This window comes from Schistocerca nitens, chromosome 5 (assembly GCF_023898315.1).
Source record: "Schistocerca nitens isolate TAMUIC-IGC-003100 chromosome 5, iqSchNite1.1, whole genome shotgun sequence".
In the NCBI taxonomy this organism is placed as follows: Eukaryota; Metazoa; Arthropoda; class Insecta; order Orthoptera; family Acrididae; genus Schistocerca; species Schistocerca nitens.
In genome coordinates this window covers 255,968,597-256,040,685 of record NC_064618.1, presented here as the reverse complement: position 1 = coordinate 256,040,685, position 72,089 = coordinate 255,968,597, and the positions used below count along the sequence as shown (strand labels likewise).

The 72,089-nt window shown below is 42.9% G+C and overlaps 1 protein-coding gene across 1 annotated transcript; it reads left to right on the top strand.

Moving 5' to 3' along the window:
• Positions 1–23,586: 23,586 nt before the first annotated feature.
• On the top strand, positions 23,587–71,853 carry LOC126260011 (alpha-tocopherol transfer protein-like). Its single transcript, XM_049957171.1, has 7 exons — positions 23,587–23,635; positions 40,300–40,440; positions 44,638–44,797; positions 46,760–47,009; positions 47,152–47,262; positions 57,620–57,725; positions 70,283–71,853. Exons 2-7 carry the CDS (start codon positions 40,302–40,304, stop codon positions 70,432–70,434), a joined length of 918 nt encoding a protein of 305 aa, XP_049813128.1. The 5' UTR covers positions 23,587–23,635; positions 40,300–40,301; the 3' UTR covers positions 70,435–71,853.
• The last annotated feature ends 236 nt before the right edge of the window (positions 71,854–72,089 follow it).

Sequence of the window (72,089 nt, the reverse complement as noted above, 5' to 3'; positions counted from 1 at the left end):
CTCGAATGAGGATTTTATAGGCATCCTTTTTTTGGGTGGACTACACATCCTGAAAAATACTCCAGTACATTTTAGTCTGACATCTGCCTCGCTAACATTTACTTTTATGTCGTTGTTCCTCTTTAATTCACCCAGTACACATACTTCTAGGTAATTTACGAATGTGACTGCTTCCAGTGATTGTTCCACAATCCTGTAATCGTACAAAAAAGTCGTTCTGCCTGTTTATGCTCAATACGTTTAATTTGTTTATGACTAGGGTCAACTATCAGTCTCCGGACCTAGTGCAGATCTTGTGCAGGTCCGCCAACATTTCGGTACTACGAGGGTCACTCCAAAAGAAATGCACACTATTTTTGTAAAAATACGGTTTTCATTCTGCACGTGTGAAAGTTCTACAGTGTGTAGATACATCATTTCTGCTTGTTTTCAAACTTAGTTAAACCTGTTCCCGTGAGTGGCACCGTCACAGCATGTCTTCAAGGTGGCTGCTACACTTGACGTTCGTCAGAAGCAACGTGCTGTCATATAATTCCTGTGCTGTGAAAAAGAGACAGTGGGAAACATCCACAAGAGGTTGAAAAAGGTTTATGGAGATGCTGCTGTCGATCGCAGTACAGTTAGTCGGTGGGCAAGCAGGTTACGTGATGAAAGCGGGCACGGCAATATTGAGAACTGTCGTCGCAGCGGCAGGCCTCGTACTGCAAACACTCCAGACAATGTGCAGAGAGATAACGAATTGGTGACTGCTGACAGACCCATCACAGTGAACGAATTGCCACACTACGTTGAGACAGGGGAAGGAAGTGTTTGCAGAATACTGAAAGCATTGGAGTTGAAAAAGGGTTGTGCCAACTAGGTTCCCAGGATGTTGACAGTGGCTCACAAAGAAACAAGAAAATCGGTATGCAGCGAACTCTTGGAACAGTACGAGAATGGTGGAGATGAATTTCTTGGAAGAATTGTAACAGTTGATGATACATGGATCCATCATTTTTCACCAGAGACTAAGAGCCAGTCAATGGAGTGGGATCATGCAAATTCAACTAAGGAAAAAAAATTCAAAACCACACCTTCTGCTGGAAAAGTTATGGCTACGATGTTTTTCGATTCCGAAGGACTCTTGCTTGTAGAGATCATGCCAAGTGGAACCACCATAGATTCTGATGCGTATGTGACGACAATGAAGAAACTTCAAGCTCGACTGAGTCGTGTTCGACCACATCGGCAAAAGCAGGATGTTTTGCTGTTGCACGACAATGCACGGCCACATGTCAGTCAAAAAACCATGCAAGCGATCACAAAACTCGGATGGACAACACTGAAACACCCTCCTTACAGTCCTGACCTGGCTCCATGTGAGTATCACCTCTTTGGGAAAATGAAAGGCTCTCTTCGTGGAACAAGGTTTGAAGATGATGACTCCCTTGTTCACGCTGACAAACAGTGGCTCCAACAGGTTGGTCCAAATTTTTACTGTGCGGGTATAGAGACGCTGGTTCCAAGATGGCGTAAGACAGTTGAGAGGGATGGAAATTATGTGAAGATGTGAAAATATTGTTGCTAAACACACTGTAAAACTTTCAAACATGTAGAATAAAAGACGGATTAAAACAAAGTGTGGATTTCTTTTGGAGTGGCCCTCGTATGTTCAAGCGTTGGGACCTCCTATGATTAATATAAGTACCGAAGTTGAATGAAAACGCTCCTCAATGGTTTTCATGTGATCTCTTCTATGTTGTGGTAGCATGACTATTGAAACTCTTATTATTTTACGAAGATTTGAAAATTCAGCACATTTTTTGCACCTTTAGAATAAAGCTTAAGCGTCACACCTTGGTCATTTATACAGTATATTTGCTTTCTGAATCGGACGAATCTTGTTCACATATAAATGCAGGATGTAAAAAAAATCTATGTTTACGCATTTGAATTATTACTGGAGATAAAAAGACACTTTCACTATGTGACACAAATGACAGAGGTACACGTGCACCGCTTCCCCGCTAGGATTCTTTGGGTGTCACACTGGTCTTCCGTAAGACCAATGTTCACAGTTGTTTAGATTGGTTCGTATGTTACGCCAGCGCCAGCGCCAGCGCCAGCACGCCAGGCGAGAACGAAAGAGAGAGATGGCTGTCAGAAGACGTCAGACAATCGCACGCTGACCGACCACTCTCCAGGACTACAACGCAACAGCATGGGCCCTTGTGTGAAGAGGACAAAACCGCCTTGACCGACAGGCGACATCCTTCAAGATTAGCGAGTTCTATGGCAGCGTCAACACTAGTTACTTCGCTTGTACTCTCTATGTAGCACAGACTTGGAATTGTTTATACTGAAGAAGATTGACGATATGTCGGCCTCTGCTTGCGACACATCTGCCAGTGTCGTCGTAAGTGCCGTCTGCTTCACATCTCCTGTGCTGCAAGCTACGTAAATTTAATTATTAACTATGTCTTTCTTACTTGTCACTTCTTTTTCCGTATGTTTTTGCTTTTAGGAAGCTTTAATTTTCGAGTACTAGTAATGGTGTTCCATAGATTTCGCGTTTGTTTTGAATACAATCCAGAGACAGTTAGGCTTATTTTCATTGTTTCAAACAAGAAGCGTCTAGTAACGACAGTTTTGTCAGCTATCAGCCGCCTTCAGTGAATTATCAGTCTAGTTAGAAGTTGATTACTTAACTCTCTACAGTAAATTGTTGATTTCTTAGGATGTATAGGATGTGTGACTGCTGTGTGCGGACGCAGCCGGCCACTGTTCGCGAACTACTGAACGTGTTGGCTGCCGCGGTCAGCCGACTTCAGGCTGCTGCCTCGGAGTGTAGCGGCAGTGGGGAGTCTGGTGCGTCGCATGGTACACCCCAGGTGTTACATGCTTGACCCAAGGTCCCTGCTGTCGAGACAACTTCGCGGGTACCGGGCGCGGTTGGGCCACCCTCTCCCCAAGGGGAGTGGCAGGTTCAACGGCGTTCGCATCGTACGAGGCGGAGGGTGAATGTGGAGGCTGGCCGTGTGGCATCGCCCGCTCTGCCTGTGAGTGGACATGTTGCCGCTCCTTCAGCAAGGTCCGAGCAGACGGGGGAAGGGGTTTATTAGTGATGGGGACCTCCAATGTTAGGCGGGTGATGGAGGCCCTTAGGAAAAGGTCGGGGAAGAAGGCAAGTGTTCACTCTGTCGGCTTGCCGGGGGGTCTCATCCGAGATATGGAGGAGGCATTGCTGGCGGCGATAGAGAGCACGGGGTGCACCCAACTGCAAATTGTTGCTCATGTTGGCGCCAGTGACTCCTGCCGTCTGGGTTCAGAGGTCATCCTCAGTTCATATAGGCGGTTGGCGGAGTTGGTGAAGGCGGAAAGCCTCGCTCGCGGAGTGGAATCTGAGCTAAAAATTTTTTAGTGTCGTTCCCAGAACCGATCGCGGTCCTCTGGTTTGGAGCCGAGTGGAAGGCTTAAACCAGAGGCACAGACGATTCTGCAGACATCTGGGGTGCAGATTTCTCGACCTCCGCCATCGGATGGAGAAATATAGGGTCCACCTGAATAGGTCAGGCGTGCACTACACGCAGGAAGCGGCTACAAGGGTAGCGGAGTACGTGTGGAGTGCACATGTGGGTTTTTTAGGTTAGAGAATTCCCTTTCTAGGCCCGACAAGACGCCTCCTGATACGCATCAAGGTAGCAGTAGGTAAAACCCAACAGGGAATGACAATATTAATGTGGTAATAGTAAACTGCAGGAGCGCCTATAGAAAGGTCCCAGAACTGCTCTCATTAATAAACGGTCACAATGCCCCCATAGTACTAGGGACTGAAAGTTGGCTGAAACCAGATGTAAACAGTAATGAAATTCTAAACTCAGATTGGAATGTATACCGCAGAGACAGGCTACGCAGGTTGTACAGACCGTGAAGGGGGAGGCGTGTTTCTAGCGATAAAAAGTGCCATAGTAACGAAGGAAATTGACGGAGATCTGAAATAATTTCGGTGAAGGTCACTGTTAAAGCAGGCTCAAACATGGTAATTTGATGTCTCTATAGGCCCCCTGGCTCAGCAGCTGTTGCGGCAGAACACCTGAACGACAATTTGGAAAATATTTCGAATAGATTTCCCAACCATGTTATAGTTTTTGGCGGAGATTTACAGGATTTGGGATGGACATCATTAAAAGAAATACGTTATTCGTAGCGACGGAATCTTCTCACGAAATTCCAATCACCAACTTTCTCCTCCGAATGCGAAAATATTTTTTTGACACCGACTTACATAGGAACGATTACCAAGATAAAATAAGGGAAATCAGAGCTCGTACGGAAAGATATAGGTGTTCATTCTTTCCGCGCGCTATACGAGATTGGAATAATAGAGAAATGTGAAGGTGGTTCGAAGAACCCTCTTTCAGGCACTTAAACGTGATTTGCAGAATGTCGATGTAGCTGTAGACATTAGTGAAGGCTCTCTGCAATACGCAACGACATGTGGGAGGCGCTCCAGAAGACCACATCTCCCCTCTCCGCAACAGCAGCGCCCTCGCGCTGAGGTCAACACAGTGTTGAGCATGCAAGAGCTCAGCCCGATTCGAGACCTCTGCTACAGCAGTAAACAACGTGTTGTAGGACCAACAAGCTGTTGGTTTCAGATGAACATATGCTGTTGTAAATGTTGAACATTGTGTGTCAAGTGGGCAGCGCGTTACTTAGTGCATGAAGTGATGTTTTCATAGTCAATGACAGTTGTAAATTATGCAACAATCCTGTGGCGAAGTATGTCAAAGCTAAGTAAATCAAAAAATGTTCAAATGTGTGTGAAATCTTCTGGGACTTAACTGCTAAGGTCATTAGTCCCTAAGCTTACGCACTACTTAACATAAATTGCCCGAAGGACAAACACACACACCCATGCCCGAGGGAGGACTCGAACCTCCGCTGGGACCAGTCGCACAGTCATGACTGCAGCGCCCTAGACCGCTCGGCTAATCCCGCGCTGCTAAGTAAATCTTTTATTCATTTATGTAATAAAATGAAATAATATTTCACGTGTTCTAGTCTGATGAGCATTCTCCCACAGCAGTCAAAGAATCCACTGTTATGGGCGGACGAAAGTAGGTTCGTCGGTTCACGACAATTATTCTGTCCGTAAAACAAGTTCCCAAATTTTTCATTTGAATCAAGCTGTAGCAGGAGTACAAAAGTCGTGGTTTTTGCTCGGAAGTCAAGATATCAGGGACAATTTTACACACATTTTTCTCTTTTTAAAGACATTCTGTACAATATCTTGAACACTTGATTTGGAAATGCACGATTTACGACACGATACTGGTAACACACTATGGCTGCGCACCCACTACTTAACACTTCCTACTCACAACCGACTGAGCGAATACACGTCTGTTGTTTAGAGTTGTTAGTTCAAGCTGTCGCCATACTTACTAAGCTGACATCGCTTGTACTCCAGGAATAACATCAGTCTCGGTTCTTTTTGAACTGAAGATGTATTTACACACAATACGTTACATTTGTTTACTATGCATCATTCGCAACTGGAAAAGGAAATAGGGGGTCTGCCTGTGTTACAGTGGTATACAAAGCACCATAATGTGACTTGCGGAGTGTAGGCGTGGTTCTAGATGCTGATCCCTGCATCAGACGTTGATCCTTTTCAATTCCTACGATATTTCACTAGCATTGTGACTTCTCTGTACAAAATCTGTAACTTAGTTTCTTTTGGAGACCTTGTGGACTTGTAATGGGGACGAAGACGATCAAATAATTTCTGCATAGGAACTCATATCCAGGAACGTACCGTTCTCCCGTTACACGCTAACAAGGGAAATTCCCCATCGATCCCCCCTTATATTTGGTGGTAAAATAACCCAGTGGATAGCCCGTCAAAAACTGAACACGGATCATGCATCAAAATAGGAGGAAGGTGTACTGAACGGCGAAGATAGACAGAAAATAGAAGGAGTAAACGGTCGAGGCTCACGATATACATCATCAGGCACCCTGCAGGAACGACGGCGTCGTGGTTTTGCGGTCGTGGTGTTGGAGTCGAAGGGGGAGATCTGTGTCTCAAATCTACCTCAAGCTCCATTTTTTCACAAAATTATGAACTGTCCGCCCGGTCATTGACGTGTGTGTTCTAATTCTTTAGTAGTGTCAATTGTTGTACTACACACTGCTTGCAGAGGATGAGTCTTGTGTTAAGTATACAGGGTGGTTCATTGAACATGGCCGGGCCAAATATCTCACGAAATAAGCGTCAAACGAAAAAACTACAAAAAACGAAACTTCTCTAGATTGAAGGGGGAAAACAGATGGTGCTATGGTTGGCCCGCTAGATGACGCTGCCATAGGTCAAACGGATATCAAATGCGTTTTTTTAAATAGGAACCCCCACTTCTTATTACATATTCGTGTAGTACGTAAAGAAATATGAACGTTTTAGTGGGACCACTATTTTCGCTTTGTGATAGATGACACTGTAATATTCACAAACATATGGCTCCCAATTTTAGACGAACAGTTGGTAACAGGTAGGTTCTTTAAACTAAAATACAGAACGTAGGTACGTTTGAACATTTTATTTCGGTTGTTCCAATGTGTTACATGTACCTTTGTGAACTTATCATTTCTGAGAACGCATGCTGTTACAGCGTGATTACCTATAAATATCACATTAATGCAATTAGTGATCAAAATGATATCCGTAAACCTCAACGCATTTCACAATACGTGTAACGACATTCCTCTCAACAGCGAGTAGTTCGCCTTCCGTAATGTTCGCACATGCATTGACAATGCGCTGATGCATGTTATCAGGCGTTGTCGGTGGATCACGATAGTAAATATCCTTCAACTTTCCCCACAGAAAGAAATCCGGGGACGTCAGATCCGGTGGCCTTGCAGGCCTTGGTATGGTGCTTCGACGACCAATCCATCTCTCATGAAATATGGTATTCAATACCGCTTCAACCGCACGCGAGCTATGTGTCGGACATCCATCATGCTGGAAGTACATCGCCATTGTGCCATGCAGTGAAACATCTTGTAGTAACATCGGTGGAACATGACGTAGGAAATGAGCATACATTGCACCATTTAAATTGACATCGAAAAACTGGGGGCCAATTATCCTTCCTACCATAATGCCGCACCACACATTATCCCGCCAATGTCACTGATGTTCCACTTGTCGCAGCCCTCGTGGATTTTCCGTTGCCCAATAGTGCATATTATGCTGGTTTACGTTACCGCTGTTGGTGAATGACGGCTCGTCGCTAAATAGAACGCGTGCAAAAATCTTTCATCGTCCCGTAATTTCTCATGTGCCCAGTGGCAGAACTGTACACGACGTTCAAAGTCGTCTCCATGCAATTCCTGGTGCATAGAAATATGTGATAAGAAGTGGGGGTTCCTATTTAAAAAAACGCATTTGATATCCGTTTGACCTATGGTGCAATCGATGTTGTAGAATTCTCATCACCTACGTTTTTGAGATTCCCGATTCTCGCGAAATTTGTGCGGATTAGCCGCGACAGCAGCTAAAACACCTACTTGGGCATCATCATTTGTAGCAGGTCGTGGTTGACGTTTCACACGTGGCTGAACACTCCCTGTTTCCTTAAATAACGTAAGTATCCGGCAAATGGTTCGGACAGTTGGATGATGTCGTCCAGGATACCGCGCAGCATACATAGCACACGCCCGTAGGGGCCTTTTGATCACAATAGCCATACATCAACACGATATCGACCTTTTCCGCAACTGTTAAACGGTGCATTTTAACATGAGTAATGTTTCAGGAAGGAAATACCGTTCGCACTTGCGGAATGTTGCGTGATACCACGTACTTATTCGTTTGTGACTACTGCAGCGCTATCCATCACAATGCAAAAAAGGGGTTCAACTAAAACATTCATATTTATTTACGTACTACACGAATATGCAATAAAAATTGGTGTTCCTATTTTAAAAAACGCAGTTGATATCCGTTTGACCTATGGGAACGCTATCTAGCGGGCCCATCACAGTGCCATCTGGTTTCCCCCTTCTAGCTAGACGAGTTTCGTTCTTTGTAGTTTTTTCGTTTGATGCTTATTTCGTGAAATATTTGGCCCGGTCACTATCAATGGACCACCCTGTGTATTACTCTCGCAAGTAAATGTGATGAATAGTGAGAGCAGATGAGATGTCACGTAGATCTCTCACAGAAATGAAAACAGCAAAGAAACGAGTGTAAACTATGATACAACAAAGGAATTCAAAAGTAGAAGTTTTCAAATCGGAACGGAAGAGTCATAACATGTCGTACTTGTGTAGAACGAACTGGAGTTCCGTACGTCTGGACGTCCCTTCCTTACATTCCGCCGTTACAAACGGACGTTACACCTTGACACAGACACAAATTTAAATACAGCGGACAGGCACGTGAGTGACCGGGTCGGACAGTTGAAAACTTTGTGAAAAAAATAGGCTTGGAGACAGATTTGAAACACGGATCTGCTCCTTCGTAACCCAGCAACATAACCACAAAACCATGGCGCCGACGTTCTTGCAATGTGCTTGATGTTGCATATCTTGAGCTTTGACCGTTCATTGTTTCTATTTTGCTTCTTTTTTCATAGTTCAGTACACTTTTTACCTGTTTTCATGCTTGATCTGTGTTCAGTTTTTGACGGGCTATTCATTGGGCCATCTTACTAAACTGAGGGGGGGGAGGGGGCGGTGCGATGGGTTATTTCCCTTGTAAGCAACAAAATAAACGTTCATATCTCCAGCATTTTTGGCGCAGTTGACTATTGTATTAGGGACGTCATTCATCTATCACCTACTCTTACATGTACACTACGGATTTCTTTACATTACATTCAGTTGGGTTGTGATTTGCGAAGAGAGATTTTTACATGTCATTATGAATGTGGTTTTTGTTCATACAATACTACTGTACATTATTAATCATTCACTTCAATGCAGAATGCAAGCTTTAATTAGAATTCATTTTTAGTGTGTTGCTGTTGACCACGAGGAAAACATGTTTGCGGAATACGGCGACATCATGTTGTTGTACAGCGAAGCGCAGAGCAATGAAAAGGTAGCCAGTCTACTGTATGCGGAGCATTTTGCACACCGTCAGACACCTCCACATTCCCTCTTTGCTACAATGTGCCATGGGGACTCGGAAACGTGTGCATTCACCTCAAGGGGGCAGGCTGTGGTGCTCCATGGCGGCAGGGCACGCCTGAGTCTAAAGAGGCTGTACTCCATGCTGTGGAAGAGTACGCGACGATAAGTACCAGCAGCATAGCAAGTACAGTGAATATGGTTAACCAGACTGTCTAGCATCTTCTGCATGAGCAGCAGCTACACCCATACAACCCTCAGGAGGTGCAGACAATGGAGCCACAGGACTTTGCATCATGATCCCACTTGTGCAGGTGGTACTTACACCGAGCCCAACTTTCTTTGGGTAGTCGTTTTCACGGTACAAATGGTTCAAATGGCTCTGAGCACTAAGAGACTTAACATCTGAGGTCATCAGTCCCCTAGAAAGTAGAACTACTTAAACCTAACTAACCTAAGGACATCACACACATCCATGCCCGAGGCAGGATTTGAGCCTACGACCGTAGCGGTCGCGCGGTTCCTGACTGAAGCGCCTAGAACCTCTCGGCCACAACGGCCGGCTCCTTTTCACGTGTCCACCAGGAAAGGTTTTACCACTTTCCACAACATCGGCGTGTAGGCTGATGAAAAACTGCATATGGCGCCCCCTACCATCCCCAATTAGTTTCAAGAGCAATACTGTCTAAACATTTGGGCCGAGTTGCTGGATGGACGTGTGATTGGGCCGTATCTATATTTAAAACATCTGATGGGTACCTCTTAGTTATGATTCTTTGACAGCATAGTACAAGGGCTCTTGGATGATGTTGCACAGTATGTGCGTAAAAATATATTTCAGCACGATGGCGCACCACCTCATTTTTCACGTGCTGTAGGAGATCATCTTGACCAACAACCTGGGCAACAGTGGATAGGTCGTAGTGGCCCGATTGCTTGACCTGCAAGTTTTCCCGACTTAAACCTGCTAGACTACTAGGTGCTGGGTCACAGGAAATCCATGACGGGCAAGACCTCTGAGGCATCCAAAGAAGACCTTCTAGCGTGGGTTATGGCTACGACGAATGCTGAAGGTACAGGGATCAGTGATAGCGTGTACCGGAATATGGTGTGGAGGTATGGTATCTGTGTTGTCGGCACATGGAGCCCTGCTTGTAAGAGAACCCAGAAGAGAAGCAGCAGGAGTCACAGAGCAATGTGCGTTATCTGTTCTACATGTAGCGGGAATTCAGCACGTTCCTGGTGGTTAATTCCTTCGCTAACTTTAACCGTCTTGGTCCCCACTATAAGCCATCAAAAGTCTGTAAAGGAAAGGTAGTTACGCCCTATATAACAATGTCATCGGCAGGTATCCTACGTCACCTATGCGTATCGTGCACAGTAATGGTCCTAAAACAGTCTCTTAGGGTAACTACCCACGGAAAGTTTTTCATTTTCATGAACACCATAATTTTAAGTTGAAACACAAGAACAGAATCGAGATGCAACCACATAAAAGTTTTAAGGTTTGACCCCGTAATGTGAAAATCTCTGAGAAATACCATCACCTTAAGTATTAAGTGTTAATTGACACATATTTGCATAAAACCTCTGCTTGCTGGAAGATTTTGTGGTAGGAAGAGTCTTGCGTCTACAGATGGAATAAAGAAAACAACCATTGTTTTCACTTTAGAGGCTTCTGTGAAACAGCCGTTAGTCCACTGTCTTAAAATGTCTCTGGTTTACTTTATGTTAGACTGTCTTTATGTTTTGAGATATCAACATTCACGACTGTAGCATACACGACTGTCGATTTTCAAACATATGTAGTCTCCAATACCTACTCGTGATACGTGCTTGACAGCACAGCAGTGAAACTCTGTGATGACCAAAAGTTCTACGTCTGCATCTCGCCTGAGGACAAGGTGAACGGCTCTCTCCCGGCCAGCACTCCATTCGCCGGTGCCGCGAGTAAACCGGAACAATGCAGGCGCGCCGTGCCGCCAGATATGAAATGGAAAGGCCACCGGTCCGCGCGCGCTACTATTGTTCCACTTCCTGACGTCGAGGAGGTCGAAAAAGCCCAGCAGTCTGGCAGCGTAAAAGTGGACCCGAAAGTTTGGTACTTTGAAAGTCGCTTTTATCTAACTTCTGTACGTTTCGGGCCATGAATTTTTATTTAATTTCTGCTAGAGCACTTTTACCAGAAAATACACGCCAGCATCAATATTAAACCACGTCTAGTACACTCGACTTAGTACTAGTGCCAAATAAGAGATAAGCGTGTCTCTATGAAAAATTGGACTTACCTAAATAAAATCTATTACGCTACTGTAAGAAATGCAAAAAAAAAAGATTGTATAGAAATGTTGGTCGATTACTAATTAATAAACACCAAACTTTTTGCCCAAGAGAAGAGATGACAGACTACTGTTAAACCTCAAACGAAAGCTGCAGAATTTGTGATTGCTGGTGGTGGTTTGGAGTTATCTGAAAACATTTTTACGAACTAATATACGACACATAGGAATTAACGACCGTGGCTGCCAGTGGGTATTCCCTTTGTATCTTGATTCATAGTGGCTACGGGATTAAAATAGTGTCTGTTCTTTCTGACATATCCGAGAGAGCAGAGACGACATACACTGAAGAGCCAAAGAAACTGGTACATCTGCCAAATATCATATAGAGCCTACTCGAGCACACATAAGTGCTCAAACACGATGTGGCATGGACTCGACTAATGTTTGAAGTATTGATGGAGGGAACTGACACCATGAATCCTGCTGGGCTGTCCATAAATCCGAAAGAGCACGTTGCTAGGCATCTCAGATATGCTCAATAATTTTAATGTCTGGGGAGTTTGGTGGTCGGCGGAAGTGTTTAAACTTATAAGAGTGTTCCTGGAGTCACGCTAAAGCAGTTCTATTGGGGGTCGCATTGTCCTGCTGGAATAGCCCAAGTCTGTCGGAACGCACAATGGACATGAATGGATGCAGCTGATTACACGGGATGATTACGTACATGTTACTTGTGCGAGTCGTATTAGATTAGATTAGATTTACTTTCATTCCAATTGATCCGTAGTGAGGAGGTCCTCCAGGATGTGGAACATGTCAGAAAAACAACAATACATGACAAATATTTACAACTAAAACAAATAAGCTAATGTACCATTCCACAGGTCCCAAGTGGAATGATCGTCATTTTTTGATGAACACTAAGAGCCATTTTACAAATACTAATGCACTGAATTTAAAATAAAAAAAGTTTTTTATTTATTTATAAGGTAATACTTATTTACAATGAACACATTACTGCACTGAAATGGTGCAGAAGTTAGATTATACTAACACACACACACACACACACACACACACACACACACACACACACACAAATTTTCAATGAACACATTACTGCACTGAAATTGTGCAGAAGTTATGTTGTACTTATATACAAATCAGTTGGTTTTACTAAGAAATTCATCAATGGAGTAGAAGGAGTTGGCCACCAATAAATCCTTTAGGCTTCTCTTAAACTGAATTTCATTGGTTGTTAAGCTTTTTTAAGTATCTAGACGTATCAGGGGTCCCATATAACTCCAACTGTACAAGCCCCACACCATTACAGAGGCTCGACCAGCTTGAAGTCCCCTGTTGACATGCATGGTCCATGGTTTCAAGAGGTTGTCGCCATATCCACACACATCCATCCGTTCTATGCAATTTGAAACGAGGCTCGTCCGACCAGGCAACATGTTTCCATTCATCAGCAGTCCAATGTTGGTGTTGACGGGTCCAGGCAAGGGTAAAGGTTAGTTCGTGCAGTCGTCAAGGGTACGCAAACAGGCCTACGGCTCCGAAAGCCCATATCGATGATTTTTCGTTGAATGGTTCGCACGCTGACACTTGTTGATGGCCCAGCATTGAAATCTGCAGCAATTTGAGGAAGGGTTGCAATTTTGCCACTTTGAACGATTCTCTTCAGTCGTCGTTGATCTCATTCTTGCAGGATCTTTTTCCAGCCGTAGCGATATCAGAGATTTGATGTTTCACCTGATTCCTGATATTAACGGTATATTCGTGAATTGGGGGGTACGGGAAAATCGCCACCTCATCGCGGAGGTGCCATGTCCCAACGCTCGCGCGCCGACTTTAACACAACGTTCAGACTCACTTCAATCTTGACAACCAGCCATTGTAGCAGCAGTAACCGGTATAATAACTACGCCAGACCTTTGCTTTCTTATAAAGGCGTTGCCGACCGCAGCGTCGTATTCTGCCTGTTTACGTATCTCTGTTTTTGAATAGGTATGTCTACACCAGTTTCAGTGAATATGAATAATATACAATTATATGGGGTTGCACTTGCTTAGTGTAAACTAAAAAGAAATATTTTTCATATCAACTCACTCATAACATCTACAAAGGTGCGACTGCAGTCCGGTGTCTGAGACAATTATAACAGCACGAGCTAAATCGCACCATGACGAAAACAAACTGGATATAAAGCAATGTGGAAAGGAAATAAGAATTCAGAATACGAGACACAGGAAACAGGGAAATGAAATGTACAGGTTTACGTTTACACCTACATCTACAGCCGTACTCTCCAAATAAACATCAAGTGCATGACCGAGGTACGTCCAATTCTACCAGTTAGTAGGAATTTTTCCTATTCCGTTCACTTATGGAGCACGGGAAGAACGATTACTTAAGACCCTGTGTGCATGCTGTAATTAGTCCAATTTTGTCTTCACGATCCCGTGGCAGCGATACGCAGGGAGTTTTAGTGTATTCCCGGAGTCATTGCATAAAGTTGGTCCTTGAAACTTATTAAATAGATTTTCCCGTGAAGTTTGTGACTACCTCCAAGCATTTGCCAGCTCTGTTTTTCCAACACCTAATTGACGTTCGCCCACGGGCCAAAAACATGTGACTGTTCGTGCTGCCCATCTTCGCATACGTCCAGTATCCTCCCTAGCGCTGTCTGATACAGGTCACACATGGCTCAGCACTATACTTGGATGAGTCATATGAAAGTTTTTCAAGCATTGTCCTTCATAGACTGTAGACTAATTGCATTTCTCTAATATTCTACCAATGCACAGAAGTCTGCTATCTACTTTCCTAGCAAAGCCGATACGATCGTGACATTTCATGGCTTTAGATGCAACTCGTATCTCATAAATATACAGTACCGGGAGAAAATAAGTACACTCTTCTAGAGGTTTCCAGTTAATTCAAGGTTTATTTTTGCAACAGTCGACATAAAAGTTTTCTGTGTGTGGTACAGTGCAAGTGTATAAAACTACTGCTGGAGAGAAATCAACGTTTCGGCCACGGTTGCAGCTGCCTTCTTCTGGGTCTACTGGTGCAGTGTCCCTTATATTTTGTTGTTACTGTTCACTGCGCATGACATTCCGTCATAATTTAACAGACAGGTATCTGCACGCCCATTCCTACCACCACCCAGCGCAGAAGAACTCGGTCATCCGTTCTTTGGCAATCCGTGCACAGCGCCTAAGTGATGCTCAAAACATCACACCTGAGCTTAAAAGGCTTCGCACAACGTTTCTCGCCAATGGCTGCAGCCATTAGTCGATCCACACAGCCTTGTCGACGAACGCAAGCAAGAAAGGTAAGCAAGAAATAGACAAACTGTAACCAACAGTGCGCTTACCTTATGTGAAAAATGTTACTGACCGAATAGGCAAACACCTTCGCCGGGTTGGGGTGCAGCCTATCTTCTATATTGGTCGCGGTATCCAGGACGTGCTAGGTTACACTAAGGACATGGTGGATGCACTACACACTGCAGGCATGTACAAGGTAAAATGCGAATGTGAATAGGCATACATAGGCGAGACTGACAGGCCAACAGCAACGCGCATTCGGGAACACGAGCGCTATATTTGTCTAGGGCAACACAACAAATCTGCAGTGGCAGAACGTGAGCAAGACTGCTGAAAAGAAATAAAATTCAGCGAAGCCTGGGTGTTGGCCAAGCAGCCGGTTTTGACGAAACGCAAAATCAGAGAGGCCATCGAAATACTTAAACACCCTAATAACATGAATGGACTCAGGCTTGCCAATCTTGGCTGCCAGCGATCAGAGCCCAACAGACCGCACTGTCAACACGAGGCACGAGCACTACCGGCGAGTAACTGCCGCCGCGCGGCCGACGTCCAGCAGTTGGTAAACAGCAGCCTACTTCTCATTCGACGGTGACCACCAATCATGACACATGACACAAAAGCCAATAGACATCAGAGGTCACGTTCTACCTCCATCACAATAACCTATTAAAATAAAGTTCCCTCTCATTCTTCCTTAAGTGACCAATGAGACGAACTACCTTTAAATTATAACATAATGGCATGCACAGTGAACAGTAACAACAAAATATAAAGGACACTGCATAGGCTGAACGCACCAGTAGACCCAGAAGAAGACCGCCGCAATCGTGGCCGAAACGTTTATTTCTCTCCAGCAGTAGTTTTATATATTATGACGCGGTACCATACCCAGACATTTTTTATATCGGCTGACTCTGGCCGCGGAAGCCTACGCCTTTATATGAAAAATGGTTCAAATGCCTCTGAGCACTATGGGACTTAACTTCTGAGGTTATCAGTCCCCTAGAACTTAGAGCTACTTAAACCTAACTAACCTAAGGACATCACACACATCCATGCCCGAGGCAGGATTAGAACCTGCAACCGTAGCGGTCGCGCGGTTCAAGACTGTGGCTCCTAGAACCGCTCGGCCACCCCGGGCCGGCCACTTATATGAAATGATTTCATTTACAGATCAATAGGAAAAGAGGTTCTGATGTACGAGATATCGACTCATGCTGAAACACCCGTACTAGTACGTGGTGTAGTATCCAAGAGGAGCAATGCAGACGCTGACTCTGGCATCCAGTCGATCGTACAGATGGCGAATACTATCGTTGGATTTGTTATGCCACGACTGCTCGATCTGATCACGTAGTTCTGTAAGGGTTGTTGTTGACGCGTCACACGAGTCACTTATCGTCCCATCTTGTTCCAAACGTTCTCGATTGGAGAAAAGTCCGTAGATCGTGTTGGCCAGGGAAGTTGCTGCACATCTTGCAGAGCATGTTGGGCTCTACAGGGAGTGTGCTGGCGACCATTATCCTGTTGGAACATCATCATCTTCCTGTTGCTAGAACGGTAAAATAATCTAACAAAATTCAGCACGTATCGAGTGCTGGCTAGCATCACCTCCAGGAAGACCAAAGGTGAACGGGAGCTCTAGCTTGAAAGTCTCTTCGGGTTTGCTGCCGGATCCTAAAATCAACTTGACTCGATATTTCGGCGATCCAACTGTTCGCCATCTTCAGGAAATGCTGCTTCTGTTGAAGAGTCCCGCTGAGAACTGACGCAAGATTGCAATTCGACGTCCTATATAGGCCACCGTTCAGTACACGGCGCATGCACCGCCCATCACGGTTTCTGCCTTCCAAAACAAGGAGGTGGCGCCGCCCTTAGTGAAACACTGCTGGCAACGATATATCGCAATCAAGGCCGCACCGAAGAACGTTCAGTTTTGATGCGAGATAATACAGGATTCCACGTTTTGCTAAGAGGAATCCCATTGTCCCTGTTGATTAAATTATCAGCCAACCTAATTTCAATCGCCTCTTTATACACACTATTCCAAAAACCGGAAATGTTGGCAATTACAACAGTTTCCTCAAATTTCATTTTGTGTCCCTCATTTAAGCAGTGTTCTGCTACAGCCGATTTTTCCGGCTGTTGTAGCCTCGTGTGACGGTGATGTTCCATTTTTAGACGTAATGGTTTATAAAAAAACAGATGGAACTTTGGGACACAGTGTTCACCGAAAGCCGACACACACAGATTTGTATCTGCACCCTCAGAGTTGTCATCCACCACACCAACGTAGTGGCGTCCTTAGGACTTTGGTACGGAGAGCATATGCCATTTCCGACGCAGACAGCTTAACCCAAGAACATGAGCATTTGATGACTGTTTTTAAGGAAAATGGATACACCGAGAAACAGATTCGTCGGGCTATGGAATTTGGACCGTCTCCGGAGGTGTTCGAAGAGGAACATAGATCTGTGGCCTTTCTTCCTTATGCTGGAGGCTTATCGTTTAAGATTGGACGAATTTTAAGGAGTTTTAAGAGTGTGTTCCGTCCACCCTCTAAGATTAGGGCTCTGCTCGGCTCTGTGAAGGATGATTTGGGACTTAGGAAACCCGGGGTGTACAAAATCCCGTGTCAATGTGGGAAAGCTTACGTTGGCCGTTCTATTCGCACAGTGAATGACAGGTGTGTGGAACATCGCCGTCACACGAGGCTACAACAGCCGGAAAAATCGGCCGTAGCAGAACACTGCCTGAATGAGGGACACAAAATGAAATTTGAGGAAACTGTTGTAATTGCCAACATTTCCGGTTTTTGGAATAGTGTGTATAAAGAGGCGATTGAAATTAGGTTGACTGTTAATTTAATCAACAGGGACAATGGGTTTCCTCTTAGCAAAACGTGGAATCCTGTATTATCTCGCATCAAAACTGAACGTTCTTCGGTGCGGCCTTGATTGCGATATATCGTTGCCAGCAGTGTTTCACTAAGGGCGGCGCCACCCCCCTGTTTTGGAAGCCAGAAACAGTGATGGGCGGTGCATGCGCTGTGTACTGAACGGTGGCCTGTATAGGACGTCGAATTGCAATCTTGCGTCAGTTCTCAGCGGGACTCATCAGCAGAAGCAGCATTTCCTGAAGATGGCGAGCAGTTGGATCGCCGAAATATCGAGTCAAGTTGACTTTAGGATCCGGCAGCAAACCCGAAGTGACTTTCAAGACTTATTACGCCGGGAAAGCCTACGTAGTCACAGCTCTAGCTTGTTGAACCCCACACCATAAGGCTTGTGGGTGGACCAGTGTGTCTTGGACGAACGTACTCCACGAGGCAGCGCTCACCAGATCTACGTCGCACCCGCCGACAACCATCACTTGCATCCAGGCAGAATCTGCTTTCATCACCGGGACCACGGCACGCCATTCCAAGTGATCTTCTGATGGCGCAGTCGAGCTGTGGACGTCGATAGTGTGGTGCTTGTGCAAGAGGGGCAAGACGTGTGCGTGCTGATTGTTCCACTGTTAATAACCGGTACGCAACAGTTCGTTTTGAGACATCTGGGCTCACAAGCCCTCTTATCTCTGCGTGGTAGCTGTACGATCTGCCACGGCGTCCCTTACGATACAACGATTCTTGACGCGTCTGTCCTGCGAGGACGTCTACAACCTCGACTTCTGCTGTAAGAAAGTTAACGTGACCAGTGACTAAAGCGTCGTTGCGCAACTGGGGCAGCACATCATACTCGTACTTAAGTGGAAATTCTCCGAAAGAACCATCCCGCCACTCGGAAGGACACAATTTTACCCCCTTTTCAGACCCACTCGGTTGGCTGTAGGGAGCACGAGTGCTTCTGCCTGGTATGGCTGCCTGCTTTCTTCACACGTTTGCACCACGCTGATCATTCTGTCTGTGAGAGTAGACACAGATGACGCTCTCGTAGCTATGCCGCTACCCTATCTGTTGTAGGACGGGTCGGCCGAGCGGTTCTAGGTATTTCAGTCTGGATCCGCGCGACCGCTACGGTTGCAGGTTTGAATCCTGCCTCGGGCATGGATGTGTGTGGTGTCATTAGGTTAGTTAGGCTTAAGTAGTTACAAGTTCTAGGGGACTGATGACCTCAGATGTTAAGTCCCATCGTGCTCAGAGCCATTTGAACGATTTGCTGGAGGACGATGTTCAAACCATTTTCAGTACATCTGCTACCCCAGACAGCACGTGCCGTCACCGGTTGAAAATCGACATCGTGCACTCATTTTCTTTTCTGGTAGCCGAGCGGTTCTGGAACCGCGCGACCGCTGCAGTCGCAGGTTCGAATCCTACCTCGGGCATTGATGTGTGTGATGTTCATAGTTAGGTTTAAATAGTTCTAAGTTCTAGGGGACAGATGACCTCAGATCTTAAGTCCCATATCGCTCAGAGCCATTTGAATAATTTTCTAGAGGACGACGTTGAAACCATTATCAGTACACCTGCTACCGCAGATAGCACGTGCCATCATCAGATCAAAATCGACGTCGTGTGTCATTTTCGTTTCTGGTAGTGTATATTCCGGCAAGTTATAACCCAAGAAACTAAGCGACAGACCGAAAGCGAAATACACAAAAAAATGATTCAAATGGCTCTGAGCACTATGGGACTTAACATCTGAGGTCATCAGTCCCCTAGAACTTAGAACTACTTAAACCTAACTTACCTAAGGACTTCACACACATTCATGCCCCGGGCAGGATTCGAACCTGCTATCGTAGCGGTCGCGCGGTTCCAGACTGCAGCGCCTAGAACCGCATGGCCACAACGGCCGGCACGAAATACACAGAACAAGATGAAAATCTTACTGGAATACTACAACAGCTGCTATTAACAATGTAGACCCACTTTCTCGCCAAGTGTAGAACTTACTAAATATATGTACGAAGGCTTTTATCGTAGTCAAAACGTTTGTGAAGAACGTAATCGATTTCACTTTTGCTGTAACTCATGTGCTCCTCTCACTTTTAAATAGCGCTTACTATTACGTTGTGTTACACAAGTTCCACTTATATTCAGACATTGCCTTTAAAAAAGTAGACGCAAAGTTTTATTTTAGCTACTGTTTAGTTTGTTTCGTCTATTGAAATAACGCTCATGTATACTTTCAAAATACAGAAATATTTTGAACAAGCCACGTAAGACGTCAATATAAAATAGGAAAGGATATAGTAAAATTTTAGAGACAGCGTTGTACAGGTACGAGATATGAGTGCTTTCAAAATATTGCAGAGGAAAATTTACGTTTGCTAATGTGGAGTTTCTGTGATTGTACTAATTGATATTTTTAGTCACTTAAGAAGCCGGCCGGGGTGGCCGAGCGGTTCTAGGTGCTATAGCCTGGAACCGCGTGACCGCTACGGTCGCAGGTTCGAATCCTGCCTCGGGCATGGAAGTGTGTGATATCCTTAGGTTGATTAGGTTTAAGTAGTTCTAAGTTCTTGGGGACTGATGACCTCAGCAGTTAAGTCCCATAGTGCTCAGAGCCATTTGAACCATTTTTTCACTTCAGCAGTCGTTTCACGATCAAGATAGTCTACTCCAAAGCGATTACAATCACTAGGTAATATCTTCAGGGAGAACATGTTTCTAGTAAGTTTTGATCCTAATATTCTATGGCAGCAGACGTTAATAATCTTCTATTTTGTCTGAAAGCAGTGTAGGAGATGTGTTGATTCCTTTTTAGCTGGCTGTTCCTCATATTTTAACGCATAGTATATGAATATTACTGTAGGTATTTCTTCCGTGCAGTGATGTTCAAGTCTAGTGGAATAGCTTTCTCAGTCACACCGTGTGTACCACTAATGTAGACAATCCGGTACTGATTTAACTATACTGACCATTACATACCGACCAAGAAGTAGGGAACGCCCGTGATACAGAGATCACGATCGCATCAATTGATAGATGCTACTTGAAATACGAAGGTCTGCTGAAAAGTAATGCCTTCGAACAATTTATGTGGCATGAACAATAAAGAATTAGAATGTTAACGACGTTTGTTTAATTGAAAAATCTTTAAGAGTTTTCACGTAAGAAATTTGGAGGCATTTATTGTCAAAACGCCTTCATACAAACACCACAGACCGTAGAATTCCCGCCTGGAAACTGTATGCAAAACGGTTTGCAATAGCCATAACGAACTGATAATCATTCATTACGGATCTATAACTGTAAAAGTGTACTTTATTTATTCCTTCTTTTTATCTTATATCATACAAAAAGAGAACATAATAAATGGCGTCACTAATATGGAAACCTGGGAGGTGGTTAGAGAGTATATTAGCCATGAAATGCAAATAACACTTACGCTTTAATGATCACCAATATTCATCCGCAGATAACGGGATTAATATTTAACAATATTATGATCAAAGCTAGTGCAATAGAGCGAATTTTGTTAACTACCTCGTTAATTTTGTCAACAATTTATCTAAAGCTCAGACAGAGAGAAAGCAGTAAACAAATCTATTTTTCCCCAACTGACACTGATACAAAAATTTTACAACTGTACACCGAAAGTAGTACTTGAGGTGTAACGTTCTGACGATTTCCCAGCTTCAAAAATGTACGAAGCTTGAGATGTTCTGAACTGATTGAAGCAGTAGAAATGCTACTGTTTTGTACATCTGTAACTTATTGTTATTCATTACTTAGTATCTTTAGTTACGTGTCTCGTTTTAGTATCGTCTACGTCAAAAATGTCTTCGAATTCCTTCGATGATCGTCACTTAGTAACTCGCGAGCTAAGTTATTATTTCGAGCGGGAGTTTGTCATGCTTAACAAGACTTGAAAATTTAATTTGGATGAGACGCAGTGGTTAAATACTGTGTTGGAATTAATTTTCCATCAGCGTCGTCAGATCTTCCCTCTTTTTTTATGCTGGAATGGATGAATATCCAAGTACAGAGTGTCAAAGTATGTGCTCCGTATTCTTTCCTTTTTTAGTGTCATGAGTTCCCCACCTTCCTAAAAACAACACTTAGACAATGAAGTAATGATGCCCGTATTGTTGGTTTGACATGTGTGTGTCACTAATTTACGATATACGATTAGCGATGATATGTGTTTAAGTTAAACTTTTAATAAGAGCTTCTAATTAAAGTCAAATAACCAAGTGAAATTCTTAATCCAGAAGATCATTTTTACTAAGGAATTTCCATCTAATCGATTGAGGAGATCGGCAAGATGCCTGAGAGCGAAGTGTAAACTTTATGTTCTTGTACATAATTAGATTTCCCTATGACTCCAAGGTATTAAAAAGGACGTCCCGAATATAGTGGTAAGATGATGGAGCCCTTTCCTACCATTTACCCTGTCACTGCGTGCACATAAACATCGTTTCGTCATACGTGCGTGAGTTCTGTGGCGCCACCCTCTGTATATTCTGTGTGTTGTATCTAGATCACACAGTAACGAATGTCTCCATAGAGCGTGATGAATGCATGCAAGTCTTCAACATTTGGAATCTGTGACATAGTCTGGGATACGACTGCATTAGAATATTCGAGCTCGTTTAAGGCGACATCTGGTCGTTCGACAAAACCCGTCCGTACAAAGAGCAAAATATGCAAGTGGCTGCTGAAATATTTGTGACATTGGAAGAATTCGTATGTTATCTGTAAAACAGACCGTCTAACAGCAACGCTGGAAACATCTGTTCTAGGAGTTGCACCTGCTGCTAATGTCATCCATCTTGCTGTCTGCAACAAGCGTTACAGCCACCATTCTAAGGTTACAGTATTTATTTAATATTCCGATCATTGTGCTGAGCTGGAAGTCAGCAGTTTGTACCTGTGAAGATATTCCCATAATTCAATGATACATAATAAGCTTCTACGCAAGCTGAAAACGTATATTAATCAGTTGTTTAACATTCACGTGTATATCATTTTTTAATTAAGGTAAAACAGGCACCAGACTTCCTGTTCGTGTTATATTTGTGTTTTTACACATGAAATATGTTGTTTGACAAAAAATCCTCACAAATGCAACTCGACCTGCAAGATTATGTGTATGTGGTACTAAGACATTATGAATTTGTTTATATTAAACTCCTGCTACAAACAAATTACACAGGAGCTGCAGCATTTAATTTCGATAAAGGATGACCACGAAGTTATCGATATGATTTGTTTACACAAATATCTCAACACTTCTCCCGCAAATGTTTTGGGAACACACGTAAAAATAAGTAAGAATTCATCTTTCTGATCTCCAGCTCTTGTCCTTTCTTTCCACATTTGCAGTTAGATTATAGGATACGAGTTCCGCCTTTTGGAAACACACTGTTTTTTCTTTTTACCCAAACATGTTTCAACATCTCTGTGCCGTCATCAGTGGGCTTTTGTTTATTGAAAAGTGTAAAAGGTTAACATATTCTAGGTTGTAACTGATTTAACAAAGTGAGGACTAAAGAACGTTTTTGTTCGTTTTGCTTCTTACCGTGATTTTTCATTATATAGTTCTCCGGACCAACTATATGGTGTCCTGCACTGAATAGCTTGTCATCTGCAAAGCAAACGAGGGAAATTCACACCCACTGACGATGGCACAAAGATGCTGAAACATCTTTGTTAAAAAGAAAAATAACCGTATGTTTGCAAAAGGGCGGAACCCTTATCCTATAACAAGTAACTGTATTCGGGTGTGTACGCGAAGTAACACTGTGCGGAAAACAATCGTAGTGCGACAATGTGATCGTGGCGAAGAAGGAAACACTGTATGAACCAAATCTACAAGGAAACAGGCGTGTGTACGTCCTTGGCGGTTTCTGGTATAAAACCCGTCAGGCGTGCGATGTGCTCGCAGTTGCTGTGCGGTCGCCCTTGTGTCAAGTCGCGCGGAGGAGGGAGTCCTGGCTACACAGGTGATTACCGGTCTGCAGACGCGTTCGCACTCAGTAACACACTTCGCTTATTCGCTACTTCGCGTGGCTCCAGACTATCTTTTCAACGGGAAATATATCGTAGGTCATATCTCCCTGCTGGTCGCTGTGGCCGAGGGGTTCTAGGCGCTTCAGTCCGGAACCGCGCTGCTGCTACGGTCGCAGGTTCGACTCCTGCCTTGTGCATGGATGTGTGTGAAGTCCTTAGGTTTGTTAGGTTTAAGTAGTTCTAAGTCTAGGGGACTGATGACCTCAGGTGTGAATTCTCATAGTGCTTAGAGCCATTTGTACCATTTCTCCATAGTAACAGGGCTATAAACCTCGAATGACAAAGACCTCTCTGAAGTTACCGAATTTTCTTGGATGGAAGTTTTGTGTGTGTCCCGCTTGTTAATCATCACATCGTAACTCAGGCGCTCGTATGTAACTTAGTGTGTTTGTAACCATTGATTTAAAACAATGCTCACGAGCATCCAATGTCTGTAATTCCTCTGTCTCTTATTCTCTTTGTTAACTGTGATATTTGTTAAATCATAAATATTCTCTACTGACCGGTTATTATAGCATCGAGAAGTTCCATCACAATAGCGAAAGCCCTTAATACCATTCGGCTGCTACGCGTCTCGAGGTTGGGCCCAAGCAACGATGGACGTGGCGGAGTTACTGATAATATAATTGTGCGCTTTAATTCCTACAATAAAAGCACTAAACTACAGGCACTCAGACCTATGAGATAAAAATAAAATTCGCTTTGTAGTTACACTTATTTATATAATAGTAGTGAAAGCTATGCCTACACGGAATCAGCAGGTTTAGATTCCTTACTTACTGATTTCTGCCGAAATGTTATAAAATCGCTGTGTAACCGACTTACTTTTCGCAGTTAGGCACAGAATCTGACTACCTCTATAACTCTCGATACACCTGCCACAAGCACATTACGTACTTTTTAATGTTGTGTTCATCGTGGAACACATTATAGCTGGTGTTTTGGTCAGAAAGTGAGAAAAGTATCCGAAGCAACTCGAGAGTTAGTAGGGAAAATCATAGTGCCTAATTAAACGCAACGATGTGCTGTACCTGAGAATTACAAGCGAGTTATAGAGTCCTCCGTAATTTATACGAGTGATGATCAGATACCAGATACACAGTAATTCAGAGTTTTTTTTCCGGGTGACTGTAAGTTAACACTGAATCCTTTCGACCTAATTCTGCGGCTTAGGCACTTTTTTGACCATAACGATCTCCTTTCACAATGAATATTTGTCTTCACATACGAGGAGACTTGTTTCTCGTGCAATGTCATTCAGTCCTTTTACTATAATGCAGTTATTTAGGATATCTGCTTACGAAACTTATGGTAAATACCAGAGAATCTTGGTCTTTGAAGCCATTCAACCAAGGAAACAAGTGTTTATTTTTAATAAAGGAAAAAGATAACATATTCCACGTATTAAGCGTACAATTAAAGCCTGTACTGAAGTCAGAATTCCATAGGCTTCTGTAAGACTGCAGGAAGGGAAATGAGGCAATAGCATATCTTTAACATGACATCATCAGTTTCATAAAACTTTGTTTTATGAGGATGGCAGTCAGAATTACCCAGCAACTAAGCAGAAGTGTTTCAGGGGTACTGTGAATCACCAAGATTAGGTTTGCCGCCCATATGATACAGTTTCTCCGGAGCACGAATCTAGGTCGAGGCGTGAAGTGGAGAACTTCAGACCTCTCCAACATGGTGCAATGTGCTCCTTTCAAAATAAGACTGGACTGATTTTTACTCGTGAGTCTTCTGACGGGTCTGATGCAGTCCGCCACTAATTGCTCTTCATCTCAGAGCAGCACTTGCAACCTACGTCGTCAATTATTTGCTCAACGCACGCACTCAGATCTTCCTCTGCAGTTTTCATCCTCTACAGCACCCAATAGTGAAACAGATGTTATTTCTTAATGTCATAACGTCGCTTCTTCTTCTCAGTATTTTCGGTATGTTTCGTTATTCGCCGATTCTACTGAGGACTTCCTCATTCCTTACCTTATCAGTCTACCTAATTTTCAACATTCCTCTGTGGCACCATATCTCCAACGCTTCGATTCTCTTCTGATCCTGTTTACCCACTATCAATGATTCACTATCGTGCATTTCTACGCCTCAAACGAACATTCTCAGAAACTTCTCCCTCAAACTGAGGCCTATGTTTGATACTAGTAGACTGCCCTTGGCATGGAACGCCCTTTTTGCCAGTGCTAGTATACATTTTTTCTCCTCCTTGCTTCATCGGTCACACGACTTGATGCACAACGCAGTATTTACTTCTTGAGTATTGCAGGGCCGCTTGAGATGAGCTGTCTTCGTCTGCTCACTCACTTTGGTCTGCCCTAGGACTTTGCCATCCTCCCTCCCGAAGCGAAATTAGCTAAGCTGTTTTTCCTCGCAATATGTTTAGCATTTCGTCTGGCAACTGACACTCTACTAAAGAAATGGCTGGCTGATCGTTCTGTAGCAAAACCACACACGCCTTTCTAAAATGGCAGGTGGAGTATGCTCGGGCAGGCAACGCGTACAGAAGTCTCTGACAAATAATACTCTGCCCCATTAGGGCCTACTACTATCTCACTGAAATAAGACTGCACTCCTTAACGTTTTATAACTCAAAATAAGCTCAAGAACACGTAAATCTGATGATAAGTGGAATTTTTTTCCAAAGTACTTCCTTGAACTCTACGTAACTTGTGTGACTTTAACGGTGATGAGAAGGACAGTTCCGTTAAGTCTGTGCGCAACCTGATTCAGTTTGGCTTAGGAAATTCTCCGTCACTCATTATCTTCTACATTTGGTGTCATGAATGGAATCCCAGCACCATTGTAAAGTTTAATTGGTGCCGAAATCGCAAGATTCACGCAATTCTTCGTTGTCTGAAATTTTCAACAGGCAGTCGTTTCACAACGTACTCCAGTAGATAAAGTTAGAAATAGAAAATTTATATGATATGGCGTAAACGTGAAAAGTGGACGTATTTTATTTTGCGCGTATTTTCCATTCCCAACTCAAGGTGTGCAGCAAGAGTAAGCCCGAGAGAAGGATCGTCGATTCGCAAAGTGGCCTCTCAGTGGAAATATCCCGCTGGGACTGACTACTGCTATATACTTCAGCTAGGGTCACACTGCTGCATTCATACTGTATGTATGTAAGTATTGAACTGGGGGCCTAGAAACGACGGAGAGGCTTCGTCTCCGCCGTAGCCCTCAGTGGTACACAACCACATAACAGGGTGCAGCAGTCCACTCATCTCACCGCCACCACACACTGAACCCAGGGTTATTCTGCGGTTCAGCCCCAGTTGGCTAGCCGGGCGGGCTTGCGTTCATACTGACTTTGACGTAAAGTACTGAGTTTGATATAAAAAAATCTGTTAGTACTTCAATTAGAACAAGAGTAACAACATGTTATGAAATATATCCCCTGTCTGCATTGACAGCAAGCAGTATGTTTTATTGAATGTAGTGGCATAGCAACATTCGACTGCGGGGTCTACAGGTCGCTGTTGGAGACAGTCGAATCACGTGAATACCTCATAAGAATAATGTGTCGGACAATAAACGCAATCATCAACTTTGTGCGCAGCAACTCTATGTGACCATAAGGAAGGATAGTAATAAAACAGCCAAGTTTCCTTCGGCCTGTACACCGATAAAGTTGTATAGTGGCATGGCGTACTGGTGGGAGTTTGATGAATTATAACTCACACAAATGAAGATCGCTATTTATAGTTGAAATCTGGATACGCAACACTGATAAAAAACTAGCAGGATTACGACTGATGACTGTATTCCTATCCTCCTTTACGCCGCGCGGTGTGGCCGCGCGGTTTAGGGACATGTCGCGAATTGCCCGGTCCGTCCCGCCGGAGGTTCGAGTCCACCCTCGGGCGTGGATGTGTGCGTTGTTCTTAGATTAAGTAGTGTGTAAGTTTAGGGACCGATGACCTCAGCAGTTTGATCCCTTATGAATTCACACACATTTTTATCCTTCTTTACAATAAAAACAACTTCTCTTCATTAGCGTGCTGGAAAATTACGAGTCATCTCTTTGAGTAATGTTACTGGGACGACCAAGTCAAACTTTTCGACCATATTGAGGCACATTAATGAAACTGAAGTAAGGTCTATATTGCAAAACTTGAACTTAATTTCACATAATGAAAACGAAAGCAACAATTAATAAGACAACATTTTCAAATCGGAGTTAAGAAATTTTCTGTGGTTCACAAATCCGGAAGCCTAATGAATTACGAAAGAAACACAGCTCCTAACACGGCAGATATGCCGTTGCTGTTGCTGTAGAACGGGTAAATCTACGTCAGTATTGCTACAGTCGAAGTAGATCCTGCAACTGACTTCATTCGCTTCATAATAATCCCCTGAATCTCCTGGCACAAAATGATGGACAGGAACTTTACGTTTTGACGTGTGACGCCTGCCAGTCTACAGAGGAAAACCAACAAGTTTTCACTATAGCCTACATATTCGTTATGAAACGGCTACGAATGTATTGACATTTAAGACAATTTCAATATATCTTTAATTTTCCGCCCCATTTGCACATTTCTGCATTTTTTCAATTTTGGCGTTTTTACAGAATGGCGATTTTCGATCTCCCTGTATCATCTTCAGATGTATGCAGATGAGTCAGCATCTCGTCGTGTCTGCATCAGAACCATACATCAGTGACCCATGAAGATCAAAATTAGTCATACTGTAAATATAAACTATATACACACTAAATGTATCTGACAAATAAATGCCGCATTAAAATTATTTTAAAAACCAATAAGATTAAGATATTACGTACTTACATTGAATATAAATGTATTTGTAGTTCTACTGGATAGGACTGTTAAACATCACGAACCTACTAGCACACAAAATTCGAAAAGTTCCTGTTTTGAAAAACGAAGTAGGTTTCACTAGGTTTTTACCAATGTCCTTTACCAAATGGTAATTCCTTAGCAGCTCTGTCTAGTAGGTCTCTAGCCTGCCTAGCTGACGTGCTTTTCCTTTGTTTTACGGAAACGAGCTCCGATGCATTGCATTAACTTCTTTAATTCAAAATAACAAAACTAGACACAAGGGTTTTAATGCCACTCAGTAACATTTAATGCAGTACTGAAGAACAGGTCCATCGCCTACGAACATTCCGAGCAATACGGCCAGAAGGCTGGTGGGAGTGTATCCGGCGAGCGACATTCCTTCCAACAGGTTGCACAGCGCTCCTTGCAAGAAGCAAGGCCAGCTGAGGAAACACTGTTGTCTTTTGTAATACAAATGTCTGAAACAAGAATGTCACTTTCATTTTATCTTAGAAAACAGGTACAGTTTCAGTCTACTAGGAAATATCCAGACAGCACAGCATTTAGTACGCCAAGTTACCACGATGTCAGACCACGTAATACACGTGTAAGTGTCGGAGATTTTCTAAAATGCGTTCTTAATTTCCTTGCACTTGTGATACAGGTTTTAAACGTACTTTTCTACGTGTTCTTGCGGTAGCGTTCTCGCTCCCCGCTCACTCGGTCCCGGGTTCGATTCCCGGCGGGGTCAGAGATTTTTCCTGCCTCGTGATGACTGGGTGTTGTTGTGTTGTCTTCATCATCATCATTCATCCCCGTAACGGTCGGAGGAAGTCAATCGCAAACCACCTCAGCTAGGACCTTGCGTAGTGCGGCGGTGCGGGTCTCTTGCATCGCCTCCTACGCTCTTTGGAGTATGGGAATATGGGACCTCATCATCAACGTGAAGAGATACTCGAAAAACATTTAAGTTGCGCTGGCACTATGGCTCGGTTTCTAAATGTTTCGTAAGTAGCTTTTCAGTTGACTAGTGCTATTAAGCGTAAGTTTCTTCGGTGCCGGTAAATGATTTCTCGTGTGAGAAGTCTTGAGCAACATTGTGACTTGATTTCTGACGGGGGTCTGTAAATTCTCTCCTCTCAATAATGGGATAGTTTCTGACATTAAGATGTATCATCACCGAAAACACAATAATTGCAAATATGTAAGCGACAATATTCTCCTGATATACGGGAGCAAAAACTTATGTTGTTGGAGCTCTGTAATTTGCTGATAATTGTTATTAAAGATAAGTAATGGTAAAAATAATTGGCCTTATCTCTCAACTTTCATTGTCATTTCAATGTATAAATTCTCCGCATAGTGTTAGTTGGCTCAAATGGCTCTGAGCACTATGGGACTCAACGTCTGTGGTCATAAGTCCCCTAGAACTTAGAACTACTTATACCTAACTAACCTAAGGACATCACACACATCCATGCCCGAGGCAGGATTCGAACCTGCAACCGTAGCAGTCGCGCGGTTCCTGACTGCGCGCCTAGAACCGCTAGACCACCGCGGCCGGCTAGTGTTAGTTCATATATGTTACAGATGAATGTTAGATGTAATTTCTTCTCTGTTGATTTGTGTCTACCGCATGCCAAGAAAAAGAAAAAAGGTTTGCTTACATATATGTAATGATCGCAACATTAAAGTATTTACAGTCTGTGTCTACATCTATTTGAGATCTTACTGTACCTGAGAGCAGTGTCCCATTTGTTCGACAGTAATTAGTGTAGGATGATTTTCGCTTACAAACGTTGTTCTCTCGAGTGCAGTTGTTCACATATACCTGACGTTCATTAACATCTGTCTGTGTGACTTCCTCCACCGCAGTTTGTTTGGAACTGTATAAAAATACCCGTAATATAAATTTCTGCTGAAAATAGTTAAAAGATCTAATCACTCTTCAGGGCTGAATACCTGCCTTTCTTCACTGGTTATCATTCCCAGAAGATGTATACATGCACACACACACACACACACACACACACAATAACAGTACCATATAGTAACATTATATGTTGTCTTCTTTTTAACCAATAAAAAAATATAAGTGTATCCATTTCATGTACTCTTCTGACGCCATAACACATGAAAGAATGATTGCTGAAACATTATCTCAGTGATCAAAATATCCACGGGTGTGCTGCCGGTCTATAGTGTCCAACGGGCACAATATTTCGGCGATCATACATGTCGCCATCATCAGGTGAACTGACGGACTGAGCTCCTGTGAACGTGCTGGCACGGAGATCCGTACGCTATGGCTGCTCAGAGGGAACTGGGTTCGGTCGCGGCGGTGGCCGATTGAAATACCCTCCGCCCGCGGCGCGCTCCCTCCGCCGTCCGCGCCCCGCACCGCGGTCGCACGGTGGAACAGATTGCCACGGCGGCTGAGGTGACGTCGGTGTGATGGCTCTGTCCGCCGTGGTCGTCACAACTATACGTTTGCTCGATTTACTCTTGATTAACCCAATCGCTGGTTCCCAAGCCTTGCTAAGATTATAGCCACAGTCACGGTTTATGAGGTCGTCATTGGTGCGAATTTCGATGGCCTCTCTAACAACGCTGTCCCAGTACCTCGACGTCTGTATTTGCACGCAGACAGCTGCCACCACCCTTCACAAAGGAATGGGGTACTTAAAAATCTAGTACATAGGGCGCGCACTATCTCTGACGCAGAGAGTCTACCCCAGGAATTGGAACATCTGAGAAATGTATTTCGAAAAAATGGGTACTCAGAGTGGCAGATTCAACGTGCTGTCCGCCCAACCACTGCAGCACAACTTGTTGAGATGGATGAAGTCACGAGGGAGGAGGTAGGCACTGCATTTATTCAATCACAGGCGCAGTCTCGGGGAAAATCGCCCGCATTGTGAAGAAACACCGGGTCGGAACTGTGTTTTGTCCTCCAAATAAAACTCGTGCACTGGTGGGGAGCGCCAAAGATGACCTCGGTTTGAGGAAGGCCGGCGTGTACCAGATTCCGTGTCAATGTGGCAAGTCGTATATTGGTCAGACGATGCGTACCGTCGAGGATCGATGCCGTGAACACTAGAGGCACACTCGACTGATGTATCCGAGCAAGTCGGCGGTCGCTGAACATTGCTTGTCGGAAAATCACGCTATGGAGTATGACCGCACGAGGATTCTGGTACAGACGTCGAGATACTGGGACAGCGTTGTTAGAGAGGCCATCGAAATTCGCACAAATGACGACCTCATAAACCGTGACTGTGGCTATAATCTTAGCAAGGCTTGGGAACCAGCGATCGGGTTAATCAAGAGTAAATCGAGCATACGTATAGTTGTGACGACCACGGCGGACAGAGCCATCACACCGACGTCACCTCAGCCGCCGTGGCAATCTGTTCCACCGCGCGACCGTTGCGCGGGGCGCGGACGGCGGAGGGAGCGCTCCGCGGGCGGAGGGTATTTAAATCGGCCGCCGCCGCGACCGAACCCAGTTCCCTCTGAGCAGTGATAGCGTACGGATCTCCGTGCCGGCACATTCGCAGGAGCTCAGTCCGTCAGTTCACCTGATGATGGCGACATGTATGATCGCCGAAATATTGTGCCCGTTGGACACTATAGACCGGCAGCACACCCGTGGATATTTTGATTATCAAATACGCCGGGAGAAACACAAGAATCACATTATCTCAGTGATTATGGCCAAGGAAAAGAAATTTGTGCTCTTGTTATTATTATTATTATTCCTATTATTCTCACTACGTTCATATTTTGCTGTGGTATGATACACGTCACACTACAAAGAAATATAGCTGAAGTTTCACACTACTGGTCCATTTTTGTGTGAAATCAAATATACAGGACGATTTAACTGCTTATCACAAACTGAAGGAAGTGACAGGGGAACTTACGATCTTGGCATAGGAATTTCAAGAAAACTGAAATCTTTTCACTTAAATCACCTCAGTACAAATGAGAGCTCCGCCAATACACTGCACTTTAATACCCTGTGTACGTGACGTTACCGCCACCTGTATATGTGCATATCGCTATCCCATGACTTAAGTCCAACGAAGATTATGTACTGAGGTGTCAGTGTATAATCTTCGTTGAAATTTCAGGCAAGTGTGCACTGACTATCTTTGCTGTTCGTAGCACTGGCCTACGATTACTTCCAAGATCACAAGTTCCTGTGTTATGACACAAGAACTACCGCATCCTGTATCAGGCCCTTCAATCTAAGTATTGGTATCAGCCTGTATACAAATGTAACAACCTGTGAGCAAGTGACATCTTAATACAGTATGTATTGCAGGGAACAATCGAATTTTTTTACGTGTAATGAACAGAAAATAATAATAACTTCTTGGATCGTGAGTCCGCACTACTTTCTGTGGCTAAAAGTCGATCTCTGACGTGCAGCAGAGTGATCTTTGCTGTAAAAGGATCACTAACGTCAACTAGAATGTTCTTGGCTGAAGGTCAGTCCCTGAGGTTGCACTGGATTGTTCACACATAGACAGAGTCCAAGAGGCCGTGGTCGTCAGCGAGTGGTAGGCTGCTCGAGTATGGATAGCAGACTCAGTCCTGCGAGGCGGTGAGCTCGACGTCACTTGGAGATCAACTCCAACAAGGTTGTGAACGGAGGACGTGATTCGCTCGAGGCTCACGAGAAGTATGGACGTCACAGTAAGGGGCCTGTCCGCCACACTTCGAGAACGCTGAGTTCCGTGCAGGGCCCACGGGAAATGAATGTGTGTTTGAAAAGGTACCCGCTAAAGGTCTTAACTTTGTCCCGTGCTATCGACAGCTTGCATGTATTTAAACGCGCAATCAATAATTATTAAATTCATCTGAAATAGTTACTCGGTCTAGTCAGAGACGGCTGCTGGCAAACGTAAGACTTGCAGTATCACATACTATGGCGTACGCACCACGGCCTGTCTTCTTACGGGCCTCGGATTCCCAGAAGTGAGGTAGTGCTCGCCCTGTTTACGTCTACATCTCTGGCAGCGAGGCCGGCACTACGCCATCATGTGATGGCTGCTGAGGGTTTGGCTGTTATTGAATTCCTTTCATACTGTCTCCAGAGATAGTGTCTAGTGTCGTTAGTGGGTCGTTGCTTTGATAATCTAAGGTACAGTAGTGTGTGGTCGGTGACTGTGTTGCAGGCGGTAGTCTGGATATACAGTAAACAAAACACACACATACATTGGCGCAGAGGCACTACATCAAACGTGGAAGTTCCTTCGTACAACCTCGCTGATCTTCCTATGCCAGACTCATTTTATCAGAATGCTTTGCATCAACATGAACAACAATCACAAGAAGAAAAGGGGTAGCACAGGTATTAAGACATCAGGGAGTAACTTCTATGGTACTAGAGCACGCCGCAGGGTAGAGGAAGACGAAGATCGGGATACAGCCAGTAAATAATTGAGGATATAGGTTGCAAGTGCTTCTCTGAGATGACGAGGTTGATGCAGGATAGGAATCCATGGTGGGACGCGTTAAACCAGTCAGAACACTGTAGCATTTTCTGGGGCCGTAGAATAAGAAAGGTGACAACGATTGCCTAAGACACAGCTACGTTAACTCATCGCACATTCATTAATATTCTCACAGTTTCAAGAGACTTAGAGCTTGCTCTCTATACAACACTTTCTCTCAAAATTTATACACAATTCAAACAACTAGCAAATTGCTCCATAAAGTGCGCGCTTACGTCTATCCGATGACATATGCGGTTGGATAGAACGTTTTCTAACAGACAGAGAGCAGTATGTCGTCCTGAATGGGGAGACTTCAACAGAAACAAGCGTAACATCAGGTGTGCCCCAGGGCAGCGTAATAGGTCCGCTGCTTTTTACGATTTATATAGACGATCTGGTTGATGGTGTTGACTGCGGCATTCGACTTTGGCGATGATGCTGTAGTCTACAGGAAAGTAGTGTCATACGAAATTCGTGAACAAGTCAGTGAGGATTTGCAGAAAAGAAATGTGTGGTGTAATGACTGGCAGTTATCTCTCAATATTACTAACTGTAACCTACTGTGTCTAACAAAGCGAAAATCCCCATTAATGTACGAGTACAAAATAAATGCCCAGTGTTTGGAAGCGGTAACATCCGTCAAGAATCTGGGTCTGACTATTCGGAATGATCTCAAAAGAATCGATCAGATTACAAAAGTAACGGAAAGCCTAACTCTAGATTGACGTTTATTGGTAGAATTCTGAAGCGATGCAGTCCTTCAACAAAGGAAATTGCTTACAATACGTTAGTTCGTCAAGTCTTAGAGTATTGTTCGTCTTTATGGGAACCTTACCAGTTAGGTCTGATTCAAGAGATGAGAAGGTCCAAAGAAGAGCGGCAAGATCCGTGACTCGTACATTTAGCCATCGCGGGAGCGTTACAAATAAGTTTAAAGTGGGACACACTTGCAGATAGACGACGCGCTAAATGGAAGGGGCTGCTCACTACATCCCAAAATACGATCTTCACCGAGGATGTAGAGCTTATATTATTACCACCAACTTTCAAATCACTCAATGATCACCGTTGAAAGATAAGGGAAATTAGGACTCGTACGGAGGCGTTCAGACAGTGCTTTTTCCCTTGCGCGATTCGCGAGTGGAACAGGGGGAGGGGGGGGGGGGGGCAATATGACTGGCACGAACCCTACGCCACAGACCTCTTGGTGGCTAGCGGAGTACATATGTAGATGTAGATGTAGAAGTAATAAAGCTGATTGTAATAGTTCAGATTTATTAATTTGCTAATTGTTTGAGTTTTGTACAAATTTTGAGAGAATGTGTTGTATAGGGCGCAAGCTGTAAATTTGTTGAAACTGTGAGATTATTAACGAACGTGCGATGAGTTAGCTTACCTGTGCACCCTTTATGCTACAGTGCTCTGACTGGTTTGATGCGACCCACCACAAATTCCGTTCCTGTGTCTACCTCAGCATTTCAGAGTAGCACCTACAATCTATGTCCTCAATTATTTGCTGGTTGTATCTCAATCTTCGCTTTCCTATACAGTTTTTATCCTCTGCAGCGCGCACTGGTAGCATAGAAGTTACTCCCTGATGTTTAACACTTGTGCTATCATCCTATTCCTTTACTTCTTGTCATTCAGTACAGGAATCCAGAAGTAAGTAAACTTTCAACAATGCTCGAATCACTAAACCTGACCCATACGCTGGAGTCTAACAGATCTACAGGAATTAAAATCTACTTAAAGGGTGACAATTATTGAGCTGTATGAAATAAAATCGTCATAACTTCTGAACGGTTTCCGTTAGGAAGATTAAACTGCACTGTTGGACACGGAGCGTGCTGGGAATTATTTTGCGCATGCATGGTTTGACGATGAAGTCCACTTTCATTTGGATGGGCTCTTCAATAAGCGAAATTGATGCAATTTGGGGACTGAGAATTCATTTCGCGATCGAGAAGTCTCTTCACCCTCAACATGTGACTGTGTGGTGCACAATGTCCGTTACGAAATAATTGGTGCGATATTCATTGAAACAACGGTGACTGCCGAACGTTATGTGAAGATTTTGGAAGATGATTTCATCCTCATTATCCAAAGTGACACTGATTTCGACAAGATGTGGTTCATGCAAGACGGAGCTCGAGCCCCTCGAAGCACGAAACTGATGTCCAGGAGGATCACTTTGGCGATCGCATTCTAACTCTGGCGTACACAGCGGCCATTGGCATGAGCCTTGATTGGTCGCCATATTATCCAGATCTGAACAAGTACAACTCCTTTTTGTGGAGCTATGTTAAAGACAACGTGTACAGCAATAACCCCAAAACCATTGCTGAGTTGAAAAGAGCCATTCAGGAGCTCATCGACAGCATCGATGTTCTGACACTTCAGACGCTCATGCAAAATTTCGGCATTCGTCTGCACCACATCGTCAATGGTAGCAGACATATCAAACATGTCATAACCTTAATCTTAATATCTGTAGTGGCGTATAGATGATGAATAAAGTGTGTGCACCCCTTAGTTTGTAACTAATTTACGTTTTTTCGCATATAGTTCAATAATTGTCACCATGTAAATATTTAAGGAACGTAAGAATACAAGATGTGCTCTCAGCAAAACCACTGTAAGGATAGCAGTAGGTTCATACTTTACTTAGCTCACGAATAAACACCTGGAAAGGCTTGGTGTAGCATCTACCAGTGAACATAGAACAAAAACAGTATTTGGAACGGTTCCTTCTCTTTCTGGGTAGCTTTCTTAGGTTCGAGGCGCTGCGCGTTATGTGCAGTATTTATATCATCAACCTGAAAGTTACTTCATATGACAGATAAAATACAGTAGCCCATAGTGTACCTGAAATAGGTCAGTGTTAGAAATAAGAACTACGAAGTTTCACTGATTCACTGACGCATGTGCCTTGCACAAGTGTGTTACGAAACACTCAAGCATATACTGTCCACCCGGTTACCCTCCATTCGGAATGTGGGTGCACTCAGCGACTGTTATGTGGCTTATAACTTATAGAGTGCAGCAATCAGTCGTCGTTTTTTTAGATTTTATTACTCAAATCCAGATTTAGGCTAGTGTCTATTCATACTGTCCACGTTTTAACTAAGTATCTAGAACACCACACGCAGAAGTCGTATACCACTGACTTATATCATGCCTCTGTAATGAAGTGCGAAGACGAAAGTGTTGAACCTCTACGGCTCTAATAGTGCATGAAATTCGCAACAGCGTTTTGGTGAGCAAATAACAGAACACAATAACAATGGAAGAATCAAGAAATGGCAACAAAGCCATCAATACACACTACCTGAGCGAATTGCATGTCCGACGCAGTCACGACATACAATCCGTATGCGTCCACACTACGCATATTCCAAAAGTGCACAGCGCTTGGAGACAAGCGTACACTGTGACAATCCTGCTTGGGACAGACCCGACCACGGTCGTTTCTCCTTGGGCACAACCAACTAAAGACAGTGTGTGTACGTGTGGGGCGTTCCTTCGTAGTTAGCGACAACTTTCTGCTTATTTGCAGCAATGGTTACAACTAGCCGCCGCTGTCACACGGCGCCTTTAGCGCTCCACTCGCGCAGATAAACCCTTCTCTCTGTCAGAAAGGTCACAAGCAGCGTCAACAGGGATTGTGGCCAACATAGAATAACAATTCTGGTGCTGACAACTTAGGCCATAGTGCCGAACACAGTAGACACTGATTACTTGGAAATGTATCGGAAGGTATCAAAACAATCGAAACTATGTATGCTTATATTCATTTAATACTAAATAAATGCACATAGAATGCTGTGGATGATCAATACTGTGATATACTGCCTATCGGGTTTCGTCTGAGGATCTTTGACGTTTCTTTAACGATTTTTCTGATGTTTCTCCAGCACGAGTAGCTGGTATTGCCACATTTCTGGAGGCCGATAGTCCTCCTCGGAAACGACAGAAAAATCGGTAAGCAGACGTCGGACGAAGATACCGGGACAAAAGTCAATACAAAAGATGGTTCAAATGGCTCCGAGCACTATGGAACTTAACATCTGAGGTCATCAGTCCCCTAGAACTTAGAACTACTTAAACCTAACTAACCTAAGGACATCATACACATCCATGCCCGAAACAGGATTCGAACCTGCGACCGTAGCTGTCGCCAAAAGTCAATAGACAGCCGAATAGGTGACCACCAGAGCTTAAACGATCTCGTACGGGGTGTTCGGAAATTCCCGTTACAAACGTCTAGGGCTGAGACTGAGTGGATAATATTTTGAATTGAAACCTGTGTCCAGAAACGTACAGTGGTGCAACCATTTGAAAGCATGTTGCTAAAGCGACCGCTTTTGCAAGTAATTGATTAGGCGAGACCCAGTACATCTTTTGTTTTAGAATTGCTCGCATTAATAGCCAAAGAAATTGCTCTTGTACTCGCTGACGGGTTCTCTTCAACGTGATGCAGTACGGCCTCTTCCACTTTGTGTGTGCAGCGTCTCCTTGGAGCACCAGTTACACCTGCTGACGGTGTAGGTAACGTTTCGCGAAACCGTTGCATAATTGTGGCGAAAAGGGTATGCGATGGAGTAGGACGCTGTGGAGAACGACCCTGACAACGGTGACGAGCAACTGTTCCATTATTATGACCTTGACCATTCAGAAGGATCTTACCGGTGTATTGTGCAAACGTGTATTCAACCATGTCGATCTAACACTCACAGACACGTGAATGAGGCTGGAAACAGGTCAGAGATTAGGACAGACGTCATATGACCTAACCACACTTCACTATGGCTACCCTGTTGCATACCTACTTACAAGGGAACCTCCCCATCGCACTCCCCTCAGATTTAGTTATAAGTTGGCTCAGTGGATAGGCCTTGAAAACTGAGCACAGATCAATCGAGAAAACAGGAAGAAGTTGTGTGGAACTATGAAAAAAATAAGCAAAATATACAAACTGAGTAGTCCATGTGCAACATAGGCAACATCAAGGAGAGCGTGACCGTAGGAGCGCCGTGGTCCTGTGGTTAGCGTGAGCAGCTGCGAAGCGAGAGGTCCTTGGTTACAGTCTACCCTCGAGTGAAAAGTTTCCTTTCTTTATTTTCGCAAAGTAATGATCTGTCCCTTCGTTTATTGACGTCATCTGTTCACTGTAATAAGTTTAGTGTCTGTGTTTTGCGACCGCACCGCGAAACAGTGCAATTAGTAGACGAAAGGACCTTCCTCTCCAATGGGAACCGATTATGTGTGAGTGCCTGAACTTTGATAATTGACACACGATCCCGTAAACAATACTGCTCTGTGTACCTGTGCAGCTTCGCAAAATCATAGAATCTTTACACAAAGTATTTCACTTGCAGAAAACCAAACACATCTAACGGTTGCACAAGAGGCGTACAACCTGGAGGAATGGTAATCACATCTACTCCCACACTAAAATTGTCTGAAAATAAAAAGTTAAACTTTTAACTCGAGGGAAGACTTGAAACAAGGTCCTCTCGTTCCGCAGCTGCTCACGCTAACCATGGGACCACGGCGCTAATGAGCTCGTGTTCTCCTTGATGTTACCTATCTTGCGCATGGACTACTCAGTTTGTATATTTTGCTTATCTTTTTCATAGTTCCACACAACTTCTTACTGTTTCCTCGATTGATCTGTGTTCGGTTTTTCAAAGCCTATCCACTGTGCCAACTTATAACTAAATATAAGGGAGGGGGGGGGGGGGTTGCGATGGTGAGGTTCCCTTGTTAGCAAACTTGTTTTGAACCGGCTGTAGCACAGAAACGGTGCGTTTCTGGACTTAGATTTCTATTCAAAATATCATGTACACATTCCCCTCTACCAGTCTCAGAAGTTTTGAGAATGAAAACTTGGTGCAGGCAAGCTTCCAGCTCTATTTTACATTGAAAGATGTCGCTGGTAGATGAGGAAAGGAATACTTGCAGAAGCTTGTAACGAAAATTTCCGAACACCTCGTATTAACACAATTTTTGGTAGCTCGAGAAGAAAATGCTATGACCTGGTAAAGTAAAAGAGCCGCGTGGAATCAGCCAAGCGGTCTAAGGCGCTGCAGACATGGGCTGTGCGCCTGGTTCCGGCGGAGGTTCGAGTCCTCACTTGGGCATGGGTGTGTGTTTGTCCTTAGGATAATTTAGGTTAAGTAGTGTGTAAGCTTAGGGACAGATGACCTTAGCAGTTAAGTCCCATAAGATTTCACACACATTTGAACATTTTTTGAAAGTAAAAGACGATTCCCCTCTCTGTGGCAGGTATGGCGTTCGAGTTCCCGACAGAAGAGCAGAAAGCGCTTGTGCGCCAGCAGCTGGGGACGAGCGAGGCAGATATCCGGCAGGCAGTGGCCGCCATTCGCAACTGGCTGCAGACACAACCGCACCTGCCCGACGTCATAGGTCAGCACGCCACCACCATCTGTCTCTTTCTACACTGGCTAACTCTTCACGAAGCAACAGACTGGTATCATGCAGCACTTAACCTATAACTCCATCACTACCTTTAAATGCTGAACATTCTCTGCATCTGGCTGCACTTACAACGCTACCGAGCGTGATAGTGCAGTGGTTAGCACACTGGACACGCATTCTGCAGTACGACGGTTCTAGCCCCCATCCACAAATCCAGGTTTAGGTTTTCCGTGATTTCCGTAAATCGCCCCAGGCAAATGTCTGGATGATTCATTTGAAATGGCACGGTCCTTCCTCATCCTTGACACATTCCGAGCTTGTGTTCCGTCTCTAATCACCTCGATCTTGACAGGACGGTTAACCTAATCTTCCTTCCTTCCTTTAGTTTTTACAAGGCTCTCGAGCATCAAAAAGTACTGTTTATCGTCCCCTCAATTAGACATTGTGAAACAATGAATGAAGACGTACAGTGAGTGGTTGTACTTTAACTACATAAGCTATTTCACTTTTTTATTTTTTCAAACTCTGATCGGTTGAGAAATTAAAATGACAGTGAAAATAAGGTGAAGCTTTGCACATATGTTTTGTGCAACATCCCTGGTATTCCTGTCTATTGTGCCACATCTTCCTTTTCAGTTCTGAGCGCACAGTCTATAAAACAGAGTCTCCTGCAAAGTGCGATGTCCTGCCTGATATCATGCAGCCCACATACCTAACTGTCAAACATTTCGTTCTTCATAGCCTGCACTCGACCAAAACTGTGGTTCTACGATATTTGTTCACTGCATAAATTATGTAGTAAATGGTAGGATTACAGGTAGTATTGGTAGCATTTGTAGGGAAAAAACACAAATGACTGTTAGAGACAGAAACTGGGAGCGATGACTTCTCTTTGTTCTTTTGTTTTGCACATAACAATTCAATATTAGTCCATTGTGTAGTTTATATCCTTTAAAATTTATTTGGCATTTTATAAGTAATAAAGACTAGTTGATAACGTAGCTTCTGCTCTTTCGTGTAACCAAAGCAATTACGTTTTATGCAAGTACGATTTACATGCACAAAAAAACAAAATCTGTATAAATGTTGTTGTTATTTTGTAATTACTTTGTTTATCATGATCAAAGGCGACAGTTTCCTTATTAATGGCAAGAGCAAAAGATTTTTATGAATAACAGAAACATATTTTATATGATCTCGATGAAGTATTGAAGTGAGGCTTGATATGTTATTGTTTTGCGCTTTCTTTATTTTACCTTCTTTCAGGAAATCACTTTTTCTGCTGCTATACGACAAATCATTATCTTTTTTTAAATTCTCACTTAATTTCTGTACGGTTTACCACTTTCAGTTTCTAGCGAAATCTAGTATGACACTGATTGCATACTCTGACAAAGCGATTAAAATAACGCCCAAAAGGTGTGCAACACGCTTAATATACTGGTAACGCTATCATCATCTTAAATGACGAAGGCTACTAGGAAAACCACCGTAGACTACAGCTACGTACGGTACTCTGCGGTATCCTATGGTAGTTTTACAGCAGTACTTCTTCATGACAATCTGCGTCTACATACCGCATCTGCAGCGAAGAAGCTCCTAGACCGTTTGGAATGGGATGGATTTGATCACCAATCATACAACCCAAACTTTGCTCCTTCTCACTTTTATCTCTTTGCTCACGTCAGCCGCTGGCTATGACGACCCCGTTTCGGCACAGACAACGAGCTGGAGGCCAGCGTAAGGAATTGGCGAATATCACAGGTGCTGTCTTCTATGAAGAGGGTACGGAAAAGTTGGTACCACGCTACCACAAACGATTATATCAGATCGGAATGCATGTAGAAAAGTCGCTTGAAGGTGTACGTAGCAAAATGTTGCAAGAAAATCATTTTTTATTTTCGTTGTGGTATCTATTTCTCGACCAGTCGGAGGTTGAAACGAAAATAGGCCTCATTTATGGGGCAGTCAATTGAGAACGAAACGAACGGAAAAATAGTATTTAAAGTGTTTCTTATTACAAAAGTAATCGCCATAACTGTTATTAAATTTATTCCACTGGGAGACAAGATGGTAAACGTCTTAAAGGAAAATATATACCGTTGCTGACGGGCCCATGATTGTACCCAAGCGTCCACCTCTACGTCTTAGGGAAATCGATAGCTACGAACGTCTTTCTTCGGGGCTCCAAAAGTATGGAAATCGCGTGGCGAGAGGTCGGTATTGAATGGAAGATGTGTAAGGGCTTCTCTGCGAAACTTCTGCAGCGTTGTGGCCGATATACTACCGTAGTTGTTTCAGCTATGTTGCAGAAATTTCTCTGGGCATCCTTATACATCCTCCACACAGGCTCGACCTCTCGTCGTCATCATCATCATCATCATTTAAGACTGATTATGCCTTTCAGAGTTCGGTCTGGAGCATAGTCTCCCTTATAAAATTCCTCCATGATCCCCTATTTAGTGCTAACATTGGTGCCTCTTCTGATGTTGAGCCTATTACTTCAAAATCATTCTTAACCGAATCCAGGTACCTTCTCCTTGGTATACCTCGACTCCTCCTACCCCCTACTGCTGAACCCATGAGTCTTTTGGGTAACCTTGCTTCTCCCATGCGTGTAACATGACCCCACCATCTAAGCCTCTTCGCCCTGACTGCTACATGTATAGAGTTCATTCCCAGTTTTTCTTTGATTTCCTCATTGTGGACACCCTCCTGCCATTGTTCCCATCTACTAGTTGGTTCAAATGACTCTGAGCACTATGGGACTCAACTGCTGTGGTTATCAGTCCCCTAGAACTTAGAACTACTTAAACCTAACTAACCTAATGACATCACACACATCCATGCCCGAAGCAGGATTCGAACCTGCGACCGTAGCAGTCGCACGGTTCCGGACTACGCGCCTAGAACCGCGAGACCACCGCGGCCGGCCATCTACTAGTACCAGCAACATCTACTAGTACCAGCTACTTTCATATCCGTAACCTCAACCTTATTGATAAGGTAACCTGAATCGACCCAGCTTTCGCTCCCATACAACCAAGTTGGTCGAAAGATTGAACAATGCACAGATAACTTAGTCTTGGTACTACTTCCTTCTTGCAGAAGAGAGTAGATCGTAGCTGAGCGCTCACTGCATTAGCTTTGCTACACCTCGCTTCCAGTTCTTTCACTATGCTGCCATCCTGTGAGAATATGCATCCTCTCGTCATGAGAGTTAAATATTTTTGAAGTCCTGAAGGCAGACATTCGTGTCCGTCGACTTTATCGGACGAAGACGTGCACGCATGGGTTCAAATGTGTATCAGTAAGCAACCGCAATCATTTTTCAAGAAGGCATTGACCGTCTTGTCTCACACTGGTATAAATTTATTCCCAGTTATTGTGACTATTTGTCAAATAACAAACAGTTTACATCCTTTTTTGCATGTGTCTCGTCTTAAAAAAAAAATGGTTCAAATGGCTCTGAGCACTATGGGACTTAACAGCTGTGGTCATCAGTCCCCCAGAACCTAGAACTAATTAAACCTAACCTAAAGACATCACACACATCCATGCCCGAGGCAGGATTCGAACCTGCGACCGTAGCGGTCACGCAGTTCCAGACTGAAACGCCTAGAACCGCACGGCCACCCCTACCGGCTGTCTCGTCTTCATTTGACTGCATCTTCTCAATGAACACATGGCTCGGTTGCTATTTTAAAAGTGTTTACGACTAGGCATGGTGTATCTTAGTTGTGCACTACAAGCAAATTTAAATGATGTGGCACATGACAGCAAAGATATTGGACTAATTCCTCCTTCAATTTCTATAGACGTTCTAATTGCAAACGTAATGAAATGATACATAATATCCCTGTTTTGCGATACTTATGCCGGTAGCTACTTTTAATGTATCTACCTCCCCTCAAAAGTGTTCGCCATTAACATGCTCCGACAACATAACTTGCTTTTGACTTCACAATTCTACTCGTTTTCCACATCCGTGAGTTCCTTATCTGTAAAAATCAGTAACGAATCCCTGCTTTCAGAACTACATGTCTCTATGGACCATTCGTTCTCGTAAATAACATGGAATAGCTGCTGGAATCTTAGAGCGATTACTTGGAACTTTCTCAGATGACTGCACCACCTTATTATTTCGTCTTCTGATTCTCACACTTTTTTTTTATTTCGCAACAGACGATGAACGGCTGGAACGATTATACATAAGCTGTAAGTGCAGGACGGAGATGGTCAAACAGATACTCGATGCCAGCTACACACTGAAGAAGAGGTTCCCCGAACTACTGATGAACAGAGATCCACTAGGGGAAGACATTATTACAGCTCTGAAGTGCACGTAAGTAAAACTCAGGAGAGAAATCATCCACATTTTTATTTCCAAACCTTCAGAATGCCTAATGTTTTGCACAGTGTGCTTACACTGTATACAGTTTGTTACGTACTCCTGAAATTATGAGTAACAGCCTGCCAAATGACTCTTTAAGTCCACACCAATAAACATTCTTCTTAGATTCACCGTTGTCCACATCGATTTCCACAGCTGAGAAGCTCTTAATTTGTAACTAGCCAGAAAACGGAGTTTCCACCAGGTACCGACGTTTACTGATGGTCCAGCTCTAATAGTGTTCTACGGTGCCTTTCTCTATTTCGAAAATAGGGGATCTGTTTCCTTTATGTTTGTGGCAATTATAAAACTTCTTACGTTTATTTCATCTAGAGGCTGAAGACAAGAGCAAGATAATTCTTTCTCGTATTCAAAGATTCGTTGACAGGTGTTTCAGGCTATTTTACACCATGTGGTATTTTGAGCTTCGTCAGGTAGGTTTGTAGACCATACTGGGGCACGACGCCTTTCAAATTTCTAAGATATGTACATGAGCAGTAACGGAATTTATTTTCATTCTTTGGATCTCGTGAAACTGTTTATGCTGCCTTCAATCATCAGCTGTTTGTACCCGTAATTTATCGATTGCTAGCAAAGTCAGTTCATCAGCTTCAGACTATGCGTAAGATACTAAAACGAAACCGCGTCTATGAAAGTTACATATCGTTTAGAGATTTAAAACATTAGAATGTTCATATGAAGATGTTCGGTTAAGGGATTTCATACTTTTGCTTATTATTTGTATTAGTTGGAAAAGAAGAAAAAGAAAAAAAAGAAATTAATACATAAATGTTTGACGTGGTAGATATTTATAGGAAATAGGTGCGGGCCATCTAGTGACTGCGGAGAATATAAAGGATTATGTCTGAGTATAGAACTTCACGAAACATGTGACTGTGGATAAGCGTTGTGTTTCGTATACACAGTGCCTAAAATTCTAACAATAAGCTATATGCAATCGTAAATTACACTATTGCTACCATGTCTTGTGAAAGTGTTATTTTGTTGAATCGAAAATATAAAATATAACCATCGTTTTTGGGGTCATATTTCCATAAATTAATTGGAGATAACATCTGAGGCTGTTTTCACTCTAAAATACTGATCTCTAACACAAACGTCAGTTGCAGTCACTACAACATTTAGTTTTTTCAGCGTTTTTGGTAAAATCAAACATGAATTTTGTTTAGTACCAAATTATTGTCTTTTCATTAAACACATGTGAAGAACAGAAATCAGTTATAAATGATGTTTTTGTTGAAATCGGTCTAGATATTATGATTCATACGAATCAGAAATAGATTTCTGTAGCAAATATATATTTTTAAACTGTTAATGAGAGCCTATTAGATCTTTCTCTGGTATCATCGGCTTCATTAAACGAAATATCCATATTCTAGTAAACTCTTTCCGAAGTGAATTTCCTTCAGTTTAAGATACACTAAGATGGCACATCGGTTTACTGCCGCTGATCACGTGATGTTGACACATGGCAAACGTAGGTACCTAGCTATATGACCCGTGTTAAATTATTGGGAGGCCAAGCCTAATTTACGGAATGGTGTTGCTTTCCATTAGACTTATAATGCGCATCACAGGCATCTAGTCTCACTGATGCTATACTTTTTATTTTTATTTTTATTTTTTGTATTCTGGACTCAAATTTAGTCTCTGTCACCTGACACCGAGATCCCGGTAAAATATGTGAAGAAGATAATCTGAATTAAAGTGCAAATGAATTACTTTATTTACATCAGAAATCACTATTGCAATTTATTTTTCAATTATCTTTACCAGTGCGATTTATCAGAGGTAGTATCTGCTTTGCACTAATTTATTCAGATTTTAAGAGATTTATTATGTCTGCTTCACCTACGTTCCTTCTATGCATAATGTCTAGCAACTCGTTTCCAGGAAAGTGCCTACGATGCCTCGCCTCACGCCACAGTTTCATCGAGTTGGAGTCCTCGCCGGTATCGACCCAGACCCTACTAATCTAAACCCTGTGCATGTTGTGAAGGCTAGTCTCATGATAATGAATTTCGTTCTGTCATATGACTACTCCGTTGGATACATCTTCCTGATCGACCTACACAACGTATCAACTGGACACTTGAGCAAGTTGACGGTTCGCGACCTTCGGGCACTTGAACTGATTTCCAGGGTACGTATTTAATTGACAACATTTCGGAATGTTCTTTTTACCAGCAACAGTAAAGTGGAAATTATGTATTAATTTCATTATTTTCTTCAGCTCTTGAAACTAACATGCGTCTGCGACTGTCTTTTTTTTTTTTTTTTTGCAGACAGCTTACGCCAAGAGAATCAGAGCCATACATTTTCTAAACGCACCGAAAATAATGAACATGGTGATGTCCATAGTGAAACCTGCTCTGCCCGAAAAACTACAGAAGAGGGTGAGTTAAACGACCAATCGTTTGTTCAGAGTTGGGGGGCTAGACAAAACGGTGTTAATTTATTGCTGTCGTTACATACATTCTCCTATATCCATTATGTTTATTTCAGATGCCATATTTCAAAATAATACTCACTTTATGAATACTGTATGCGATGAATTTTCCGTATCCCCATCCAAAGATGTGTACCGTGGAAAGGCAAATTTGTGATGACCAGCGTTTTTGACGCTTGTCTGTGGCGCCATCCTGGGACGGAAATCGGGACTAGATGCGCAGATTGGTGGTCAGTGTGAGTTGGCATGAGAAGACAGATGATTCTTATTAGCCAAGCTCAGGATGGAATTCGTGATAATTTATCTGGCTAAAGGCACTCATTGGACCTTGGGACAGATTAGTGTTTACCCAGATTCCAGGGTGGCGTATGCATACGGAGATGTCGTGTAGCTGTGGTCTGTGGTGGAGACTGTTGGGTTTTGTACAACAGTAGTATGCTAGGTGACCTATAGACAGCAAGGGATTAAGGCGCCGTACGTATAACAGTGAATTTTTCGCCTATACTGCTGCTGTATAACTACATTTCTAGTTGCGCTGCCTATTGTGGATAGTAGTGGTGACAAATCAGTTCAAGTGTTCAAATGTGTGTGAAATCTTATGGGACTTAACTGCTAAGGTCATCATCAGTCCCTAAGCTTACACACTACTTAACCTAAATTATCCTAAGGAGAAACACACATACCCATGGCCGAGGGAGGACTCGAACTTCCGCCGGGACCAGGACAAATCAGTATTCTGTTGACATTTTGCTGTTAACGGCTGTGATCACAAGACACACTTGACTCTCTTAGGAGCAGTTGTGACCTGTATGTTAGATGGAGTCGTTTCTCGCTTCTTTACTCACAGCAAGCCACTTACAATGTGCACTTTTTTATTGTTTCGAGTCTCAGTTTTCGAACTGGTTTGATGCGGCCCGCCTGGGATTCCTCTCCTCTGCCAACGTCTTCATATCAGAGTAGGATTTACAACCTACGTCCTCAATTATTTGTTGGATATATTCCAGTCTCTGTTTTTCCTACAGTTTTTGCCCTCTACAGCTCCCTCTACTACCATGAAAGTCATTCCCTGATGTCTTCACGGATTTTCTATCACCCTGTCCATTCTCCTTGTCAATGTTTTCCACATATTTCTTTCCTCTCCGATTCTGTGCAGAATCTCCTCATTCTTACCTTATCAGTCCACCTAATGTGTACAATTGTTCGTTCACCGCCGTTATCGCACTTCCTGGGTCAACTAAAACACAAACTGGCTCCTCCTGGCAACATACTAAACGTACATTCCTATGTTCTCTGCTAGTAATTCCCTGGGTGAACTTGACTTGAGGGATGCGTTTCATAATATTGCTAACGGCTCTCGTTTCCCACCGTCAGTCTGTAGTACGCCTCCCTTTATTACTTCCACATTTATCCACACTTGCGTCGCACTTGTAACGTTTCCCCACAACTCAGCACTTGTTCTGTATAACTGCGTAAAATCCGTTCCGCCGCTGTATTATAATTTGGTGTAATGTACCCGGTAAAATTCTGTATCATTTCATCGACATATGATGTAGCCGGTATTTGGGTACTAGTTCACGAAGTTGTTGAGATGTGGGAGGTGATGTGCAGAAAACCGCTGTGTTTCTATCTTTTGATTTAATACCAACGAAATGGGGCTTAGCATTTGTGTTTCCGTGTACTGGAGGCAAAATACTTTTACTGTGTTTTGAATTCTAGTTTCGTATGCATCAGTGGATTCCTTCCACAGCTGTTTCTTTCCATATCGTGCATATACTGTGTCTTGAAATGCCCGCGGGATATCACATTATCAGAAATGTTCCTTCGGAACTCATATATTCCATGATTGTTTTCTAATGATTCTAAGATCCACTCTCTCAAGGTTCCTTCGAAATTAGCGGCTAATAACCGTAACAATTCCGTCTCCGACAAGGTGATTATATGTCCTACTCGTGGACATCTACAAATAATCCTAAAAATTCTACTATTCACGCAAGAGAGTTACCCGTAAAATTTTTACACCTTAGAATATACTTCTGTAACGGATTAGGCGAATTAGTATAATTATTCCTCACCTCCACCTGATTTTACGATATTTCCATCTGAGATTTTTGCATTTGAGAAACTTTTTATACACACCTTTCACAACTAACTGTTGATCAATCTCAGTCGTTAGTGGTGCAAATGGCTCTGAGCACTATGGGACTTAACATCTGAGGTCATCAGTCCCCTAGAACTAAGAAATACTTAAACCTAACTAACCTAAGGACATCACACACATCCAAGCCTGAGGCAGGATTCGAACCTGCGACCGTAGCAGTCGCGCGGTTCCAGACTGTAGCGCCTAGAACCGCTCGGCCACCGCGGCCGGCCGTTATTGGTTCTAATGTAGAAACGTCATCTCCCACCACGCCCTCCTCATCCGTTAACCTGTGTTTATAATGTTTGTAAAGTGCCTCTAGTCGTCTAAGTAGGCCAACAGCAGGTCTTCATTCGCGAAATAACTCTTTACGTACTTCAAAATCCTGAAGCACAGCGCGCAGTGCGCCAATGGTCTGGCTTAACTCGTCTTGGTGGAGCTGGAAAGTGATATACTTTCCAGTAGTAAGTCATTATTGCTGCACCAATTCATCCAGCATTCTTTGCGAATGCATAAGTCTCTTTTTTAAATTTCGTACAGGACCTCATCTCACCGGAAGCACGTAGGGTCTCTCAGCGTCGCCGTAGCCCACCTGAAACAGAACACAAAGGACAGAAAGTTGAATAACAGTGTGTCAGTCCGCCCTACCCCACCACATACTTTTACCCTGCTACCATCTATGCACCAGAAGGCTATGCGGAGGCAAAACTGGGTGTTAGAAACGCGCTCTGACATTTTCATATTTTTATTAAAACTAAACATTCACCAATGATTACAAATTATTAAATCATTAATCAAAATCTTGTTATTTCGGTACACCTTCTGTGAATGATATGTTGCAGTGGAAATTTAGCAAATATCTTTCAATGAAATAGTTTGTGGAAACTCGCAACTAAATGTAACTACTTTCTTTTAAAATTTTAATTTACTTGAAATTACTAAACCAAAACATTCGTAAAGGGTAATGATTATTTACGCAGTTAAAATTTACTGAACCTTCTTGACCAGAAGAACAGTAAACAATAATAATTATTTGCACGGCTCAATCCAACAGACACAGTTTTTGCTAATCATGAAATAGTAATTAATGAATTTTTTACAATTTATTTCCAACCGTCGCACACCAGGCAACGAAAGCATCTAACACACTGTCACAATGAGGTAACATTAACAACCATTAAGGTTACATTACATTACCAACATTTGAGAAAGACTAGTAAATTTCATTTGACCCCAGTTTGGTTGACAACCCATGCGCCCCAGCAGCTTCAAACCGGCTACGTAGAAAACAATTTTTCCAAACAGTAACTGAGTGATAACATATTACAATTTAGTACTAGAACTTTACACAAGTCTGAAGCACACCTGGAAAGAAAATAAGCTCAAGCATCGCGTCCTAACAGCACGAGTATAAAACCAACGCCCTTATTTTCTTAAATAAAGGGATACCCTTTCATCATACTTAAATACCAGTTACTACGTGCGTATACATTTGAATGTTTGTCACTGTAATGCTTATATCACACAGAAATACCTCATCCCGCATCCGCCTGTCACGTGTGGCATATGACTCATATAATCAGAAAGGTTATAACGAAGTGAGAAACGGCTCGATCTAACATACGAATTACAAGTGCTCCTAAGAGATTCAGTCCCGTGATGTAATCACAACCATTAGCAGCAAAATGTTAACAGAATACTTACTTGCCATCACCAGTACCCACAACAGGCTGCGTAACTTGAAACGTAGGCACGCGCTATACAGGATAAATGTAATCGTCTGCTGCCCACACGCCACGCAGCATACCACTGTCGTACAAAACCTCAGGCCACAGTTCCACGACACCTCGACCTGGAAATGTGGATAAACAGTGGTCTCTCCCAGGTCCAATGATGCCTTTAGCCAGAAAAATGCGCACGTAATCCGTACTGAGCTTGCCCAGGGGGAAGCTGCCGTGTCCTAGCGCCAACTCGGACGGACCGCCGTTCTGCGCCCCTAGCACCGGTTTCCGGGCCTGGATGGCGCCACAGCTAGGAGTCAAAGGCACTGGCCATAACAACCCCACGCCACACATGGTTTCAGGTAAGGCTATCAATCAGTCCATACTTTAGAGCACCAATAACAATGCCCGTCTCTGTGACTCAAAATCGGCATTATTTTTCACACTGTGTGTGCTATGGTATTTGCGAGAGCACTTTTAGTGTTCGTGATTTATATCAAATGATATTCACACACGTAAGGACCTACCTCACAACGATGTCCGTTGAGAATATACACTACTGGCCGTTAAAATTGCTACACCAAGAACAATTGCAGATGATAAATGGGTATTCATTGGGCAAATATATTCTACTAGAACTGACATGTGATTACATTTCCACGCAATTTAGGTGCGTAGATTCTGAGAAATCAGTTCCCAGAACAACCACCTTTGCCCGTAATAACGGCCTGATACGATTGAGTCAAACATAGCTTGGATGGCGTGTACAATTACAGCTGCCCATGCAGCTTCAAAACGATACCACAGTTCATCAACAATAGTGACTGGCGTATTGTGACGAGCCAGTTGCTCGGAAACCATTGACCAGACGTTTTCAGTTGGTGAGAGATCTGGAGAAAGTGCTGGCCAGGGCAGCAGTCTAACATTTTCTGTATCCAGAAAGGCCCGTACAGGTCATGCAACATGCGGTCGTGCATTATCCTGCTGAAATGTGGGGTTTCGCAGGGATCTAATGAAGGGTATAGCCACGAGTAGTAACACATCTGAAGTGTAACGTACACTGTTCAAAGTGCCGTCAATGCGAACAAGAGGTGACCGAGACGTGTAACCAATGGCACCCCATACCATCACACCGGGTGATACGCCAGTATGACGATGACGAACACACGCTTCAAATGTGCGTTCACCGCGATGTTGGCAAACAAGGATGCGATCATCATGATGCTGTAAACAGAACCTGGATTCATCCGGAAAAAAGATTTTTTTGCCATTCGTGCGCCCAGGTTCGTTGTTGAGTACACCATCGCAGGCGCTACTGTCTGTGATGCTACGTCAAGGGTAACCGCAGCCATGATCTCCGAGCTGATAGTCCATGCTGCTGCAAACGTCGTCGAACTGTTCGTGCCGATGGTTGTTGTCTTGCAAACGTCCCCAGCTGTTGACTCAGGGATCGAGATGTGGCTGCACGATTCGTTACAGCCATGCGGATAAGATGCCTGTCATCTCGACTGCTAGTGATACGAGGTCGTTGGGATCCAGCACAGCGTTCCGTATTACCCTCCTGAACCCACCGATTCCATATTCTGCTAACAGTCATTGGATCTCGACCAACGCGAGCAGCAATGTCGCGATACGATAAACCGCAATAGCGATACGCTACAATCCGACCTTTATCAAAGTCGGAAAGGAGATGGTACACATTTCTCCTCCTTACACGAGACATCACAACAACGTTTCACCAGGCAACGCCGGTCAACTGCTGTTTGTGTTGGAAACTTTCCTCATGTCAGCATGTTGTGGGTCTCGCCACCGGCGCCAACCTTGTGTGAATGCTCTAAAAAGGTAATCAATTGCATATCACAACATCTTATTCCTGTCGGTTAAATTTCGCGTCTGTAGCACGTCATCTCCGTGGTGTAGCAGTTTTAATGGCCAATAGTGTAATAATCAGTCAGAGCGAGCGGACCTCAAAAAATTTACCATGTTATCACGAATTGGTTTCTACGTGTGATATTCGAAACGCTACGTTCCATAGTAACCAAATGGATTCTTGTTGGTAGCATTAACCATATTTTTTATTATACTGATTAAATATTTACATAAGACACCTGTGAGACAGCTACTGTTTGTAAATAAACCACTCGATTACAGCCATTATATGAGTGCGTGGTGTCTGTTCTTTCGGAAATGTACGAAAGAACAAATACGACGCGGAATCTGCAACAGTGATATGTAACTGATGAGCCATAACATTAGGTCCACCTGCTTAGCACCATGATCGTCCATCTTTGGAACGAAATACATCACTGAATCTGTGTACCAGAGAACCGACTGTTTGTTGGTAGGTTTGTGGAAGTATGCAGCATTAGATGTCTACGCACAGGTCAAGTAATTCGCGTAAATAACGGGCCGTTGATTTCCGTGCGCGGTGACGACGCCCGATAGCGATCCAGGTGGGTTCCATGGGATTTACATTAGGTCACCGAGACATCACTGTAATTCTCTTGAAACCACTGTAACTAGCACGATTCTGGCTCCGAGACACAGAAAAATTTACTTCTGAAAGATTACATCTCCGTCGCGGTACATACCGAGCGTGAAGGGATGCAGTTTGTTCGCAGCAGTCAGCCAGTCTTCGAGTACTACCACAGGCCCCATGCAAGCGCAGAAGAATGTCTGCCACAGGATAATACTGTTCTCACCAGCATGTGTCCGTGGTGCGCTGCACGGTTCGAGACCCCGTTAACATAGGCGATATCGTTTGTGGTGTCGAAAAGCTACCTCTTGTAGCAAAACTGTGATTCACCCGAAGAGCTAATATGTTTCCATTTATCGAAGGTGCAATTCCGATGGTCCAGGGTCAACTACAATCGTAACTGACGATGTCTTTAGGTCAATATGTATACTCATAGGGGTGGTCTGCTGCGGAGCTCCATGTTCAACAACGTATGATAAACGGTGTGCTCCGAAACACTTGTGGGTGTACCAGTATTGTACTCTTTCGTCAGAGATTCCGCACATCACTATCTGTCCTACTTTAGAGAGCAGACAAGCCTCCAAACTCCACGTTCTGTGAAGAATCTGTGGACGCGCAACCATTTAGCGCCTAGTGGTAGTTTCACTGTCCTTCTACCTGTTTCCGTAGCTGCTCACGGCAGTAGCACGTGAACATTCGACCAGCTTCACCGCTTTCGAAATACTCGTTCACAGGCTCTAAGTAATAATAGTCTACCTTTTGTCGAAGTCTGCTTATCTCAATGGATTCCCCCATTTGCAGCCCATATCTTCGCTAAGGGATACCCCCGCCCCTGTCTGCTCCACTTACATATTTTCGTTACGGCGTCACGTGCCTTCAGTGCCACCAGGAGGTATCCCACGTAGCGGTGGACAGCGCTCGAAATGTATTAGGTAAATTGAAGGTGTTGGGGGGAAACGAAACGAAAGGAAAGGAGCTACTCATGTCAGCTGAGGACTTTACGCAATGAATCCACCACCTCCAGTGAGGATTCACAATTATGTTCGACCTCCCTCGGGAATCTCAAAGTAGCGAGAGTGGAGGACCAGCACGGATACTGCGGGCAGGCAGCGCCAGGCGAAAATGTAGGTCGACCGAGGGGCGTACAGAGAGAGTGCGTGCAGTTACGATAAACATTGTGTGTAAGTGACGCAGTGGCTAACGCCACTTTCTAGAAAGCAGGAGATCCCGTGTTCGAATCCTAATTCAGCACAAATTTTCACTAGTTGCCGCTGGTTCTGCATGAAGTCTCTATGCAGCTGACATCATTACATTAGTTTCTTCACTTCCCACCCCCAACCCACGCCCCGTCCACCTTCCATTTGTAGGGTACTTTGCAGATCACACTCCACCTGAACAACTGCTTACGTACCTCTGCTCGAAACTGTCGAGTTCTGTTTCTGATCGTGGTACACTGGATTCAAGCGAGGAAAATCATGGTGTACGGCGAAAGATGTGACGGATTGCATGAAGAGATGTGCTGAGACATTGATGCTTGAAATCCACGGCTTCATTGTGCAGTTCTGAAGTCTACATCCACAATTAATAGTTCAAACCATATAGCTTGAGCCAGAATTACACTGACAAAATTTCTGAAGTTGTTAGAGATATTTTGACGCAAGGGACCCGATTTTTCCGTTAAAGATTACTTGTATTTCGTTTTATTTCTTACTCCCACTTATCTTAATTCCACATAAAATAGGTGCACCACAGTGCAAATGTCGGCCACATCCCATGTGTATCTTGCATAGAATCAGACTTACACCATTCATAGTACCTTCTGTTAACAACAGTAAGCCGTGCGCAGGGTTATACCGATCCCAATTCTTGCTGCAACTCTTTGCCAAGCGTTGCTTAGTTACCGTCTTCTAGGCGTCTCAACTGGTGGCGCACTGACGACTTGGAAGGCATTTCTCAATTTATTTCACTCATCTTGTTTCGTCCTTGTAATGCTTTCTGTCCTATCTTTGCTCTTGTTTCCCTGTTTCATTGCCCAGATTTTTTATTTCCTACATTCATCCATAAGCTCTAGCAACCACTACGCAACGCACAGCGTAGTTGTCTACACTTTCCATATTCGTATGATTTCCTGTCCTGCCCTAACTATTTTCTTCTTTGTCATATTCCATTTCTCTTCTACTACTCACAATACTTTCACTTAGCGCTTCCTTCATACTCCCAGAGAATTTCCACCACATCTTATTAAGTCTCAAGTTTTATAATTCCGTATTCTTCTACTTTTTTAATTTCAGCCTGCTGTTCATATTAAAAGTCCATGATCTTTATCTGGATATGCTTAGCAGTTCAGGAGTTATTATGGTTACATTCAAAAAATGTTTCACTGAGCACCTGATTGGTTTATGTGTATACGTTGAATCGCTTCCTCATTCACCGGATCGGTCACTTTGTGACTTATTTTATAGCGCCGCGTAAACGTTCAAGTTTACTTACGCAAACCACATACTGTTGCACCACTTCCCAAGGTTATAAGGCGCGTTCACCATGCAGTGTCTCAAAAGTGCATGAACCATTTTGCCACTCGTGTACATGAATGACTCGACAAAACTGGACGCCGTCTAAGTCACGTTATTTAGGGCAGCTGATTAGTTTGTTACGTGTTCTAAAATGGCAAGGAGCGCTAATTTATAAATACTTTTCGTTTAGAGATTTGTTCAAACTACACAGACAGTCTCGTCTAATCATCTTATGTCCCTTCAGGGTGACAGGGGACGAAACGAAAGAAGTGTCGGATTTTTTCGTCTTGTTTACGTCCAGGTCATTAGAAACAGAATAGGCCAATTGAGCGGAAAATTGATAGCGGCGTTACCTAGGCGTGTGTATTGTTTTGCTCATTGATTTGGGTAATGCTGAACCGTGGTTACTGGACTGATAATGTACCCCGAATGTCAGTCGTTTGGTGGCAGGCTAGGACATGGTAGCAAAGCATCTTACAGGTCAGAGCGTCGAAATTAGTGCACAGTTTGTCCCCCGTCGTATTTCAAATGAACGGTATGCAAGCGACCTCGAGATGTAGACGTTAACTTAATATACGTACGTCGTTGCGTCATCTGTCTCGAGCCCAGCTATATGCAACCTGATTTTCATTCTAAATACGTAACATACGCTTATAGATACTGTTGACTGGGGCTTAGACGACATCATACATGAATGCACGTGATATAATATGTATTCCTGTATAACTTACAAACATGCATTGTTTCATTTGTATTCAGTTAATCATGCACAGAACTGATATTTTTATTTTAAAATCTCGCTATTGTATGTATGTGCTGTGGAATAATATTTTTTTGCAACGTATCTGTCGTATGGTTTATACCAGAGAAATTTTCAGATGAGATATTTTGCATTTTGAAATTTTGATAGAGGATAATTTTCCGAGCTATTTCCTTACGCTATGAGTTTTAGATAGCCATACGGTTTAAATATTGTTAAGAAGTCCTTATTTTTATATATTTTGTGGAAAATGATATTGTATAATGACTCTGGCCGATTGTGTTTGTACTTCTTAATAAGAAACGATACTTGCTAGGTTTTACCAAATCATCTTCATGATCGTTTCTTATTGATCCTGTGCGTATTCACTTACCCAATCCCTTGCTAGCAACATCACCCAGGAAACAAGACTGAGTACATAAAATCTTTATGGACAGTACAAAAGAAACTATACGCACCTTATTAATATCACGTATCGATAAGCTATTTTTAAATGAACTTGAAATATCATTCAAATACTTACTGCTAGGTTATCTCGTTAATGTGCATTTCACTTGTCTCTGCTGACAATCTTAAAATGATGGAGTCACTTTATTGTCTGTTCATTACTATTGATATTTCAGTTTTAATATTTCCTCTACTACATAAAATTCGAATATACTTCGTATGTTATAAGCTGTCAAATCTCGATTTCCAGATAGTGATCCATGAACCAGGCTCACAGACGTTGTTCGAGTATTTACCAAAAAACGTGGTTCCTGACGAAATGGGTGGCACTGCTGGCCCAGTATCTCGTATAATGCGTAAGTAGTAGTTTAAGAAATCGTGCATTACGCTGCGTTCATGCAATCGGCTCTAAAGGTGAACCTATGTTTAGCTACAATGGTGGCAAAATTATTTACAGACCCTACTGCTTTTTCTCCAAGCTGATTAAATGCAATAGTGAATAGCAAATTACTTGAATACCAAGAGCGCTGCTTACTCGTACATTTTGTTCATTTCTCAGCCTTCTTTGAGATTTTTGCCTTTTTTCAAACGTAATTTGTACATTTTCTGCACTGCCATTGGACATTCTATAACAATGACGCTGAGGAAATGCACGAACTTCACTAGAGAACCGGCATATTAAAACATGTAAAGAAAAACTGCTTCATTTTCTAATTCGAAATTAATGAAGTCCACGATCGGTTACAGCCTTTACATCAGGCCATTTTCAAGCAGATCTGAAACTTTCCTTGTCAATGCGTAATAGGAAAGGAAATGAAAAACGTATCTCATATATGCACTGTATAAGTACAAAAAGAGTGTATAAATTTTGTTCTGCTGTAGAGAAGTTATGCCAAATCATAAAAAATATTAAAGTCACTCTGAGAAAAATGAGCATTCTATGATTATAAGGACAGTACATTTCGATACAATAAAAATATTAGTCTGCTTTAGCTATAAGAAGAATTGTCCTCTGGCAATGCAAAATAAGAGACATATGTAGTAAATTCATTTTCGTAATTCACCTTATACTCGATAATCACACGGTTCATGGCATCGGAAAAAGAACTCGTAATGTTCTGTACCAAAATAAAACGGTAAAACCACCTTGTCTGTTTGAAAGCGATACTCTCCTAAACTGCCAGACGAATATTCTCTGCTACAGAAAGCGAATTCATTAAGTTTGCTTTATGACTTGGGCGCCTACTCATTTCATTTTGATTTCGTTCTGTTTGCAAATAAAAATGCTTAGAATGCAGTCGAGTCTATCTGAACACACCAGAACGTCAAGAAGAGTGAGCACTATGTGATCTTAAAACTCAAATGAAGATCGTGAGACAGGCATTCTGCGGCTCCAGAACATCACATTTTGCTCGCTCTTTGGAAACTCCTTCCGAAAGAGAGGCTCGACGTAACTGTTATCGAGAACACCGTGCATTATCTCGCTCCTCAGAGCCCTTCACTCACACAGGCTTGTAGTTGCCATCATAGAAGCACAAATTTTGATGGGAATTGGTGAAGGCAAGGGAGTCTTATACCAGGGAATCTACGTATTCCTAACTATTTTCCATTTCACTTTAAACGTGTACAGTTCCCAGTGGCTCATTTTATGTACTGACCGTAAGTAAAGTACAGGGCCACAGACTGAATGCTGCATGCTTGAATCTTAGTGTCAGCAGCTTTTTGCATGTTCAACTCTATGTAGCTTTCTCCTGTGCTAGCGAAGCAAATAACCTCTCTGTTCATGCCTCCAATCACACAACTTCAAGCCATGTATACAGAGGAGACTTAAAAGTCAAACATAAACTACACACATATGACGTCTCAGGCACAGCTATAAATAAATATCTGGCCAACACCAGGCTTCTCAGTTAGCCCTTTATAAAATGAAGAAGTGATACTTTGTGGAAGTATATGAAGAAATATAAATCCCTCTCCTGAAAAAATCCGAAGAAACGGCTCTGAATGAGGATAGCACATTGGAAACAACATTTCCTTCGACATATTCCGCCCCATAGTTCACAACATTATTAAAGATTCTTCACGGGTTCAGGACTGTATCTGTTGGACATCGTGGGCGGTCACCTCCTTTACAATTCCCTGTGCTGCCACTCTTGCACGCTAGAACACTTAACATGTGACCACGATGTCTCACCCACTGCAAATATTTAACACTTTCATTGGACGTAAAAAATTACTATCAGCCTTTCACTGGTAAAACATCCACACTGAAACCTTAGATATATCAGAAAACAACTCTTCATCAAGCTAAGGAAGGCCAGTGTATTTACTGTATGGAAATGTGTTGTTGTTGTTGCTGTGGTCTTTAGTCCAGAGACCGGTTTGATGCAGCTCTCCATGCTACTCTATCCTGTGCAAACTTCTTCATTTCCAAGTAACTAATGCACCCTACATCCTTCTGAATATGCTTAGTGTACTAATATACTGGGCTCCCTCTGCGATTTTTAACCTCCACGCTTCACCATAAAATACTAAATTGGTGTCCCTTGATGCCTCAGAACATGTCCTACCAACCTTCAAGACAAGTTGTGCCAGAAATTCCTTTTCTCCCCAATTCTGTTAGTACCTCCTCATTAGTTACGTGATCTACCCATCTGATCTTCAGCATTCTTTTGTTGAACCACATTTCGAAAGCTTTTATTCTCTTCTTGTCTAAACTATTTATCGTCCACGCTTCACATCCGTACATTTTATATCCTCCCTACTTCGACAGTCATAAGTTATTTTGCTTCCCAAAGAGCAAAACTCATCTACTTATTTCATTGCCTCATTTCCTAATCTAACTCCCTTAGCATCAACTGATTTAATTCGACTTCCATTCTATTATCCTCGTTTTTCTTTTGTTGAAGTTCATCTTATACCTCGTTTCAAGACAATGTCCATTCCGTTCAACTGCTCTTCCAGGTCCTTCGCTGTCTCTGACAGAACTACAACGTCATCGGCAAACCTCAAAGTTTTTATTTCTTCTCCATGGATTCTAATTCCTACTCCCAATTTTTCTATTGTCTCCTTTAGTGCTTGCTCAATGTATCGATTCAATAATATCTGGGATAGGCTCCCTTCCCAACACTGCTTCCCTTTCATGCCCCTCGACTCTTACAGCTGCCACCTGGTGTCTGTACAAATTGTAAATAGCCTTTCACTCCCTGCATTTTACCCCTGCCACCTTCACAATCTGAACGAGAGTATTCCCGTCAACGTTGTCAAAAGATTTCTCTAAGTCTACAAATGCTAGAAACCTTTCCTTAAGGTATCTTTTAAGATAAATCGTAGGATCAGTATTGCCTCACGTGTTCCAACATTTCTACGGAATCCGAACTGATCTTCCCCAAGGTCGGCTTCTACCAGTTTTGCTATTCGTCTCTAAAGCAATCGTGCCAGTATTTTGCAGCCGTGACTTATCAAGCTGACTGTTCGGTAATTTTCACATCTGTCAACACCTGCTTTCTTTGGGGTTGGAATTCTTATATTCTTCTTGAAGTCTGAGGGTATTTCACCTGTCTAATAGCCGGACGGGGTTGCCGAGCGATTCTAGGCGCTACAGTCTGGATCCACGCGACCGCTAGGGCCGCAGGTTCGAATCCTGCCTCGGGCGTGGGTGTGTGTGATGTCCTTAGGTTAGTTAGGTTTAAGTAGTTCCAAATTCTAGGGAACTAATGACCTCAGAAGTTAAGTCCTATAGTGCTCAGAGCCATTTGAACCATTTGAACCTGTCTCATTTATCTTGCTCTTCAGATAGTATATTTTGTGAGGGCATGCTCTCCCAAAACTGTCAGTAGTTGTAATGGAATGTTGTCCACTCCTGGGGCCTTGTTTCGACTTAGGTCTTCGTGTGCTCTGTCAAATTCTTCACGCAGTATCATATCTCGCATTTCACCTCCAGCTACGCCCTCTTCCATTTCCATAATATTGCCCTCAATTACATCGTCTTTGTATAGATCCTCTATATACACCTTCCACTTTCTGCTTTCCCTTCTTTGCTTAGAACTGATTTTCCATCTGAGCTCTTGATATTCATGCCGGCCGGAGTGGCCGTGCGGTTCTAGGCGCTACCGTCTGGAACCGAGCTACCGCTACGGTCGCAGGTTCGAATCCTGCCTCGGGCATGGATGTGTGTGATGTGCTTAGGTTAGTTAGGTTTAATTAGTTCTAAGTTCTAGGCGACTGATGACCTCAGAAGTTAAGTCGCATAGTGCTCAGAGCCATTTTTTTTATATTGATACAAGTGATTCTCTTTTCTTCAAAGGTCAGTTTAATTTTCCTGTAGGCAGTTTCTATCCTACTCCTCGTGATGTATGCCTTTACATCCTTACATTTGTCCTCTATCCATCCCTGCTTAGCCATTTTACACTTCCTGTCGATCTCGTTTTTGAGACGTTTGTATTCCTTTTCACCTGCTTCATTTACTGCATTTTTTATATTTTCTCCGTACCTCAATTAAATTCAAATATCTCTTCTGTTACCTGAGGATTTCTACTACCCCTAGACTATTTACCTACTTGATCCTCTGTTGCCTTCACTATTTCATCTCTCAAAGCTACCCATTCTTCTTTTACTGTATGTCTTTCCCCTGTTCTCGTCAATCGTTCCTTAATGCTCTCTCTGAAACTATCTACAACCTCTGGTTCTTTCAGTTTATCCAGGACCCATCTCCTTAAATGGCCTAACCAACAGATTGTGGTCAGATTCCACATCTGCCCCTGGAAATGTCTTACAGTTTCAAACCTGGTTCCTAAATCTCTGTCTTACCATTATATAATCTATCTGAAACCTTCCAGAGTCTCCAGGCCTCTTCCATGTATAGAACGTTCTTTCATGATTCTTATACCAAGTGTTAGCTATGATTAAGTTATGCCCTGTGCAAAATTCTACCAGGCGGCTTCCTCTTTCATTTCTTATCCCCATTCCATATTCACCTACTACTTTTCCTTCTCTTCGTTTTTCTACTGTCGAATTCCAGACCCCAAAGACTATTAAATTATCGTTGCTCTTCATTATCTGATTAATTTCTTTTATCTCATCGTTCATTTCTTCAGTCTTTTCGCCATCTGCGGAGCTAGTTCGCATATAAACTCGTACTACTGTGGTATTCGTAATGCTTCATGTCTATCTTGGCTACAATAATGCGTTCACTATGCTGTTCATAGTAGCTTACCCGCGCTTCTACTTTATTATTCATTATTAAACCTACTCCTGCATAACCCCTATTTGATTTTGTATTTATAAGCCTGTATTCATCCGACAAAAAGACTTGTTCCTCCTGCTACCGAACTTCAATAATTCACACTATATCTAAGGTTAACCTATCCATTGCCCTTCTTAAATTTTCTAACCTACCTGCTCTATTAATGGATCTGACATTCCACACTCTGATCCGTAGAACGCCAGTTTTGTTTCTCCTGATAACAACTGGAGTAGTCCCCGCCCAGAGATCCGATTGGGGGACTATTTTACCTCTGAAATATTTTACCCAAGAAGACGCCACCATCATTTAACCATACGGTAAAGCTGCATACCTTTTCATATTATTATGGCATTATTTTGAATATTTATTCATTTGGTTACCGATATTCTATTCAGTTGGTACTTTACTGACAGTCTCTGATATCAGCTATCCATCGCTGCCACACATGCACTTTTTTGTGTGAAGATTTACAAATTGCTTACAGATTTTTGGTACCAAGTACCTAACAATTAAAATCTCTAAATCGTTTTCCTCCTAAGGAGAAACTATTGCTCCCAACGTTCTAAGTACAATACATATAGATATAGATATACATTTATTTGCAATATTTTTTGCAGAAGTAGTACTTAATCATGTGAAATTGATCTATTGGTATATCATTTCTACAGTTATCAGAATATGATTTCTAGGCATTCTCATACTGTCTGATACTAATTATGACCAAAATAGTGAGTTGCTACCACTTCATCTTTCCAGACGTAGCAACTGTCTTACAAATCAAATATAAGATGTGACATTCATCAGCTTACAACAAAAACATATATCACTAATGGGAATGATATTATGTTGTTCATGTGATTTAGACACTCTTAGTTATGTGTATGATACCTGTTTGTTCACACTAATAGAAAATTATCAGTTTTCAGTTATGTATTTGCAGAATGTTAATTTTCGACATTATGACTCGAGAAGACGTGTGGGATGTTGACTGCTTAGAGTACAAACAGTGGCAGACACAGAAAAAAACGCATGAGTGGCAGAGGGGTGACAGAAGGAGGTATTCTCTGACCACTGAATTTTAACACTTACCATCCGCCATATTAACACATTATAATACTGTGCAACTAACATGTAGATCATACGTTGCTTTATACTGATACCAAAATCTCCTTAAGTATGGTGCTGGCTGCAGCAGTAAATGTAGAAAGAAAAGAGACATTTCACCATCACATGGAGGAGGTTATTAGAATGGGAGCACCAACTCGGTGGGCGGGACACAAACCATATGACTGTCAAAGCAACCATCCCAGCATTTACATTATGTGGTCAGGCTAACGACAGAAAATTTTCAGCATGATGGCCAGAAGAGGTTAAAACCCTGCATCTCAGGAATGAGAAATCTGTGGCCTGATCATTGCACCACCCCCATTCAGTAGCTTAATATATTTTAAAAAGTGTTGTAAAAACCTCTGAACAGCACCCTAAGCCTCTTCCAAAAATACTGAGAACTGCAAGAAAATTTCAGAAAAAAAGATGTGTTGAAAAGTTTAGTTACCCATTACGTAACTGTGCAGTAATCTGATCAAATTCAGTATCTGACGAAATTCAGCTCTGCTACAATTAAACGAATTGGATATAATTGTAAACTACATTCTGGGGCAGTTGCTCTTGTAGTGTTGTTGTTCACTTTATATTGCCATTAGAGCTTGTATCGTTGGGCTGAGTGAGAGTGTAACAAAATGTATAGACGTAACTAGTTGTCAGGGTATTTCATCACAACTATATGGTTGTGGGTATTTCACATGGTGCAATCCATCGCCTAAGTGTAGTAATGAGGGCTTCTCCATGTGTCTAATGTTAACAGGGCCTCGTTTTAGTAAAAGCATTACTATCAGCGCCAACAGTCACAGCCAACAACTGGATGAATGATAAGCTTTCCTGTCGGCTCGCCCACATTGTCTATGTGCAGAAATTTGATGTGCCATAGCACATCAAACGATATAACATCGACACTTGTTCAAACACTGCGTTCAAAAACATTTCTTTACGGAATGAAGAATCCTTGATCTCACAAGAGCACTTCAGATAAAAGAAAACGACTTTTCGTATACTTTAAAGTCCGAGTACGGTATAATTGAAAACTATAATAGTTGATAGCCCCTATTGTTATTTCTTGACAGATGAATCACTCCTATGTCTTGTAAAAATATGAGTGCTAGTTAAAATAATTTTTAAACAAGTTTCAGTTTGAAACGTACACCCGAAATTCCAAGTATGAAACGCTAGGTAACAGAATCTGACTTATAAAGGCTTGGTAGTCATGTGGTGAAACGTTCACAAGGACAATGGTGTTGTTCCATATAGAGCATTACTGACATTCAATTCAAAAATTAATAATCAATGAGCCCTGTAGGACCTGAAAATTGTTAAGCTACTACTACAGGCTGCACTTTAGCATATGCATCGTGGCGATGTTACCTGACTGCTGAAAAGTCTTACAAAAGATGGCAAGTGTGTGCATTGTAAAGTAAATAGGTGCTTGGCTACACGGGGTAATTGGGTTAGATGCCAATAGCTCAACTAGCATCAGTATGAACAAGCTTTATGAATGGACAAAGGAGAGTTCTCTGTTTTAATAAATGATGTGCGTACGAAAAGTCTGATAAAATGAATGGTAGAATGTCCAAGATATTTTACAGGAATGATATTTCGACATGCATATTATAGCTTACCAATACAACTGAGGTACATGTTCACAAACCACACAATCGGCCGACGTTATTGCTAATAAAAGCTACAAAATGTTTCCAGGATTTTTTACGAGAGAGAGAGAGAGAGTGAGGGAGAGAGAAAAGGGGAGGGAGGGATGGGTGGGATTAATGTAACCCTTTTCCACTCGTGGGCAGAGAAGTTATAAAACAGATATCGCCACCCACATGTGCATGCTGATTCTAACAGCCTCAAAGGAATATCGAATATCCATAGGAAACATGTGATATGAGAAGAAGCTGTACTTGAAAATTATTTGAAAATGTACTTGAAAAACGATAACAGTGAACGGATAACGAGTGAATGGTATAGTTAGCTAGCAACATTCTTACTCAGTTGTTGAATGGCCGTAAGAAGCTGCACATCTTTGTTGATGGACAGAGAAATATAGTCATTTGTTAGTTCCAGAGATTAAGCACTTCTACTACATGTTCGCCTTTTCAGCGGTGCAATTGGTCCAGACTTCCTCTTTGTGGCCGATAATGCAGGTCTGCATCCTGACTCTCTCGTCGATGAATTTATTGAAGGTGAAGATATCATCCGCATGGACTAAGCAGTGAGGTTCCCCCATATGTAAGCTGTAGAAAACGTCGTAGATGTGTTAGGGAGGCGAACTGCGCCCCTTCAGCCTGTAACAAGGACACTTCTGGGTCTGCACATCGCTCTTCCTAAGCAATGGGATCGACTGCTAAGAAAGCTGTTGAGCCACCTCATAGAGAGCATGACACCTCTCTGAGCAGCCTGTGTAGCTATTAGCGGTACCCGTAACCGCTATCAACAGCTTCTTTTTCTGTGGATGCGATTTCCCAATTTAGTTATTTTCTTACAAATGTGTATCTAAGCTGTCACCACTTTTCTGATGTTGTGTTTTGATCACTGTTGTACGACATATATCTCGTGATTAAGTAGTAGCTAGTTCAGTAACCCCTCCGACTTCCTGAAAAGTATGTCCTCTTTCTGTGATTACGTTAACTTTTGGGCACTACTGTTCGAGACGTTTTATATCCTCAGTGATCATCGTTACCTGCTGTGCACTGACTTCGCAAAATTACTTGAAACGATTAACAGATTGAACTGCGAGAAGACATAGCAATTTCAGTGCAAGAAGATGTTAATTACTGATGAGACCTATTCACAAAACATTGTCATAGACAATAAGCGAGGGGTGGCACAATTGTTGCTTACTACGGCTACTAGTCTGCGCAGTCCCACTGACCAGCCACTATCGTCAGTCATCACTCACCTTCTGAACAGCTGACTACTGTAGGTGATGTGTCTTGCACAGTGGTGCTCTTTCAAACCGGCACTGATATTACCATTGCGGCTGTTTACAGGAAGTTATGATATCAACATTGCGACTGTTTACAGGAAGTTGTGGTTGCGAAGTCAGTTCCTAAGACCGTCACTGTTATGAAATGCATGTAGCGAGTCACACAAATACAGTACTATAAATTGCCGATAAAAAATGGTTAATAAAGAAAGACATGCAGCTACAATACTAGAAACAACACACATATTGCACATTCATGATCGTTATCGCAGAGTGCTTTATGTGTAGGCTACTCTGGTACCGTGCGGCGCGGAATTTGAATCCACGCCAGGCGGCATGGAGGTCGAAGACCTCTAGACGTCTCTGCACCATCGTGCCGCAAGCCGTTGCGGAGCGTGCCTCCTGGCCCACATTTAGTGGGAGGGCGCCACAGTGGAACACGTGGTCCCAGCGGCCAATAGTGGCGCCCCTGATCATGTATTTATGCGCCTGCCTTTCGCTAAGCCGGCCAGTCTAATCTTGCGTGCGTCTCTGGACATATCGCCTTGCCTTAGACAGCGTATTTAGTTCTTGTTTTGTGTACGAGTGGACGTAGTTTCTTGTGATTCTGTTGTTTCGATCTTGTTACTATTCGTCAGGTCCTTCGTTGGTCGTGTCCGTCCTCTCCCTTTGTGTTGTTGTTCGCGGGCCGCTCCGTATGTCCCGCCGCGTTTTCCGTCACGTCAAGCCCGCGACCTTTCTGGTCGCAGTTACAGCAGCTACTGGCCGTATAATGCCGATACTGTTGATTCACGAACAATAAAGGTGTCACCTGCCTGGTTTGTTCTGTACAAAACAGTTCCCACTCACGTCGATTTCATAAGAAAAATAACAATAGTTCAGTTCTAGAGATATACAGTGCAATGTTTCTAGTAGTAATTGTTTTATCACCAAATATTTGATGTGCTCACCTTTATGCCATGTGAATACGAGATGTATTTCCTCCAGATTTTACACGATCGAGGTTACAGACGATGTGGTTCAGCACACCCTCATAAATTAAGAATAATGCTCATACATGGTGAAACAACGTTCTGGTGGGTGGTTTGAGGTTTTAAATCACCCCGGGGTGTGACCATGCGGTGCATTTGACCTGCGGTCGTCGGACGGTGGCGCTGGCAGCAGTCCACATACGCAGAGGTCTGTTGGTGCGTGTCAGAGTACGGTGCAGACAGTAAGTTTGCAGACGTTTTCAGACGTACTAATGGTGTCTGTGTGTTGAAAATGGCTCAAATAACACATATTGATGACGTTATGAGGGTAGAATACTAGGGCGACTGGAAATGGTCAAACACAGTAGGTCGTAGCACAGGCCCTCTATGTGCCTCAAAGTGTGATCTCAAGATTACGGCAACGATTCCAGCAGACAGGAAACGTGTCCGGGCGCTACAGTACGAGACGTCCAGAGTGTACAACACCACAAGAAGACCGATATCTCACCATCAGTGCAACAGACGGCCACGGAGTACTGCAGGTAGCCTTGCTCTGGACCTTACCGCAGCCACCGGAACAGTTGTCTCCAAAGTCTACAGACGACTGAACAGGCATGGTTTATTCGCCCAGAGACCTGCAAGGTGCATTCCACTGACCCCCGTAAAGCCAGGTGTTAAGATCACAGTACATGGTCATTGGAACAATGGTCGCAGATTATGTTCACGGACGAGTGCAGGTACAGTCTGAACAGTGATTCACGCCGGGTTTTCATCTGGAATGAATCAGGAACCAGATAACAATCCCTTAATGCCCTTGAAAGTGACTTGTATGGAGGTCGTGGTTTGATGGTGTGGAGTGGGATTTTGATTGGTGCACGTACACGCCTGCAAGTCTTTGGCAGAGGAACTGTAACAGGTCGGGTGTATCGGGACGTCATTTTGCACCAGGGGTGCAGTGGGTCCCACCTTCCTCCTGATGGATGATAACGCACTGCCCCGCCAATCTGCCATCGTGGATGAGTACCTTGAAACAGAATATATCAGGCGAATGGAGTGGCCTGCCTGTTCTCCAGACCTAAACCCCATCGAGCACGTCTGGGATACTCTGGGTCGACGTTTCGCTGCACGTCTTCAAACCCCTAGGACACTTCAGGAACTCCGACAGGCACTGGTGCAAGAATGAGAGGCTACACTCCAGCAGTTGCTCGACAATCTGATCCAGAATATGCCCACCCGTTGTGCGGCCTGTGTACCTGTACATGGTTATCATATCCCATATTCATGTAGGGGTACATGCACAGGAAACAGTGGCGTTTTGTAGCACATGTGTTTCGGGACGGTTTTCTCAACTTATCACCAATACCGTGGACTTACAGATCTGTGTCGTGTGTGTTCCCTAAGTGCCTATGCTATTAGCGCCAGTTTTGTGTAGTGTCACGTTGTGTGGTACCAGATTCTGCAATTATCCTTAATTTATGAGCATGAGTGTATTACCTGCCTCGAGACACAAACATATCTCATATGCAGTTTTTAAAATTGTAAGGGAATCTTAAATTAGACCTAGTACACTGAAATGAATAGTGCCATCAATTCCGTTATTCACGAGTTTATAGTTGCAAAATATTGAACTGTGAAGCTTTATTCCAGAGTATATATGGATTCCCTACCTGTCAACGATATTTTAACCAAAAAGTGAGCTCACTATACAAACAATAAATGGTAACGTCAAATAGTTGGGAAACAACGGAAAATTTCAGTTCTTGTGGTACAGAAATCTTAAAGTGACATTTAAATTTAGCATCGTGCAGAACTTATATCCCGAAAAATCGTTAATGTACAATGCTATTTCCAGAATTACTAAGCAAAATACACTGTCGATGAAAAACTTGTGACCATGCGCTCAATAGCGTGTAGGTCCATCTCTGTAACGCAAAACAACACCGATTGTAAGTAGAATTGATTCGATAACTCTCTGCTAGGTTTCTGGAGGTAAGTGATAACAGATGTCTAAATACAGGTCATGAAAATCCCGTAAATTACTGGTTGGTACTTCGTGATCTCGGAGATGGCACCCAACAGTGTACCAGATGTGTTCCATTGAGTCCAGATCAGAAAAATTTCATGGCCAAGACATCATCATCGAGGGATCACTATCATGCTCCTCAAGCCATTATTTTGGCATTGTGACACAGAGAGGTGTCCAGCTGGAAGCTAACGTCGCTGTCGTGGCAGATATCACCCACGATGTGCTGCAGTTGATCCATTTATAACTTTTACTTTTGAGCTTGTACTTTCACTGTGCTCTTCTAATTAGAAGACATAGTTAACTGAAACTGCACTTCCCTTTTACAAATCCATCAAATCAATAAAAAAATCATAGCAGCATTACTATTCTTTCTCGTCTGGCAAAAAATGATTCAATTCTCTTTCAGAGAAGAGAAATAATTGTTCAAAACTTGGTGGAAATGGTCGAAATAGAACGCTACGAATAAGTAGCAACATACCATGAACTGTAGATAATTATTGCTGATTATAACTGTTCATGAAGTGAAACCTGTGATTTCCTTAATAATTATGTCTCATTCTTACGTATTCTGTAGCATGTAGGCATAAAGTACTAACATCATTAAGAAATAATAAACACACATTATCTTTCAGATGGTATCTACGACGAGCTGGTTAAGCGAAGAGCGTGGTTTCTGGAAGAGGACAAATATGTCGCGGACGAGAGCAAGAGGCCTAAGGACAACGGCTACAGCTACGATCTGTTCGGTGTGGACGGATCCTTCAAAAAGCTGCAAGTAGACTGAAAACAAGCAGAGGCAGTAAACGAAAGACAAGTGTCGTGATCATATTGTATGGTGCATTCAACCACGGTGTGGCTTCCTGGTGCTCACCAAACATGTTTGATCATTATGTTAACGTAACTGAATGCAAATTCATCTGTTTGGGAATTCTTTGGATCTTTGGGAATTTATTGGAATTTTCTATAATGTTCTAGAACTTTCCTAAAACGGAAGTGTAATATTGTAAAGTGATCAATAAAGTTCGTCTAGAAAGTTCCGAGACGAAAATGAAGATAAACAACCACAAGTAATGTACAACGAATATGTCACAAAAAGAGTAACATCTGATGTAGGGGAACCAGTTCGATAGACATGTTTAAGGCAAAAGCGTTTGTATGCTTATGCCGTTCCTGATTCCTCGTAAGCGTTCTCCTTTAAAATTCAAGGTTTCAACCAAATGTTGGAATATTCCTCAGTAGCTTTCTGGTGTCGCCAAGTGTCTTGACACAATCGTAAACTTGTGCCTAGGATGTTATCTTGTGCTTTTCCTAATAAATAGTGTAACTGGGTAAAATTCATGGGGCTATCCTTGGTAGGCCACCGCCATTGATTAGATACTAATAACTGACAGTGTGACAGAGGGAGATTGTCACTGATATACTGTATTACAGTTACTGCATCGACGAGTTGGCCTTCTGGTAGCTGTTAGTATTCCTGTCCCATTGTGGCTGATTGTTACTTGCTAGATGGCCGGAAGCCTTCAGCCACCATTTCTTTGATTTAGATGTCATATTTAACTTTCTATCAGCAATTATTATGTACTTTGTTCTTATAGCTGAAACATTTTATCACGGGGCTAAATGTTTAACTGACTAGGGTAAATAGAGCCAAACACATATTCAGGGGAACCACTGATTTCTTGGTCATTAGTCACACACAATATAATTTGGCGTTCCAGTCCCTCGCTATGCAGAACTAAAGTTATGCATTTACAATATGATTATTGAGGATTACGGTAGGTAAAATCCGTTTCTCTCACTTCCTTCTTATGAACCATGGAATAAAACGGTCTGGTAGCGTGAAATTTAAAAAAAAAACCTGACGTTTTCAGAAAACAATATGACTGCCCAAAGAACCTGGTACTTCTATATTCTAACAAGAAGGCGAGTAATCTGTAGCCTTGGTTTACAGTACAGTAAGATGCTGAAAAACGTATGTAATGAAAACAGCTATATATTCCGATATTGATAGCTTAAGAGTAGGGTTTGCAGGGTTCCCTGTGCACACATGATAATGACAGTATACGGTATCTGGAGATACTGCTGAACAGGTAACAGAATATTAACAAAAGAGAAAGATATTGGAGAGGAATCCTACGCAGAAACTTGTGCCAGATGTACAACATTATATAAAGACAAATAAAAGCATTCTTAAAAGCCACTATGTGCAAGTTTATTCCTCACAACCTCTCACTACCTTCCACCTCTGTGTGTGTGTGTGTGTGTGTGTGTGTGTGTGTGTGTGTGTGTGTGTGTGCGTGTGTGTGTGTGTGTATGTAGAGAAGTTGCATTTCCCATAGTGAGTAAGTACGTTGGAGTGGATTTGGATATTGTGGAGGCCATGGGAGATAATATGTAATTAATGTGCAGCTAACTCTTCCCCTCTTACAAGCGTAGATG

What these genes read in the sequence shown, in the direction of transcription:
- LOC126260011 (XM_049957171.1), top strand. Translation starts at nt 40,302, where the DNA reads ATGGCGTTCGAGTTCCCGACAGAAGAGCAGAAAGCGCTTGTGCGCCAG. An exon ending in ATTACAGCTCTGAAGTGCAC is followed by an intron (nt 44,798 to 46,759) that starts GTAAGTAAAACT and finishes ACTCGTTTCCAG; the next exon opens with GAAAGTGCCTACGATGCCTC. An exon ending in CCCAGTATCTCGTATAATGC is followed by an intron (nt 57,726 to 70,282) that starts GTAAGTAGTAGT and finishes ATTATCTTTCAG; the next exon opens with ATGGTATCTACGACGAGCTG.